This window comes from Melanostigma gelatinosum, assembly GCF_949748355.1.
Source record: "Melanostigma gelatinosum genome assembly, chromosome: 11".
NCBI classification, from domain to species: domain Eukaryota; kingdom Metazoa; phylum Chordata; class Actinopteri; order Perciformes; family Zoarcidae; genus Melanostigma; species Melanostigma gelatinosum.
Genome location: NC_136644.1, coordinates 25,034,806 through 25,106,742, shown reverse-complemented (window position 1 = coordinate 25,106,742; position 71,937 = coordinate 25,034,806). Strand labels below are relative to the sequence as shown.

At 42.3% G+C, this 71,937-nt stretch overlaps 3 protein-coding genes across 3 annotated transcripts; 1 reads left to right on the top strand and 2 right to left on the bottom strand.

Moving 5' to 3' along the window:
- Positions 1-22,917: 22,917 nt before the first annotated feature.
- acta1a (actin alpha 1, skeletal muscle a) lies at positions 22,918-28,859 on the bottom strand. Its single transcript, XM_079279505.1, has 7 exons — positions 28,712-28,859; positions 26,850-26,989; positions 26,056-26,380; positions 25,366-25,527; positions 24,981-25,172; positions 24,697-24,878; positions 22,918-23,337 (listed from the first exon to the last, which is right to left on the bottom strand). The coding sequence occupies exons 2-7, from the start codon at positions 26,976-26,978 to the stop codon at positions 23,194-23,196; spliced, it is 1,134 nt and encodes a 377-aa protein (XP_079135631.1). The 5' UTR covers positions 26,979-26,989; positions 28,712-28,859; the 3' UTR covers positions 22,918-23,193.
- Positions 28,860-31,304: 2,445 nt separating this feature from the next.
- nup133 (nucleoporin 133) lies at positions 31,305-46,508 on the bottom strand. Its single transcript, XM_079279239.1, has 25 exons — positions 46,283-46,508; positions 45,777-45,892; positions 45,561-45,664; positions 44,947-45,180; positions 44,628-44,798; positions 43,932-44,087; positions 43,034-43,104; positions 42,330-42,477; positions 41,397-41,547; positions 40,837-40,991; positions 40,563-40,654; positions 40,086-40,249; positions 39,348-39,442; positions 38,974-39,198; positions 38,765-38,887; positions 37,629-37,728; positions 37,062-37,325; positions 36,403-36,536; positions 35,660-35,818; positions 33,850-33,985; positions 33,229-33,347; positions 32,283-32,363; positions 32,116-32,180; positions 31,799-31,887; positions 31,305-31,559 (listed from the first exon to the last, which is right to left on the bottom strand). The coding sequence occupies exons 1-25, from the start codon at positions 46,408-46,410 to the stop codon at positions 31,423-31,425; spliced, it is 3,417 nt and encodes a 1,138-aa protein (XP_079135365.1). The 5' UTR covers positions 46,411-46,508; the 3' UTR covers positions 31,305-31,422.
- Positions 46,509-47,374: 866 nt separating this feature from the next.
- Positions 47,375-52,522, top strand: taf5l (TAF5-like RNA polymerase II, p300/CBP-associated factor (PCAF)-associated factor). The gene is made up of 5 exons (XM_079278185.1): positions 47,375-47,484; positions 48,223-48,364; positions 48,622-48,726; positions 48,906-49,666; positions 50,368-52,522. The coding sequence occupies exons 2-5, from the start codon at positions 48,226-48,228 to the stop codon at positions 51,163-51,165; spliced, it is 1,803 nt and encodes a 600-aa protein (XP_079134311.1). The 5' UTR covers positions 47,375-47,484; positions 48,223-48,225; the 3' UTR covers positions 51,166-52,522.
- The last annotated feature ends 19,415 nt before the right edge of the window (positions 52,523-71,937 follow it).

Below are 71,937 nucleotides of genomic sequence, written 5' to 3'. Positions count from 1 at the left end.
ATTTGTTATGTTCTGAATTAGGGCTGGGCGACATACCGGTTTTAATTTCCCGTACGATATGAATTTTTCATACACCGTCATACCGGTGCACACCCGAAACAACTTCTGTCGCTCTTCAAGAGGCAGCAAAATATATTGTTCGCCGCTGGGAGCGCTACGGTCGGAGCTAGTTGTCTTAGCTGTGACCGGTTGAACCGGTATACCACCCAGCCCTAGTGTCAGATTTACCTTTTGTATACAAACAGAACCACTAAAGCCTGTTGTCTCTTGTATGAGTAATTATGTGTAACTTCAGAGCCGACTTGTGCCGAAATCTTGCATCACACACTGAGCAGCTGAAAGGTTTCTCTCCTGAGTGGGTTCTCATGTGCATCTTTAAATTTGAACAATGGGTAAAAGATTTCTCACAAACTGCGCAGCTGTAAGGTTTCTCTCCTGTGTGGGTTCTCATGTGTATCTGTAAATGTGAACCCTGGATAAAAGATTTCTTACAAACTGAGCAGCTGTACGGTTTCTCTCCTGTGTGGGTTCTCATGTGTGTCTTTAAAGTTGAACAATGGTTAAAATATTTCTTACAAACTGAGCAGCTGTAAGGTTTCTCTCCTGTGTGAATTCGCATGTGTTTCTTTAAAGTTGAACAATACTGAAACGATTTCTTACAAACTGAGCAGCTGTAAGATTTCTCTCCTGTGTGGGTTCTCATGTGTATCTGTAAATGTGAACCCTGGTCAAAAGATTCCTTACAGACGGAGCAGCTGAAAGGTTTCACTCCTTTGTGGATTCTCATGTGTTTCTTTAAAGTTGAACCATGCGTAAAAGATTCCTTACAAACTGAGCAGCTGTAAGGTTTCTCTCCTGTGTGGATTCTCATGTGTCTCTTCATATTTCCACTTCTGCCAGTGGTTTTCCCACACTCAGAGCATGTAAATAGTTTCTCACCAGCACTACATCTTGAATCACTGACATGGACTTCATCAGGTTTCAAAGAGTTTAAACCTGACTGAGGTTCATCACTGACATCAGTGTCAGAAGAGTCTCCATTGTCAACAGTATCTGGTTCTGGATATATATCTGATTCCGAGTTCCTGCCTGGTTCTGGTCCTCCACAGTCCACTCCTTCAGCTTCTGTTTCCATCTGTTCAGTTTGTCTTTGATGAAGCTGTGAGGACTGAGCTTCCTCTTCATCATCTTCACTCTTCACAGGAGTGAATGAGAACTTGACATCGGCCTCCTCCAGCCCTTGATGCTGCTCTCCCTCCTGACTGGTCCAGAGTTCTTCCTGTTCCTCTTTAATGTGTGGGGGCTCTGGGTCCTCCTGTTCCTCTTTAATGTGTGGGGGCTCTGGGTCCTCCTGTTCCTCTTTAATGTGTGGGGGCTCTGGGTCCTCCTGTTCCTCTTTAATGTGTGGGGGCTCTGGGTCATCCTGTTCCAGACTGGCGCTCCACTCCTGCTGTTCAGGGGGAAACTCTTCTTGAACCACCAACAGCTGCTGGATGTCTGCAGGAAAACAGTAAACACACACAGACGTTACGAAGAAATATTAGTATTGAGCAAATAGTCTCCTGTAGATACACTTTTATTTCCTGCCATCAATCCCTCTTACACTCCCTGTGCACAGTTACCAAACAGACATGGCGACACAAATTGTAAAGACACAAAGCACCAGCAACGATGAGGTCAATAGTTTACATGGCGAAAAAGTGTGGCACTCCCCAACATTGTTAAGTATTCAAAGAACCTGCATTCAACCGGTTTTAATTTCCCATATATCAATTCTTCACACACCGCCATACAACAAACAACTGCTGTAACTCACAACAGGCAGTAAAATATGTTGTTCGTTGCTGCAGTTGGAGCTAGTTGATAGAGTGTATTGAGAGGGACCCCTAATCATTACATTACAGTCATTTAGCAGACGCTTTTATCCAAAGTGACTTACAATTCAGATTATATCACACCGTAGGCAATTTTGGGGTTAAATGTCTTGCTCAAGGACACATCGACATGAGACTAGTCGAGCCGGAGCCGGGGATCGAACCACCGATCCTGTGATTGAAGGACGGCCCTTCTCTCCACTTAAACACAGTTGCAATCACACAGTCAGTAATCATGGTTATAACACAACAAATAATAACCCACAACGAACAACAAAACACCACGACACAACACTTTGTGACAAATAAAGAATTTGTAACACTAATAATTGTAAATTTATAAAATTACACCGCCGAACGGCATGCTGGGTACAGCTCGCTAGCTAGTCCGGTAGCACAACAGTCTGTTAACAGCTGGGAGAGGCTCCCTCGCTACAGTAACGCAACAGAAAAGAGCGACGCAGGATGAACAAAGAGAGACCGGAGATGCACCAATAGTCTGTGCCCAGGAGAAGAGCTGTATCTGCTGTTTGGAAGCGTTTTGGTTTTAAAAATCCGACGTCCAAAACACTATACATTGCAAAGTTTGTCGAGCCACTGTTGTTGCCGCTGGTGGCAAAACTAGCAACTTACTCCATCACCTCAGCAGAAAACATGTTGTAATAACAAGAGTGCGATTACGGTCGTGGGATGCTGTTAACCATTCCACCAACTATGACGTTTTATATTTCTAACCTTTAAACTTTTTGAATTATTAAGCTTTTTATTTTCAATGGGATCTCTATGGAGAATATTTTCAAATGGCTTCAGGCACACAGGTGTTCGCGATTGAGCCAATTAGTGATGTTGATAAACACACAGACTCAGCACATGTGCACATACACTCCTCTCCCTCTATCTCTGTGTGTCTCTCTCATACAGTCATTCAGGTCTTAGGGATCTTTAGAGGTCTTTCCCCCCTCCTCCACCCCCCCCCCCCCACACACACACCATTTTAAAAATAAAAGCCCCACAGAATGAATCCTAACTGAAATGCTTGTGATGAGCCTGTCATTGAATAACCGGTTTGTGTTTATCTAACATTATGATTATGTCTCCTCTCCCCTTCTCCCCATTTCAAAATAAAAGCCCCAGAGAGTGAATTCTAACTGAACTGCTTGTGATGAAGCCTGTCATTTAATAACCTCTGTTTATGTGTGTCAAACATTATGAGTCTACTCTTTTTCTTGAGGAAACTTCGATCCTTCAACGTGTGCAGCAAGATGTTGGAGATGTTCTCCCAGTCTGTTGTGGCCAGTGTACTGTGCTTCTCCTTAGTCTGCTGAGAGAGCAGCATTGGAGCCGGAGACACCAACAGACTTAATAAACTGATTCAGAAGGCCGGCTCCATCATTGGCTGCAAACAAGACAATCTGGAACAGGTGGTGGAGAGGAAGCCACTGAAGAAACTATTATCCATATTGGATAAGCCGGACCACCCTCTCCACCAGCTCCTGCAGGGACAGAGGAGCACTTTCTCCAACAGACTGATGCAGCTCCGCTGTCACAAGGACAGATCCAGGAGAACATTCCTGCCCTCTGCCATTAGACTGTACAATAAATCACCTCTGGCCAGATCATCCTTTACATAACTACACTGTTGTTGTTGGTTGATTTTTGCACGACCGTTTAGTTTATCTAGTTGAGTAATTTAACACTAATCTATTTCATTGTACTGTGCATTTATGTTATTTTATCTTCTTATATTTAATATCTCCTACTCTGTTATTTTATTGTATGTATTGTATGCATTTTTCATATTTAATATTTTTATTTCGTCTGTTACTTCGTTTGCTGAAGTATATCTTTGCTGCTGTAACACACTTTATTCATCCCCAGGGGGAAATTTGTATCTATATCTATGTGTGCCCTGGTGTTCTCATGTTTCCTTACCGCCTCATCCCTCACTCCCGTTACTCTCCATGCTGGATCTGTCCCGTTGTTTTAAAAAGCTAAATAGTGCATTAGCATGACTGCATCCAGCTAGCCAAACCTTTCTGGTGTACAGGTACTAGAGAAGCTTCGCATGTACTGCTAGTCTGCTGTCTGATTGCGAGGTTGGATTGTTCACCGGCAGAGTTCTCCTCTCAAACACTGCGGTCAAGTGGTCCGTCATCCACAGAACGTTGGTCACGTCAGCCGGTGCTTGAAATGTAATGCTTGTCTATTCGTGGTGCTACGGTACGGGTACTTGGATAGCCCAAAAAGCCCCGAAATAGACCTATATTTCATCAATAATTCGCCCAATTTGTTAAAAAAACAATGTCTTATATGAAATCCAACAATAAAAAAAAAAATCTGAAATTACACTGCTGTATAATCTTTAATTGAAAAAGGGATCTAAAATGTTACTTTATTTCTAAATTAGTTTTTGACATCGAAAAACAACTGTGCCATGTGTTCCGCCACAAAGCTACCCACTCCAGGACCGGCTATCACTGAATGGGTAAGGTGTTGTAATTAATTGTATTTGTGCATTTGTTAAGGGATCTGACTTTTTGTTTTGGCATTTTGTAGATTTAATTGAGAATGGACAGTAGAGGGCTGACAGGAAATGAGGGTAGAGAGAGAATGGGAATGTTGTGTAACAAAGGTGCCATTCAGAGTCATATTGCGGTTTACTCCTCTGCCACTCGGGCACATCTTGTTTTAATCTTGGCAATGCAAACAAGATGGCGTACCTTCTTTTGAGTTTCCAGGAATATGTGTGCAATTTCAAATTAACTAAATACATAGGACAAAGAGGCTTCATTGTCCATCAGAATCTCAAGGAACACTTGCCATCATCTACACCAAGCCACTCTGATATGTCCATATACTCTGCCTTGCTCTTTTCCTTGCATTTGCACCTTGGCAGCTGGCAAATTCAGATATAGGACCTGTCCTATTGTTGTTTGTCAATCAACACAAATAACATTGTAAAAGCTGTGACCATGACAATAACAATGTCCCATTTGATTAAATGATGAAAATAATAGATTAAAAAAACATTAAAAAACATTTTGACAATAAATATATATAGTAAGAGAAAGAAAACACACAAAAAAAAAAAAAAAAAAAGCTATCAATCTGTATTTAGCAGCAGTTGGACATGGGGAGTCTTAAAAGAGAGGAGGGAGAGATTTCAGAGCGTTCAGCTTCCTAACAGCCTGGTGGACGAAGCTGTTTGAGAGTCTGGTGGTGCGAGCACGGAGGCTCCGGTATCTTCTCCCAGAGGGCAGGAGGCTGAAGAGACTGTGTGAGGGGTGGCTGGAGCACAATCATGGTCACTTTGCGGATGAGGCGAGTGTCATATATGTCCTGCAGGGAGGGGAGTGAGACACCAATGATCCTTCCAGCTGTGTTCACTATGCGCTGCAGGGCTTTCCTGTTGTGGTCAGTGCAGCTTCCGCCCCACACAGTGATGCAGTTTGTCAGGATGCTCTCAATGGTGCCTCGGCAAAAGGTGCACATGATGGGTGGTGGTGTTCTTGCCTTCTGGGCTTTCTTTGCCAGTGATGTTGTGTTGGCTGTCCACGAGAGGTCCTCACTGATGTCCACCCCCAGGAATTTGGTGCTGCTCACTCTCTCTATATCAGCACCATTGATGGTCAGTGGTGGGTGTTGAGTGTGGCCTCTCCGGAAGCCTATCATGTCATTTGAGTTGACTTTACACCTAGATTTCTCAAAAACTGTACAGTAATATTTTAGGACAATATTCTTGTACATAGTGAGGGTCCTCATTAACAAGAATCCATTGAAATATTGACATAACCTCTTAAGGATTAATTGTTATAAAATGTCAAATATAGGGAAATTATGAATATCAAAATGTCATTTGACCTGAATTTACATCAAATTTTCTCAAAAACTGTACAGTAATAATAATACATTACATTTGATATGGCGATACATGGGGTAATCATGAACATAACCAACGGAAATATTAGCTCACCAACAAAGGAAATGTTTTTTTAGAGATCAAAGTTGATTATTCGGTAATATTATCATTTTCGAACCCTTTTTCAATTAAAGATTATACAGCAGTGTAATTTCAGATTTTATTATTGTTATATTTCACTTAATGTGCAAAATGACGTTGTTTTTGACTTGTTATATCAAATTGGACAAATTGTTGATGAAATATACCAGTAGGTATCCAGTATCCAGTTTAGTTCCATAAATATATTTTCTTCAATGTATTTCTTCATACGTGGCTGTGATGTAGTGCTCACTTATACAATCGTAATCCCTGCAATTGATATGAGATGTGTCTTTTAGATCTCCAGCAATACGTTTGTGAATGTGTGACGAATCAGGCGACAGAGGCAGAAAACCGCTGCAGCTGTTAAGCGAACACAACACCCGCACGGAAGGGAAACCAGTAGGTTCAGAAACCAGTAGGCACGTAACACCGGCTGACGTGACCGAGGTTCCGCGGATGACGGACCACATGACCGCAGTTCTCAAACGGGTGCTCGTGCTCGCCTGAAGAGACTACTCCCGACGAGAACGCGCAGATCGGGACAATACAGATTTGGCGAGAAGCTGAATGGCTAAATTGTATGTTGCATTTATATATTTAATCAGCAATTGGCTAAAGTGCTTCATAGACCCGCCACTGGGTCCTCCGCTCCGACTACGTCGGTGCTCGGGCCCTAATAAATAAAGTGAACCAACCTGCTCTGTGTAGCCGCAGCTGAGGGTTGAAAACAGCGTCCAGCAGTTTACGTTGTCGCTCGTTCTGCTCTTTTAAAGCAGAAACTTCCTCCTCGTGCTGTGCCATCGTTCTTTCAAACATATCAAATATCTCTCCATCATCAGCAGTTAGTCGCTGGTTGAGTAAACATCTCAGCATTTGGACTTCAGACATCTTCACTGGAACACAGACACGTTTCCTCCAGACAAACACCGGAAGATATACCGAGACGGAATGTTAAAAGGTCCGAGCAGCACCAACACGCTTGTGAACATTTAGTTCCACATGTCGTGGTGACAGTAACAGTTGTTCTTGTATAATTGTCAAGTCAAACAGGGTTTTTCTTTCATGTAAATAGAAGAAATATAAAGAACTGAAAAAGATCTAAGCTAATCGTCAATAAAATAACAAGTAAAGCAGTTTGTAAAGTAATTAATACTGACAATCTGAAACAGGGCGGAACCATTCTGGCTAGAAATCTAGCGTGTCACAGTAAATACGGTCCGGAATCGGACAAACACCGCATGGTATTGAGATGTGCGATATGACATCACTGGCGAGTCTAAAAGTCCGGAGAGGCAGCCGGTAACAGAGCTGAACTTTGCAACAACTGAGAGACTTTGTAGCTGACGTGGAGCTCACTGCCGTCACCAGTTGGTTAGCATTAGCATTAGCATTACGTCACCGGGATCTGTAGCAAATGGAGTGGTCTCACCAACGTCACGATCTCCTTAGTTACGAGGTCGGTCGGCCATGTTGGAGTACACCTTTGTCGTAACAACACCGTTGTTTGTTCATGATTGATTGTCCGGTAATGTTTTCTATCTGGTTGTAAATCATGGTGGAAGCACGGTAGATGGTGATAGTTTAAGCGGTTTAATTGTTTGTTGGTAGTATTATAAATTACATACATACATTACCTGTATGTGCTTGTTAATATATCAGGGCATGTTTAGATAATAGAATGTGGCACTGGTGCTTTATTACTCAAACCATCATGAAGGCTTTGCCTGTGTAGCCGAGGGTTTATGTTGCGCCTATACTTTCGAAGAATAATAAAATAACAAACACGGGGCTCCGTGTTCGGCGCCCAGATGGCAGCCACTTTATTCCTTGTCACACACTTCTTCAGAACCTCCTTCCACTCTCTCCTTCACAATAAAAGCACACAACCCATATACAGGAACCCTGCTTCTTAACATACTCAACATAATAGCTTACACCTGTTTACATTAATTTGTATGTTGAATATGGGTTTTGTTTTCTGTGCTTTTTCCTATTTAAAGGTGTTTTACCTACACTACACTACACGACGCTACACTAAGTGGCTTAGTGATGAAGAAACTACTATGCTGAACCTACCAAAATAAAAGGAGGGAAAGGTTGTTTGGTCATTGAGTGAAATCCAGTTAGAAATCCTTCGGGTAGACTCATCAATCCTTCTCAAGTGGGGAAAGTGCACATGTTAACAACATAACTTGACAATAATATAATTGATCAAATATATACGATTATAACGAAGCATAAGAACAATTTAAACATTAGCATACCGTTTGTCTTTTCCATATCTACACCCTTGTATATGTATTTATTGCGCAACTCTATGATATTATACTGTACAGCAGACAATTGTATTCTTTGCACAGAAGACAAGTTACATTTTTTCATTCCAAGTATAAATGAGCTGAAACTGAACGTTATCTTTATAAGAGCCAGGGTGTATGAAACAAACAACTCAAACATCTCTCGATATACAGTAAACACTCTCACTTGATGTACTGTTTCTTTTTTAAAATTTGTTTATTAGTTGACTCTGGCTTCTGTTTTTTTCTTCAGTACTTCTTTTTCATTTTGGATCAGTGGCGGCTGGTGGAACATGTTCTAGGTTGGGCCATCCTATCAATTTCAGCAAACATCCCAGTGTGATTTAATGCAAAAGAAATGTAAGTATCAAACACGCATTATTACTTGGCAGTTAAATATTTAACATTTATTCCAACACGAAAACAATCAGTAAATAACACTTATATAATATAATACAACATGTTCATTTATTGAGATGCCCCTATGGACCTTGTTATAGGAGGTAAAGATCAGGAGAAGTAAACATGAAGTGTAATTATGAATACTGATGTTAAATTAAGCTATGATGAGTTTTCACTGTTAATTTAACATCTCTATTACATGTTGATGCCTCCATGACCAAGTTAAGCAGATGAGACTGAGGACAATATGTAGAAGAAAAGATGTTCACTTTGTCTAATATGTAGCTTGACAGAGTTCTCATGTGTGTCCTGGTGTTCTCATGTTTCCTTACCTCCTCATCCCTCACTCCCTACCCTGGTGTTCTCATGTTTCCTTACCTCCTCATCCCTCACTCCCTACCCTGGTGTTCTCATGTTTCCTTACCTCCTCATCCCTCACTCCCTACCCTGGTGTTCTCATGTTTCCTTACCTCCTCATCCCTCACTCCCGTAACTGTCCGTGCTGGATCCGTCCCCGTTGTTTTAAAAAGCTAAATAAATCATTAGCATGACGTCATCCAGCTAGCCAAACCTGTCTGGTGTACAGCTGGTACAGAAGCTTCATGTACTGCTTCCCTTTCCCGCGAGTCTGCTGTCTGATTGTGAGGTCAGGCTGATCTGATATCAGCTCTTTGGCTGCAGAATCTCCTCAAAGTTCTCCTCTCAAACGGGTCTTGGAGGAGGAGTGCTCGCCTGTAGAGACTTCTCCTGACGAGAACGCGCAGCGAGGGGGGCCTGATCGTTCTGGCCCATGGCTGAATCTATTTGAAGGCGCTGATTGGCTAAATTGTATGTCACTCATTTATATCTTGAATCAGCAATTGGCTAAACTGCTTCATAGACCCGCCTCTTTTGGGCCAAAACGATCAGGCCCCCCAAGCTGCGCGTTCTCAGTGTCGTGCACACAGACAGAGAGCACGAGCAGAGAGCACACAGGCAGAGAGGACGAGCAGGAAAAGCATATATTTTGCGCAGATATATTTTACACACATTACTGGGTACATTCCACAGTTCAAAAACACAAATATTGACAATTTGTATAATTTATGATTATTATCTTTTTTCTTTGTGTGGCTCATGGTGGGGCCATGCCCCATGGCCCTCTATTGACCAGCCGCCACTGTTCTGGATATATATATATTTTATATTCATTGGACTAAAAACTGTCCATTTAGAATCATTGTTTATAGAAGACTCCAACTCTAATGGAGTAGATGTTTAGAAATGGTCACTGTTAACGTACAATCATGAAGAAATGCATGCTGGGTAGCTCCCGACTAGCAGATGTATACCTCACGAACGCAAATCTGAACGAGACGCACACATGAAATCGTATGACAGCAGCAAACGAGCTCTAATGACAGAATTCCATTATTTACTCTCCATTTTGGGTCAAGACTGTAACTTTAATGCTGATGCAAGTGTTTTTTTTACTTGTTTTGTACTTTAAATAAATGTGAAATTCACTGAACTAGCAGCATTTTACTCTGAAATGATTATTTACTGTTCTTATTGTAAATAATAAGTGAGATACGCACAATTATTATTCATTCATCGTTTTATTTATTTATGTATTTATAGTGTCTGAAAATGTGGGTGGCTGTGTAAAAGTGGTTGTAATTCCTAAAAGGTCATTGTGATTTTTTTGTTTTATCCATTGAATTTAAGCTGAAAGTATACACTTCAACCACACATTGACTGATTGTGTAAATAAGCAAAATTAGAAAAATTGTGTCATAGTCCAAATACTTATGGCCCTCACTGTACCAGAGGAAAAACAGCGACATCTGGTGGGTAAAGTGAAAAGGTACGTAGGACTGGGTGACTAAACAGAGACAGCAGAAACTAACATTACACAACGGAAAACACACACTTGCAGAAGTCAATGCATCAACACATTAATAGCCTTCTGGTATTTTTCTGCAATTCTGGATCTAAACATGCAAAATAACTTTACACAAGAAGATATTTACATCAGCAAGACTTGTATTTTAACAGTAAAAACAACACTATAAAGTTGGGTAACGTTATAATATTAACAGAAAGCAACGTGTCTTATGTGTTACACCCTTCCAATAAATCACCACCTTAACGTGGTTTAGGGCCGTGTGTGTGACCTGTGACCTGTGTTCTCAGACCAAGAATTCACTCAACATCTGAAGAGAGTTGTGGCAGCTGGGCCGGAAAAAGGGAAACCGGGGCCCCTTTCTGGAGCCAGACCTGGGAGTGGAGCTTGCTGGTGAGGGTCTGGTTTTCAGGACATGAGACGTATGGTTCGACCAGGAACAACCCGAAAAATCTACATTGAGCCGCCGCCCTATTGGCCCACCGCTCGAAGGGATATGCGGAGGGGTGATTGGGTAAAAGGGCTAAAGGGGATTATTTCCTGTGTGAGTTTTCATGTGTATCGTCTTCATGTGTCTCCTTAAATGTGAACAATCGTTAAAAGATTTCTTACAAACCGAGCAGCTGAAAGGTTTCTCTCCTGTGTGGATTATCATGTGTCTCTTTAAAATCGAACAATCGTTAAAAGATTTCTTACAAACTGAGCAGCTGAAAGGTTTCTCTCCTGTGTGGATTCTCATGTGTGTCTGTACATGTGAACGACGGTCAAACCATTTCTTACAGACAGAGCAGCGGAGAGGGTTCTCTTCTGTGTGGATTCTCATGTGTGTCTGTAAATTTGAACGATGGTTAAAAGATTTCTTACAAACTTTGCACCCGAAAGATTTCTCTCCCGTGTGTGTGTGGATTCTCATGTGTCTCTTTAAAGTTGAACCCCGGTTAAAAGATTTCTTACAAACTGAGCAGCTGTAAGATTTCTCTCCTGTGTGGATTCTCATGTGTCTCTTTAAATGTGAATCCCGGTTAAAAGATTTCTTACAAACTGAGCAGCTGAAAGGTTTCTCTCCTGTGTGGATTCTCATGTGTTTCTTCAGATCTGCCTTTGTGCCAGTTGTTTTCCCACACTCAGAGCATTTAAACAGTTTCTTACCAGCACTACATCTTGAATCACTGACATGGACTTCATCAGGTTTCAAAGAGTTTGAACCTGACTGACGTTCTCTGGTCTCCTTGCAATCACCAGTGTCATCAGTGTCAGAAGAGTCTCCAGTCTTCTCATCAGTATCTGGTTCTGGATATATATCTGATTCTGAGTTCCTTTCTGGTTCTGGTCCTCCACAGTCCTCTTCATCAGCGTCAGAAGAGTCTCCAGTCTTCTCATCAGTATCTGGTTCTGGATATATATCAGATTCTGAGTTCCTTTCTGGTTCTGGTCCTCCACAGTCCTCTTCATCAGCGTCAGAAGAGTCTCCAGTCTTCTCATCAGTATCTGGTTCTGGATATATATCTGATTCCGAGTTCCTGTCTAGTTCTGGTCCTCCACAGTCCTCTCCATCAGCATCTGTTTCCATCTGTTCAGTTTGTCTTCGATGAAGCTGTGAGGAATGAGCTTCCTCTTCATCTTCACTCTTCACAGGAGTGAATGAGAACTTGACATCAGCCTCCTCCAGACCATGATGCTGCTCTCCCTCCTGACTGGTCCAGAGTTCCTCCTGTTCCTCTTTAATGTGTGGGGACTCTGGGTCCTCCTGTTCCTCTTTCATGTGTGGGGGCTCTAGGTCCTCCTGTTCCTCTTTAATGTGTGGGGGCTCTGGGTCCTCCTGTTCCTCTTTAATGTGTGGGGGCTCTGGGTCCTCCTGTTCCTCTTTAATGTGTGGGGGCTCTGGGTCCTCCTGTTCCTCTTTCATGTGTGGGGACTCTGGGTCCTCCTGTTCCTCTTTAATGTGTGGGGGCTCTGGGTCCTCCTGTTCCTCTTTAATGTGTGGGGGCTCTGGGTCCTCCTGTTCCTCTTTCATGTGTGGGGACTCTGGGTCCTCCTGTTCCTCTTTCATGTGTGGGGACTCTGGGTCCTCCTGTTCCTCTTTCATGTGTGGGGGCTCTGGGTCCTCCTGTTCCTCTTTAATGTGTGGGGGCTCTGGGTCCTCCTGGTCTAGACTGGAGCTCCCCTCCTGCTGCTCAGGGGGAACCTCTTCTTGAACCACCAACAGCTGCTGGACGTCTGCAGGAAAACAGTAAACACACAGAGATTTTACAAACAAATATTAGTATTGAGCAAATAGTCTCCTGTAGATACACTTTATTTCCTGCCATCATTCCCTCTTACACTGTTGAAGAAAATCATATAATTTAAGATTGAACTGAACACATTTGGCTTCACAAAAACATTATTATGAAGTGATTAGGACGCGCCAGACAAATTGTCATAAATTACTCCAGAACACGAATCGTGTTCTGCCAAAAGGTTATCTTGGCCCAAACGAAGTCATGAGAGCATGACATAATGAAGAGACCAGATGTGCTTTGTTTGTGCTTCAACGGACTGGTTTAATTGGTGGAAAGTGACTTAAGGGGGGTCAATTTGGACTACAAAATAATCTGTGAAAAGTAATACATTGGATTTGCTGAACTTGTAATATGTTGGCTTGTTCGTATTAAAACACTTCTCACTTGTGTGATAGGGAGTGTCTGGGGTCCCCTCAACGGAATCCACGCTCTTTGACAGAGGAGAGAGGCAGATTTGTGTTTGCTGGTTAAAAGTAGAAACGATTCAATTTGATCTCCAGCTGTAAAAAGAGAGCTCTCTGTAGAAGAGGCGTGCGCAGCACTGTGGTGGCCACAAGCTAAAACGTGGAGCGCGCCGTGAATCTCTCAAGCTCAAGAGACCTTTGTGTGCTGATGATAAAGTAATTTCTGTAAAAAAGGTTAAGCTTGTGTACTACAAGCCCAAAGCTTCCAAAACCTTACAGTTCAACTTGTCAATTAGAGTATATAAAGTTAGTAACACTAGTGTCGCAGTGGTTGTATAATTGTAAAGCATAAAGTATTTTTTTCCTCTTCGTTAAAAAACAGTAATTGATGGTAGAGGTGAACTGCCGTTTTTTGTTCATTAACTTTTCTTTTGTATCACAGAGAGCCAAAAATGCAGTAAATGTATTTTGGTTGGCGTGATTAATGCGTTCAAAGTGAATAAATAGTTTGTTTCAATCCATCTGAATATATCCCGAGCTATATTGTGTCCAGATCCTAATGAAGATCTCTTGAATGTCTGCAAGAGAAAAAAAAAGAAAAGTTCACGCTCCGTGTACTTGGTGGTGGCAGGACGCCCAGATGTGTGTGCGTAAACTCAACTTCGTAGCCAGTATGAACTCTTGCGCTACCTCCCTAGTGTATGATTGGCTGTACGCCCAGATGTTGGGGCCTTACAGGCTCGCTCTCTCTGTACAGAGAGGAGTAGAGTTGTCATACACACACACACACACAATGATCATACATAGTTCCTACAATTTCGCAAAACACTCCAACACTGTTCATTTTGAATCAAAAACGCTTGCATTCGTGTCGATTTTAAAAGGAAGAGGCCGCCGCACCGCACTAGGTGTTCAGGTTCCGAATGGCGTGCGCTTCCCGTTGGTACCGGACGCGCCGTGATCGCACACAGGCCGCGGGGCAACAACTCGTTGGTGGCGGGGCAACGCATTCCGATCGAAAAGGCCGAGACTAGAGGTTTGAACGCAGGCGACCAAAGACGCTCGCGTGCCTCGGAGGGTTGGATCCCCCCCCTCGACTACAGACAATACTTTTTACTAGTTTCTTCGTGGAGAAAAAGGTACCCAAAAAAAAGTTGGTGTCAGTGACTACAGACTGGCATGCAGGCTACATTGCGCAATGCAAAGTTGACCCAGATTTCCCAAAATGTGGTGATTAGTACTAATGTAATAGGAATCATTTAAAAATGTGAAATTGTTGATTTTTTTTATCTTCCATCACTGATAATTTGTATAAACATGGGACAGAGTTCATTGTTCAAAAATGTTACGAAGGTAGTGGTTAGTACAAACGAGTCACGATGTGAAGATATGACAGTTCATGATTTCCTAATTTTTTTTTAGAAGTGATCATTTTTACAAAAATATAACAGGTGCTATTTTGAACAAAATACACAATCATTGTCAATAATTATTGTGAGGAATAATTAACATTGACATGTGATCAGTCTCTTCACATATATTATGATTGTTAAAAGGTGATCTGTGCAACTTTGTTATTCAGGAAGTTTGTATCAAACAAGTAGCCCTTCGTACTGCTCAGTACCCTTGAAGTAGCTGTTTCAAAAAGGTTGCTGACCCCTGGTATAGACTATTACAAACTAGACAAAGACATACCAGATGTACGCAAATTAAAGTTTTAGAAAGTTACCACAAGACAAACACTATTAAAGGTAAAAATGTTCAGAATGTCACATGCAGGCTGCTTACGTGGATTAGATAAAATATTTGAGGAAGTATTATTTAAAGAAAGGAGAGATGTGGAGAAGTTACGTATAATGGTATAAAGAACATTTATTGGACAGAAAATACTGCTGCAGTCTCTGTTTCTCTGTCTCCCAAGCAATACGAGTTGTTTAAGGGGGCGATCACACTGTGTCCTTGGCATGAGGCCCAGGAATGGAGAGGATGTCTGACTGGCTGCACAGTCCAAACTACATAGAAACGTTATCAGCATGAAGAGAATAAATAAAGTGAACCAACCTGCTCTGTGTAGCCGCAGCTGAGGGTTGAAAACAGCGTCCAGCAGTTTACGTTGTCGCTCGTTCTGCTCTTTTAAAGCAGAAACTTCCTCCTCGTACTCTGCTATCGTTCTTTCAAACAGACCAAATATCTCTCCATCAGCCGCAGTTAGTCGCTGGTTGAGTAAACATCTCAGCATTTGGACTTTAGACATTTTCACTAAACCACAGACACGTTTCCTCCAGACAAACACCGGAAGATATACCGACGGTATGTTAAAAGGTCCGAGCAGCACCAACACGCTTGTGAACATTTAGTTCCACATGTCGTGGTGACAGTAACAGTTGTTCTTGTATAATTGTCAAGTCAAACAGGGTTTTTATTTCATGTAAATAGAAGAAATATAAAGAACTGAAAAAGATCTAAGCTAATCGTCAATAAAATAACAAGTAAAGCAGTTTGTAAAGTAATTAATACTGACAATCTGACTATTCAGAAAAGAAACAGGGCGGAACCAATCTGGCTAGAAATCTAGCGTGTCACAGTAAATACGGTCCGGAATCGGACAAAAAAAGGTTTGCTCACTCTGAGCTGCGATGTTTTGCTAGGTCATGTTCGGGTCCGTCTACTTCCTGGTAGCATGCTAACTTCATTAACTCCGTAGGACACCAGGAGACAATCCACCAACGACACAAACTTTCTCTCTACACAAACTCTGTCAAAAACACCGTTTACTGTCCATTAAACTCTGACAGTTAAGGTTTACATGGTTTCTTCCGTGTCGACAATTCGAAGCGTGTGTCGTGTAATCAGGAAGATGTGGGTGAGGCGCGTGCAGACGCTCGTGTTGATGACGTTTGACGCGTGCAGACGCTCGTGTTGATGACGTTTAACGCATTGCGAGCTGGCTGTACCACGTGACTTATTCAGGAAGTGGTTTGCGGGTTTGGTGAAATATATAATATATAATGATATATAAATATAAGGGTTCAGGTTAGTTGATGTATAAATATATAATATATTTATAAAATAATATATATGTATATATATTTATATATATATATATATATTTTTTAAATAATAATTAGTGCTGGGCAACTTAACGCGTTATTTATGCGTTAACGCATTAATCAATTAACGCCGACAGTTATTTTATCTGCATTAACGCAGTTTTCTTTTAAATGCAATACACACTGTTGATGCCAGCAAATCACCCAAACAAACAAGCGGTGGAGGGAGGTTTCAGCAGACTACGTTGGATGCAGCGTGTGGGAGAAGTACACTGTGATATCATACTGTATATCACAGACACTTTTATTCTTTGCACAGAAGACAAGCTACATTTTTTTATTTCAAGTATAAATGAGCTTTAAATGTCATCTTTATAAGAGCCAGGGTGTATAAAACAAACAACTCCAAAACATCTCTCTATATACAGTAAACACAACTCTCACTTGATGTACTGTAACATCATGTGCCTTCATCATTTCAAGTGTTGATTGTAAAAATAAATGTCATTTCTAGGTCGAAAAAAAGTCATAATATATCACTGTAGACTACACCTATAAATTCCTCGCCTCTGGCAATCACCCTTTTACCATTTCCCTGCATTTCCATCATATCCTATGAAAAACAAAACCAGTGTTCCTTCAGAAAGCTAACAGTACCCTCACCTGTGATCCCTCAGCCAGGCTCAGTACTCCCTTTAATGTACATTGATGATCCCTTTTTTGCCACATTCGGTTGATTCTTTCCCCCAAATAATACACTTGACGTCTGCTTTGCTGACACATAATATTCAAATGCACTTACCAAATCAACTTCATCTTTTTCTTTCCTTTTCAACCTCTAACAAATACCATTCTATGTCAGGCCACACAAGCGTCCATGGAGCCACCACCGGGTAAACGACTGAGGGGCTTATCTGTAATTTACCATCAGTTGCTTTCTCCTTAAATCCAGCGGTGTGTTTCCCATTTCTACCTGCAGGGCAGGTTCTGCTGCAACTTGGTGGGTAACCTACAAAATAAAAGCCTCTATAAATTATTCCCATCTGAAGTTGCCTTCCATCTTTTCCATATGTAATGGGTGTGGGTTGGACATGGAAAAAAGAAAACTCAATTGATTGTTTTTCAATTGATTTATTTACTTCTGCAGAAGAATTCAACCCATCAACTGCCTTCTGATCTTTTTCTGCTCCCTCAGCAATAAGTAAAATGACAATGTGTGATTTCATTCTTGTTTTTTTACATTTAGATACATTCTTATGATATTACAGCATGTACTAAGCTCAGGATGCACATTACTAGAAAAGAGATATTATATTACCGGGAAAACATCTAACCTAAATTATAACAACACATTTCCTCAAAACCATTAAAAACAATACATACAAGAGGAAAAACAGGGACACCTGGTGGGTAAAGTGAAAAGGTGCGTAGGACTGGGTGACTAAACAGAGACAACAGAAACTATAACATTACATAAAGGAAAACACACACTTAGAGAAGTCAATGCATCAACACATGAATTGCCTTCTGGTATTTTTCTGCAATTCTGGATCGAAACATGCAAAATAACTTTACACAAGAAGATATTTACATCAGCAAATCAGCAAAACTTTAATGGTAAAAGCAACACTATGAAGCTGGGTAACGTTATAATATTAACAGAAAGCAACGCATCTTCAATGTTAAACCCTTCCAATAAATCATCACCTTAACGTGGTTTAGGGCCGTGTGTGACCTGTGACCTGTGTTCTCAGACCAAGAATTTACTCAACATCTGAAAAGAGTTGTGGCAGCTGGGCTGAAAAAAGGGAAACCGGGGCCCCTTTCTGGAGCCAGACCTGGGAGTGGAGCTTGCTGGTGAAGGTCTGGTTTCCGGGACGTGAGACGTATGGTTCGACCAGGAACAACCTGAACAATCTACATTGAGCTGCCGCCCTATGGGCCCACCCCTCGAAGGGATATGCGGAGGGGTGATTGGGTAAAAGGGCTAAAGGGGATTATTTCCTGTGTGAGTTTTCATGTGTTCCTTTAGATCTCTGTTGCGTATAAATCTTTTATCACAAACTGAGCAGCTGAAAGATTTCTCTCCGGACTGGGTTCTCATGAGTGTCTTTAAATTTGAACACTGGTTAAAAGATTTCTTAGAAACTGAGCAGCTGAAAGATTTCTCTCCTGTGTGGATTCTCATGTGTGTCTGTAAATGTGTAAACTGCTTAAAAGATTTCTTGCAAATTTTGCAGCTGAACGGTTTCTCTCCTGTGTGGATTCTCATGTGTCTCTTTAAAGTTGAACCCCGGTTAAAAGATTCCTTACAGACTGAGCAGCTGAAAGGTTTCTCTCCTGTGTGGATTCTCATGTGTCTCTTCAGATCTGCCTTTCTGCTCGTTGTTTTCCCACACTCAGAGCATGTAAACAGTTTCTCACCAGCACTACATCTTGAGTCACTGACATGGACTTCATCAGGTTTCAAAGAGTTTAAACCTGACTGAGGTTCTCTGGTCTCCTTCCAATCATCACTGCCATCAGTGTCAGAAAAGTCTCCAGTCTTCTCATCAGTATCTGGTTCTGGATATATATCTGGACCCGAGTTCCTGTCTGGTTCTGGTCCTCCACAGTCCCCTTCATCAGCATCTGTTTCCATCTGTTCAGTTTGTCTTTGATGAAGCTGTGAGGACTGAGCTTCCTCTTCTTCATCTTCAGTCTTCACAGGAGTGAATGAGAACTTGACATCAGCCTCCTCCAGACCTTGAAGCTGCTCTCCCTCCTGACTGGTCCAGAGTTCCTCTTTAATGTGTGGGGGTTCTGGGTCCTCCTGTTCCTCTTTAATGTGTGGGGGCTCTGGGTCCTCCTGGTCCAGACTGGAGCTCCACTCCTGCTGCTCAGGGGGAACCTCTTCTTGAACCACTAACAGCTGCTGGACGTCTGCAGGAAAACAGTAAACACACACAGAGACGTTACGAAGAAATATTCGTATTGAACAAATAGTCTCCTGTAGATACACTATATTTCCTGCCATCATTCCCTCTCACACTCCCTGTGCACAGTTACCAAACAGACATGCCGACACAAATTGTAAAGACACAACGCACCAGCAGCAATGAGGTCATCAATAGTTTACATGGTAAAAAAGTGAGATACTATCAACATTGTTAAGTATTCAAAGAACCTGCATCCTCCGTAAAGTGCGGCTGAGATGTGATCATGTGGGCAGTTATAGTTGACTAATGTACGTAAACCTGCCACCGTAGAAACAGTGGATAGAACCTTCAGAAGCAGCCACAACGTAACCGTGGACGTGCATCATCTGTGCGCTCCGTTTCTGAACCAATAGCACTCCACCTTGGTAGTCAGCCGTAGAGAACATCCACATAAAGATGATGGAACTGAAATGTGACAATAACGACACAATCTGAACTAATAAACTTCGTCTAGAGACTGCTCTCAGGAACCTGGAGGTCAAGGTTTAAATTGTGAAGTGACGTCAATCAAAAAAGCCACAATATTATATTTTTTTAAACCACTTGTTTCAGATCTATTCTCTCTGTTGACATGATTGTTGGACAGTGAATTAACGTGTTAGGATTCTGATCAGATTAGACTTTATCTTATGCGTCTTCATTTCAGATGTGAGTGGGTGGTTTTGCTCCATGTGAGACATGACTTTCACAACTAACATTATATTTGTCCTGCTCTTCTATTTCTTTCCTCGTCTCGCCCCCGTGTGTCACGGTGTGCGTACATCTCACTCGAGTCAGGAAACTTGTCAGAATACCCATATTTGATTGGCTGAGCATTGGTCGGTGTTTTTCCTGCACCGCTGAACAAGTAGCGTAAAGGCTGAAAAAGCTGCGCCAGTTAAAACAGAAGCGCTCCGTCAAAATTTAATGTTAATGTTAATGTTTCTGCATAAATCGAATATGACAGGCTGAACACACGTGAGCCGTCCTCTTTGTTTACCTTTTTTTTAACGGCTCCATGCGTCCACTGGTTACCCCGTGTTTAAGAAGAAGAAACCATTTTTATTGTCATATACATTTTTACACATACACGAAATTTGACAACTGCATTTGACCCATCCCTGTATATAGGGAGCAGTGGGCTGCCATTGATCGGCGCCCGGGGAGCCGGGGGTTCAGTGTATTGCTCAGGTACACTTCGACACGTGACACGTCCCAGTCGGGGGATCAAACCGTTGACCTTCCGGTTCCCAGACGACCCTCTTATCCCAGTGAGCCCCGGTCGCCCCCCAATCACATTGCAATGATTTGTGGGTAATTCCCTTAGGCTAAGACTTACGGAAAGGGTTCATAAAGGGCTCAAAATGTCTGCAAGAGAGCCCTCAAAGACTTGACGATTTGACAGTGGGACATCCATAAACCCTCACGGACTTCGCCTCAAAGTCCGTAAGGGGGGGACGTTGGGATTTGGCCATTTCCTCGTTTCCTCTCTCCTCGCATGGTTTCCTCCATGCATCCCTGGTGGGAGGGACTAAGACGCAAGGAAAGGAAACGGGGATGCAATTAAGAGACTTGGGATGTACCCAGTGTTGCCAACTTGGAGACTTTCTCGCTAAATCTGGCAACTTGCCAAACCCTCATGGCAACGTTTTTTGTCAAAAGCTACTAGCGACAAGTCTAGCTACTTTTTCTGCCGTTGTTGGAGACTTTTCTGGTGTTTTGACTGACTTAAAGCCCCTCGCGCAGCAGTCCCAGCTGCAGAAAGAGGAGACCCAGGCCAAATCCCAATGGCCCCTCTAGACCCTCAAACTTCAAGGACTTCGCGGGAGCGCGCCTCAAAATCCGTGAGTCCGTAAGGGGGGGGACGTTGGGATTTGGCCCCACACTCTGTGTCCAGACTGCAAATGAATCGCGCATGCGCAAAGCCGCCGCTGTTCCCGCCTCTCCCCTGCAGCGCTCATTACAATTATGCAAATTTGACGATGACGTCATTTAGCGACTTCTAGGACAGCCAATAGCTACTTTCCTTACTCAGGAGTTGGCAACACTGGATGTACCCATTGAAGGGAATGTAGCCCCAATGAATCGAGTCTCACTTCAAACTACATAGAAACGTTATCAGCCGGAGCATGAACAGAAGAAAGAAAGTGAACCAACCTGCTCCGTGTAACCGCAGCTGAGGGTTGAAAACAGCGTCCAGTCGTTTCCGTTGTCGCTCGTTCTGCTCTTTTAAAGCAGAACGTTCCTCCTCGTACTCTGCTATCGTTCTTTCAAACGCACCAAATATCTCTTCAGCAGCCGCAGTTAGTCGCTGGTTGACAAAACATCTCAGCATTTGGACTTTAGACATTTTCACTAAACCACAGAAACGTTTCCTCCAAACAAACTCCGGAAGATATACCGAGACGGACTGTCGTGCGTTAATAAAAGGTCCGAGTAGCACCAACAAGCTTGTGAACATATAGTTCCACATGTAGATTCAAACGTATGTGGTGACCGTAACAGTTGTACTTGCTTAATATAATTGATGAAATATATACGATTACAACGAAGCATAATAACTGTTTAAACATTGACGTACCGTTTGTCTTTTCCATATCTACACATTTGTATGTATTTAATGTTCAACACTATGATATTACACTGTATATCACAGACAATATGTTCTTTGCACAGAAGACAAGCTACATTTGTTCATTCCAAGTATAAATGAGCTGAAACTGAATGTCATCTTTATAAGAGCCAGGGTGTATAAAACAAACAAACTATATACAAGAGCTCTAATGACAGAATTCCATTATTTACTCTCTATTTTGGGTCAAGACTTTAATGCTGATGCAAGTGTTTTTTTACTTGTTTTTTTTATTGTTTTGTTTATTTATATTTTATTCCATTGAATCAGTTATTCGACGTTTACTAACTGGAGCTCTTTATTGAGTTAATTTTGAAGGAAAACAAATACTTCAAGCATTTCTTTCCCATCAAGATGAATGCCGCATTAAAGAGATTTTATTTTCTTTGATTTAGTGAATGAAGTTGATATTCACTGAATGCAGGAAAAACCTGCATCCAGCGTATTGGTGCATTAGCGCCACCTTCTGCTCCGGAGAGTGGATCAGACAATAGACTTGACAATATTTCACACAAAACAAATGTCAAAAAATCTCCACACATACCTCATTGACCTATATTTTATCCTCCATGTTTTACATTATAGTATGTCGAGTCATAGTGTAACATGTAAAAAAAAAGTCACAAAACAGTCATTGTAAAGCATGTTCTAAAAAGTCTAAGTATGTTGAAAAAAACAAAAAATATAGTATGTCGAAAAGGTCATTAAAAAGGTAATTTTACAGTATTAGAAATTAGAAATGTCATCATATACTTTGTCATATATATATATATACATATATATATATATACATATATACACATATATATATATATACACACAGCAGTATATACGTAAAGTTAATTTATATACTGTAATATATACTAATTACAGGTAGCTCCATCAGCAACACACGAATACATTCAATGGTGTATTGTATTAGTATATGCAAATACTTTGTACTTTTACTGAAGTAAAATCTTGAATACATGACTTTTATTTCCGATAGAGCCTTTATACACCTTCTATTTTTTTTTTTTTACTTAACCTCATATAACTACATTTTAACTATATTTTGTGTTTTTTTTTTTTTTTTAAGTCTAACAAACATCCTACGTGTTGAGAACCAGAAACAGCACACAGCAGTCGTACTTGAAAATAAATGAACTTTATTTCTGTCATTGTCTCGTTTCTTTTTTGGTCTTTTCCGTGGGTTTGTTTTGTCTCCTTTTTCTCCGTTGGTCCGAGTTGAAGTGTGTCGTACCTTTGAATCTTTCACATACACACCGGACATCATTCACATAAAAAAAACAAAAAAACATCACACACATAACAGAAGGAATAAATAACATATGTACAGGTTAGACGATGTTGTTTTAAAGAGTCCTGGGACGGCAGCGTCTCATTGCTCTGGATCCTGAGGTGGTCTTAGAAGCACTTGCGGTGGACGATGCTGGGACCGGCCTCGTCGTACTCCTGCTTGCTGATCCACATCTGCTGGAAGGTGGAGAGGGAGGCCAGGATGGAGCCGCCGATCCAGACGGAGTACTTGCGCTCAGGAGGGGCGATGATCTGCAGAAGAGAAGGAAATCATTTATTTTTTATTGCCTGATAGCACTTATAATAATCATATCGTAACAGACGGGAGGATGACACCACTGACTCAGTTATCACTCAGTCAGCTGATATAGTCTCAGCTTTTAAAACTAATTCTTTAGACACTTCCACTGGCTGTTTGTAAAAGGTAACAAAGCAAGAAACACAGCAGACCATATTTATCATTTACTATAAAAGACAAAATAGTTTCACTGCAAAGTCCATTGAAGAGCTGCTCTGCTGTTTGATTTTAAGATGAGATGGAACTTCAGTTATCCTTCTTCAGGGAAAGTGTTGTGCAGCAGTTGCAGTACAAAGTAGGAGAAAGTGTAAATATACAATATCAATAAGCAGATATTAAAAATACACAATATCCCAAATATACACACGGTCAAGGTAAGGATCATATCTTTTCATCAGCAATGGAATTGTAGAGCACACTAAGAACTTCTAGTCCAGGCTAGCTTGAAGAAAATTAACTTTCAAAATGAACTCCAGTCGCAAAAGCTCCACAACAGCCAGGAAATGGCCTCGAGGGGAGAATAGTTGGTCTTCAAGGTGAAGAATGAACATTAGCTGAGCTTCTGCTGAAATAATTAGTCCAGTGACTGATCCGTCACCAGAAAAATGTGCTGGCAATAACTTTTAAAATCGAGTAATCATTTAGGTACTTTATCAAGCAAAAAAAAAAAAAAGACAAATATTTTCCGCTTCCAGCTTATTTTTCAGATTTTATTTCCTGTTTTATATAATTGTAAATTGATTTTTGGACCATTGATCGGATAAAACAAATACTTTGAAGAAGTCACAGAGAACATTTTTCTCTATTTTACATTTTAAAGATGAAACAATTCATCAGAAATGAAGATGACCCTTAGCTACAACCGTGGTTTAAACATTTTTTTGATTATATTAAGACAATGTAGCTTTTTGTACTTCTCTTCATTAACTAAGTACCGGCTTCCTACAATTCTAAATCCCATCTGCTTCACTACATGACCAAAACTATGTGGACATCCCCTGTTTGGTGTCGATTGGTCGGTACAGAGCCCTTTTGGAATGAACCACAACTCTTATAATGGAAAGTCTTCTGTTGCTCATCACGTAACATCAGTGTTGGACTTCGCTGATGCTCTTGTGGCTGAATGGGAGTCAAAATCATCTGGGAACTTTTCCCAGAGGAAGAGTTGAGGCTGTTACAGCAGCAGATTAATACCCCTGGTTTCAGAATTATGTGTTGAACTATCACTTATGAGTGTAATTGTCAGGTGTCCACATACATTTGGTCATTTAATCACTAGTGGATTCAGTCGAGGGTGACGTAGAGTTGGTTACCTTGATCTTCATGGTGCTGGGAGCCAGAGCCGTGATTTCTTTCTGCATGCGGTCAGCGATACCCGGGTACATGGTGGTGCCGCCGGACAGCACGTTGTTGGCGTACAGGTCCTTACGGATATCAATATCGCACTTCATGATGCTGTTGTAGGCGGTTTCATGGATACCAGCGGACTCCATACCTGCGGCAGAGAGATTCAGGTTAAGAAAATTACAAGATTTCGGAGCGGAAAGCTGCTGCTGTGATGCGTTCACTCATCATGCCAGGATGCAGTTCTACACACCGATGAACGAGGGCTGGAAGAGGGTTTCGGGGCAGCGGAAACGCTCGTTGCCGATGGTGATGACCTGACCGTCGGGCAGCTCGTAGCTCTTCTCCAGGGAGGAGGAGGAGGCGGCGGTGGCCATCTCGTTCTCAAAGTCCAGAGCCACGTAGCAAAGCTTCTCCTTGATGTCGCGCACGATCTCACGCTCAGCTGGAAACGAGGAGGAAATATCAGACTTTGTAAGCGGGCGGCTGTGGCTCAGCGGACACAGCGTCTCTCAAACATCTTTTTGTTCGAGTAACTGTAGGAAAAGGGTTCATGTCTACAGCTAACGTGCTTCTGGAGTTTAGGTCTTAAAATCAAATTGAATTGACGTGTTTCGTGTTGAGGTGAAAGCGTTTACCGGTCGTGACGAAGGAGTAGCCGCGCTCCGTCAGGATCTTCATGAGGTAGTCGGTCAGATCGCGACCAGCCAGGTCCAGACGCATGATGGCGTGAGGCAGAGCGTAGCCCTCGTAGATGGGTACGTTGTGGGTCACACCATCACCAGAGTCCAGCACGATACCTGAGAGCAGAAACACGACAATACTCTCAATTACAACTTATTGTTCAATACTTTATTTATCACTGCAACACAACATGTCTGCCCTGATGTCTAGATCAGGTGTCACCGGCTATAAAGTTGGTTTATTTCACTGATTTACTTGTATAGTTAGTTAGTATTTCAACTAATAATTCCCAGAGATGTCTTCAAATGTCTTCTTTTGTCAGACCAACAGTCCAAAACAAAAATATATTCAGTTCACATGATGTAAAATGTAGAAAAGCAATAAAACACAAGATAAGAGAAGCTGAAAAAGAAATATGTTTGCTTGACGAATAGTTAAAATACTTTAAATGTTCCATTAATCTACTAATCCATTGAGTGCTCTATAGTTAGATAATCATTCTGGTCATCAAGTGAGGGTTTCATATAAAAATGAACACTGGGCTTTTAAAGGAATGTGCATTTCACTCTGTGTACTTATAACTGTCTCAGAAAAGTTCTGAGAACGCCTCCGCCTCCGTGAACACACGGAGGCGGCAGACTCACCGGTGGTACGGCCGGAGGCGTAGAGGGACAGCACGGCCTGGATGGCCACGTACATGGCGGGCACGTTGAAGGTCTCGAACATGATCTGGGTCATCTTCTCCCTGTTGGCCTTGGGGTTGAGCGGGGCCTCCGTCAGCAGGGTGGGGTGCTCCTCGGGGGCCACGCGCAGCTCGTTGTAGAAGGTGTGGTGCCAGATCTTCTCCATGTCGTCCCAGTTGGTGATGATGCCGTGCTCGATGGGGTACTTCAGGGTCAGGATGCCCCTCTTGCTCTGGGCCTCGTCGCCCACGTAGGAGTCCTTCTGACCCATACCGACCATCACGCCCTGAGGGGAGGAGAATGTTTTATGACTTCAAGATTACTTTAAGTCCACCGCCATTATATTCATCCTCTACAACTCTAATCCAGTTTACAGGGCTTTACTCCAAGAACTTTTTCAGCTATTCTTCCTGATATGAACAACACTGAGAGCTTTGGTCCCAAATTGTAAGTTGCAACACATTTTATCTTTTGTTTATGTTCCTTATTTGTATGAATGTATCTGCTGCCTGTGGCCCTGAGCTGATGTAGAGATCTACATGTAGCGCATCAAGTTGACCATGGAGAGTACACAATACACCAACATAAAGTCTACATGTACATTCATTATACTGGGAACATTTGCACACTCCTTCGTCAATACTTTGTACAATCCATCCTCTTTGTTTCTTTGTGACTCAGTGAAACATAACTTTTAAACGCAGCTTAAAACCAGGAGGTCTATGGTATCATGGGACAAGATGCTCTTTGTGTACCTGGTGACGGGGCCGGCCCACGATGGAGGGGAACACCGCCCTGGGGGCGTCGTCTCCGGCGAAGCCAGCCTTCACCAGGCCGGAGCCGTTGTCGCACACGAGGGCGGTGGTCTCTTCGTCGTCACACATGTCTGCGGGTTCTGGAGGAGGAAGGTCAGGAGGCCGGTGAGTGTCATCACAGCAGATACACTGAGAACAACATTCATTTACACTGGCTATTTGTCTGACATGGAGATTTAGCAACTAATTAAAAACTGACATGTGTTTTAGTTTTAGTAGCTGCCTTGAGGTGCTGTCAGAAATGCAACAATTACAAGTTGAATGCACACAAGAAAACGAAGAAAAAGGATGAACCCAATCATGTAAGAATGACAGAATGTATCACCACAGTCATTAATACATGTTGTACATCTAATTTTGTTATTGTTGATTTTTTAAATTAATTCTGACCAACAACAAGTTTGCATTCGTTAAAGCTGACACCAAACTTTCTCTCTTTTAGGGAAATATTTTATAAATGTTTATTATTATTTTATATTTCATTGCTTTTTATTCAATAGTGGAGTATGATAATCAACAGCTGGCCAACAAATATATCCTATTCCTTTTGATTTCCTCCTATGAAACACTCCCAGCTCGATTTAAACTGTATGAATAATAAAAGGATAATGACTATAACTCAAGTCTTAAATGTCCTCACTCCGTCCTGCAGTGTCTGGGTTCTGCGTCTCATTAAACCAGAGCTGACAACAGTTTACTCAGCTTGTAATAGAAGGTAGTAAACAGAAACACCATTAACCCTCATTTAGTTTTATGATGCCTTCATGTGCTCCACATAAAGTCCTACATCTGAACATTAAGCTGATGTCGTTCATCAAAGTGTTCTTTGTCAGGAAATGTAAAAACAAAAACAAGTTCAGTGTGGTACAACAAAATAAATCAGACTTGGTTCCCATCCTAGGGTGTGTTTGATGTTATACATTTGTAACTAAATATTATCATTTCATTTGTGATATTTTTCTATTTCATTATTTTCCTTCAAAGCTTTCAAAGAATATCTACACAAGTTATTGTTATGATTACATTTTCAAATTATTACTTAACTGTAGACTTCTTTCAACACTTTCGTTATGATTAATTAACACATTTGTATTCATAGAAAGCTTTGGGAGAAGATTGATTCATGTCTTGCTGCATTCAAAACTGGCTATTTTCAATATACATGATGTAAAAAGATTGTACAATGTTACATAAATCACACAATTGTTACCCTGATTGATTACACCAGAGATTCTCGATTTTTGTTTTCAGCCAAGAACCCCTTAAGATAGAGAATATACCGGGGACGCCCTCATGCATGTCTCTTGTAATAATTTGACGTTGCCAAATTCTATTAGATAAGATAATACTTTATAAGTGGGGACATTTACATTATAATTGTTGTATTATATATAGTTTAAGTCTGTGTGAAAGAACACAAGAGAAATGAGAAAAAAATGTTAGATTCGACTGTAATCGATCAACTATTTTCGATTTAAAAATTAAATATTATCCATTGAATCTGAAAACTTTTCACTCCCTTTAGAATGGCTCACACTGTACACTAACTGTTAAACATTACATTATTTAGAAAATTCCCATTTGTCCAGTTTATTGTGGCATTCTAACGTAAAAACACTAGAATTCCCGACAGCGCCTGAACGCAGCAGGGCTGGCTCCCTGACAGGAAGTTGTCCTGTCATAACAAAATAAAATGCTTTTTCTAACCGCTGAAGTTGAACAGAAGCCGGCTACCAAATCTCTCCCTCTCTCTCCAACCGTACCAGCGCACCCCGGTGCACCCGCTCCCCCAAGCCGCTTACCTCTGCTTGTCTCCGGCTGTCAGTGAGGAAACTTTAACCGCTGCTGCTGGTTCCAGTTTAAAAGGTGCGACCGGCAGCGACCACCGGGGGTCCTTATATACACTCCTCCATACCACCGCAGACAGCCGTTAGGAATGTCCGAGTATTCGACAGGAATTCAACCGGTCACCTCGTCCATATTTGGTCGGCCGCATGCATGCACACGGAGAGAGGCTCGCGCGCCGGGAGGGCCATATATGGAGAGAAAAGCCCCCGCGGAGCGCTCGAGCCCGTGTATGGAGCGAGACCAGACCGACTCACCGACCGTTAGTGGCGCGTGTTGAGGAGTACTACTACTACGACTACTACTACTCAAACCACACAGTCTACATACAGAAAGTACACGCTCCCATTCAAAGCTTATTTTTTCGTTTTAGGTTTTCAGTTCAGTTTCTTAGACATGAATTACACACAACTTAAAATAAAAAAGTAAATGTCTCGGATGTTACAATTACTTAGTCTTGGTCCTTGATGTAAAGGTGACATACAGCTTACATGGAAACATGAAACTATAAACAAAACTACAATTAATAACGAGGCCTATTCTAATTTCCTCCCTTGCTTTATATTACTTTGGGAGACAAATATTGTTTGCATTTAATGAATGACAGAGATGTCTGTTCAGTTCTATTTGATTATTAGATATCAGTTGAAGTGTAAGCGGAGGAGTTGATGTGTCGGCTGTAGTGTTCTGGAAGTACGAGTAATAAATTATATATATATTTTTTTACTCTTATTTTTTATTCATATATTTTCTTTTTATTTATTTGCTATTATTTGTATGTATATGTATGTGTGTATATATAAGTATATGCGTGTGTGTATATGCATGTGTGTATTCATTGTATTTTATGGTTGATTTTTACCCAACTGTGAGCTGAGATCCACCGAGGTGTTAGGATTCACAGTTAAAAAATGGAAGACGATGCGACTGTCTGGTCAAAAAACATTTCATGACAAAAAGAAAATGGCTTGTGGCTTACAGACATTATATTACCCAGCAGTTCCCTTCTGGGTAAATCATTGAAGGTGCAATTTTCTGAACCAGATGTGATTTCAGATGTGTGATTATCCAACATGTTCCTGAAACTAAACGACAAAACATCGTTTGTGCTTTTAGAACAACACGCAGAAGATTTAACATGTGTTGTTTTGAGGGTTTTGTCCTTCTTTGGAGGACATTCTCTAATTATTTGTGTTGTTTATTTACATATTTTCTCCAAATTGAGCCATCATCTGGACCAGAATTGGAAATTCTCTGCATTTCATGCCGTCACTGATGGACACTTAATCAGACATACTGCAATATTACCTCAATTCTACAGTCATTGTTGTTGTTCTTTATGTTCATATATATACACTTTTGGACATATATTTACATTTTATATTGTACATAGTTAAATGTTAATGCTTACCTCGGTTCTACTTTGTTGTTTTTATATTTTGTTGATTATTTGAGAGCGATGTAAAGACCGGAGTCAAATTCACATACACGGCCAACAAAGCAGATTCTGATTTCTTAAATATTTTGACCTATATTAGGAGAGTTAAGTAAGACCCTCTGTAGTGCTATACAGTGTTAGAGTGAGATTAGATAAGACTGAATTACGTGTTCCCACCTGTCTCCAGTTAAGAGAGAACAGTAATGTGGAGCCGATGTCCGTAATCTCACCTACTTCTACTATTTTTAGCCGAGCGGGACCCTGAACGCCGTCTGCGGCCGCGGCGTAGCTGTGAAAGTGGATCATAACAGAGGATCCCCGTCAGTCGGTCGGTCCAAAAATAACTATTTATAACCAACATCTGCCCCTCGTCACCAAACAGGAGGAAGTCCTGACGAATGCAGGCCAGCTTCTGGAGTCTACAGGATCGGGTTTCTGCCACTTTCTAGTCCTGAAGGTTTAGATATCGGACGGGCAAGAAGCCAACGGAGAGCAGAAAGTAAACCACATTCCTGCAGAGGATACATTGTATTTCTAATCGGAATCTGCAAAGTCACTGAAGCACGTACTTGTAGCGAAGTAAAAACATTTCTGAGTCTGAGATGTAGTGGAGTAGAATTATAAAGGGAGCAGAAAATGGAAGTACCTCAAAATTGTACTGAAGTACAGTACTTGAGTAAAAAGTATTTGGTTAATTGCAAACACTCCCGATTTGTGCTGTTGAATCATGTTTTGACGGCTCGGAGTGTTCTTTTGTTTCATGCTTGATTCATTTCATTTACTAATAATTATGGTTTTGTGTGTATAAAAGAAGAAAGCTAAGAGGAAAACATCATACCCAACGTATCGATACATGGTGTCCCTTTATTTCTGTTCATTGTTTAGTTTCTTTACTGTACTTTTAGCAAATTCTGTGTTCTGAGATTTATATTGTTTTGTGACTTATTTTTCATTTTAAAACGGTGCTTCAGAAACGTCACGAGATGTCAGTAAACAGTTTTGTTTTTCTGAGAAAAATCTTTGTGTGAAGAACAACTTTTCTATCTGCAATTTCTTCAAAAACTATTCTTAACTATGTTTCCATTTAAAAAACAAACCAACAGCAGTCTATCTACAGAAATAACACATTTATTGAGAAAAGAGAAAAATTCAAACAAATCTTGAAAATTATTGGAACGCGAAAGAAAGCCGAAGTGCAAAAAGCGGTCGTTACCGGGACGTGATCAGTCGTCACATCTGGACTTCTCGGTAATGTTCATAATTAGCTCGAAGGACAAATTCAAAATAGGGTTTTGATTTCAAACCGCTCAGGTCGTCCAGCTCCAGCAGCTCTTTAACGTCGGGCAGGTACGTCTGCAGAGGAACTCCTGGAAAATAAAGAGACATGAAATATGGAGTTAAGTTTTTATTAAATAACTATACTCTTTAATACAAGGATACGGATTTCTCAATCCATATTATGTCCATTATATCAATTCAATGTGGCTTTATTGGCATGAAAGTTTAAAAAAACAATGTTGCCAAAGCATAATTTATATATAGGCTTGAATCCTCCTGGCTGTACTTTGGTAGGTTTTCTAAACGCAACTCCGTGAACGCGTCTCACCTTCCTGGATGAGTTTGAGGAGGATCTTGACAAAGATGCTGTCTTTGGCGGCTTCCAGAGGGTCGTCGGTCCCGTCGGCCGAGGACCAGCTGGGAGAGACACGGCATCAAAGTGACGTGCAGTGTTTGTGAACATGTTCATAAATCAGTGTTTCAATGCATTTTCCTCCAACTTCTGCTCTTCTGATATTAATTGTTTACTCTCATTTGCAAAGGGCTCTGAATTGAGTTTTCAAAACAAAAAAAATCATCAAAATCAAAAATTCTGTTTCCTAATTGAACGACGAGACAAACAAAAACACGACTGACGGATCTTACTCGTCTCTTCGCAGCGCTTTGCCGAAGATCTCACACTTCATCGAGTCGATGTCCTCGGCTTCCTCCTGCAACACAAACGCGGAAAAAAACTCACCGAAGTTGTCTTTCAACGGCCGTCAAACCCCAACTCGCCGAACCTCCAACAGACCAATGAATCAGCAGGTTACCTCGTCGATGTACTCCAGCAGATCCAGAGCCTTTTTGAAGTCGTACTCGTTCGCTCGCCTGTTGTCGTCGCAGATGTACAGCTGAGGAGAGGAAACGCTGAGGTGAGCGGAGGCTGAGTGGACTTAAGTTCAGCGTGTGAACACGATCGCTTATGGCAGTAATCTGGTTTCAGAAAGGTCAACGTAAACGGGAAATATCGTTTCCTTCTCCATGTTAAGAAATTAAAAGTAAACCCATTATTTGGTCTTTAACGACTTTACTGAAAAAGATCTGTAATCGTGACTTTAAAAGGTGGAAGACACGAGATTGGGTGCATTCCGATTGCCTCTCAATGGCTCTCAACACGGCCGGCGGCTCACAGCTAACGGCGCTGACAGTGTTTTCCCTGAGGGGGTAGACATTACTCCAACATATCTTCAGTTCTTTGCTTCTATAATGTTCAGAATGGGAAATACAGCTCCTTTGTGAAGCGTTCACAATCTAAAAAAACATGATGCCACCTTTTATTGGGGAGACAAAAGAGTCTATAGCAACTTGGTTGGAGAATAAAACGTCAACCAGCTGACTTCACATAGTTTTTTCGGTTGGTTACATATAAACTCGGCTTCAGAGAACAACTCCTGCTTTTCTGTGCATGTTAACATCGGTAATGACAGGAATGTGTTCTCGTTTGAAGTTTAATTCACCCAAATCGCTCAACATTTCCCCTCTTAAAAGTGCCAGATCCCAGATTGGGAGCATTTCACAGAGTGAGACTTCATTCTCTGCTCAGGTAAGACATTACTCCACTACATCTCTGCGTAGATCAGAGTTGTTTTCATGTGGGGGTGTTCCGACGCCACCGATCCTCATGGTATCGTCACATCCCAACATGGCTGAGGTGAAGAGAATGTTGGTTGTGTGGTTCAGTCCACGGACCGCTTTGTGCTTGTGTGTGTTCTTCACCTGTATGAGGTTGTGAGCGCTGAGCAGAGGCATGGCGTCGGGGTTCTGCTGCTTCTCCTCCAGCAGCTGTCGGGGCAGAGTCTCCTGATGCAGCAGGAAGCGCTCCTGCTCCACGATGTCTGATCGGACGGATAAACGACACCGTTAATCCCGCGAGGCGCGAGGCAGACACAAGTGGATTATTTGAAGCTTCTCTCCAAATCCACCGTGAAAACCGGTTGGCTGCACGCTACGAACAAGGGAATAGTCCTCTGGTGTCCTTTTATGAGCAGCATAAACCTTTCACCGACGCATTGAATTGTCTGTAGTTTAGTTTAGCTGAGAATACCAATTATTGCACTGTTGATTGTGTAACAAATTAAATAATGTGTCAGTAACAAATGCAACTTAATTACATTGTTAAATAGGACATTGGAAAGCTAAACGATATAATGGCAATAGTTACAGGACCACTGCAGTGGTGTCACCCCTTGCGTGTCTATTATGTGACATTCTGCTGGTTTTTCATCAGTAGAGAAGCTGCTTAAAGGCACATTTTTCATCTGGATCAAACCGTAAAAATATCAGATTCTGTTGTCAAACAGCGAAATAAAAAACTACAAAAAGAATGGTGCATTTTACCGTTGACTTGTTTGTTGAGTTCGTCCTCCGGCAGGTTGGATGCGAGCACCGTCAGCTTACTGAGAGCCAGCAGCGTCTTCTTCTTAACGAAGTAACGCATCTCCATGTTGGCCTGGCTGTAGAGCGTCCGGTTGGCCTGCAGAGACACAACACGGTCCTTAGTCTTCATTATTTGGATCCCCGTTAGATGCAACTGGGCAGAAGAGGCTCTTCTTGGGGTCCACACACACACACACACACACACAGCAAAGCATAACATATAAACACTGACTATCAGCAGATCAATTCATTAATTCACACAAAAATATGATGATTACGGTCTTGAACACACTATATTAAGCTGGTACGGGGGTGGGGGGCATCATTTCATGGATATATTTTATTTGTTTTTCTTCTTTTAAACTTCTGATGGTTAAATTTGAAATCTCGCAGCATTTCTTATTGTTCTTCTTGCATTCAGCGGCCAATTTATTTGTAATTTTGCGGCACTGTGTTGATCGATGCTGTAGATGTAGAGAATGTATAAAGTTGTGATTTATGTTCTTTGTTTTGGTTTTGTACATGACGCTGGAAGATGCCTTGTTATATTTTTTACGTTTGTATTCTAAACATAAAAAGGCTGAAGGCATTGGTCAGTGAGAACTTTTGATTTTCAGAGTGTTTTCATTTTGTAACACCTTGAAAAGTGAATAAAGTAAGAAGTGAAAAACACGCAGCCGGGCTGTGTTTCAAACCAGGAAGGTTTTCTTTTTCTGTGTGTGTGTGTGTGTGTGTGTGTGTGTGTGTGTGTGTGTTAAACAGAGAAGGTGTGTGTGGCCTTGCTGTGTGGGTGGGTTTGGGAACTGCAAACAGGAAGGAAGCTGTGCAATGTGTGCGTGTGTTGAATACTTTGGGTGTCGTGAGCGTCAACATGTTTAACGCTGCTGAAAGAGGAAGGAACCTGAGTTTGTGTGTGAAGGAAAGAAGGAAGGAAGGAAGGAAGGAAGATTATATACTTCTGTGTGTTTTGCATAATTTACAACCAACAAGGTAAAAACAGAATGAAGGAATTGGTTTGTGAGGCCATGTGTGTGTCTGTTTCATACATCATTCACTGTGCTAGCAGAAAGAGGATTGGAAGGAAGGAAAGAAGGAAGGAAGAAACAAAAAGGTAAAGGAGAAAGAATAAGGCATATAGAAACAAAAGAATGATTAAAAGAAGGAAAAACAAAAAGGTAAATGAGAGAGAATAAATGAAGGAAGATACAAAGGTAAGAAGGGAAGGAATGAAAGACAGGTAAAAGGAAAGAAGGATGGAAGGAAAGAAAATAGAGGAAAGGAAAGAAGAAACAAAGAAAAAACAGCTGAGGAAACAAGTTAAAGGTGAGAGAAGAAGGAATGTAGAAAGAAATAAACGATTAAAAGAAGGAAAAACAAAAGAAAGAAGGGAAGGAAGGAAGGAAAGCTATGGAGGGAAGGAAGGGCAGGTAAAAGGAAGTAAGGAAGAAAAGGACAGATGAAGACAGGAGGGAGGAAACAAAAAGAAAAGGGAGCAAAGAGGGAAGGAAAAAAATGAGGAAACATGAAGAGGAAGACAGACAGATCTAGGAAGGAAGGGATGGGACAGAAGAAGAACAATAGTTAAGGAAGGAAATACATGAAGAAGCCATCAGTTACAGAGGAAATATAAAAGAGTACGTGTGTGTGCTTTTTTAGCTGTTATACTGAGAGAGGATGTGGTTTTGGTTTTGTGCTGAAGCGTGAAACAAGCTGTGTGTGTGTGTGTGTGTGTGTGTGTGTGTGTGTGTGTGTGTGTGTGTGTGTGTCGTACACTGCAGTAGTCGTGGACGTGGATGTGGTGCAGCCAGCTCAGGTGCTGGTGTGACTGCAGGAAGCTGGCCAGCTGCTGGTGATGAGCGGCCGGCTGTGACAGCAGCTTCCCCCTCTTCCCCTTCTCCATGTACCAGCGGTACAGGAAGTCAGCAAAGTTCTGCGGCAGGAAGTGACACGTGGGACAAAGAGGAAGTGGGTTGAGCGGTGTGTAAAAACAAAACAAAAACAAAAGTGTTGCAGTTACATGTAAATCTAAAATGTACACACACTTAGTTAGTTTAGTTGAGATAACACTTTCTGGTTTACTAACCCTCCAAAGATAGAACTAATTAAACAAAGCATTGAACAGGAGACGCTTCTCTCCTGCAAACTTTAGTACAATCTCCGGTTCTGAAAAGTGAAGTCAAAGCTTCATGTCTTAAAGCTGCATTCTCTCTAGTGACCACCAGGGGGCGACTCCTCTGGTTGTATAGAAGTCGATGAGAAAATGACTCTACTTCTCTCTTGATTTATTACCTCAGTGAACATTGTAAACATGAGTTTATGTCTCAATCTCCAGTTTCAAGTCTTCTTCAAAGCACCACACTGTTGGTACATCGTGTGTGTCTACAGTGTGCGTTAGTAGAGTGTGCTGTGCCAACAAACCGGGGACCCGTGCATTAAAACATTGTTCCAAGCTCCTTTAACACGCTCACCCACCCATTATTTCTCAAAGAGCTCCCTTAGCGTTTCTGGTTTTACCTGGTCTGCGAACTTGGTCATGTAGTGCTGCAGGCGGCTCTGGTTGTCGGTCTGCTCACACATCTGAACCAGGATGTCGAAGTCACAGTACTTCTCAGCCAACGCTGCCACCCACTGGTACTGACCCAGCTCCACTGCAACACATAACAACTGCACAGTGACAACTCTGAAAGTAAAACTCCCAAAAACAATCTCCCGATACACTGCGACAGCTTCAGATACACACACTCGATGTCAACACACATTCAAACCTTGTTTAACTGTTTTTCATTATAGATGTTGGCCTTATCAGTTTCTTTAATCCACTTTTTAACTGTTTTTAAACGTCAAAATAGACAAAGAGCTCATTAGCTCATTAGCTGTTGGCGTTTTTGAAACATTCATTTTTAAATCTCCTGCTCAGGACATACTTTTGGCTCAAACTCTAATGAAATATGTGGGTTCTCATAGGACCAAATATTGGTCAATGTATCATGATTAGGCGACAGAGTCAGAGAGAAACAGGAAACAAAAAGGTATGACCTGCAACAGAACCGGTAGCATTGTGGTTGTACAGCGCGTGTCATAAGACGCTTTACACTTTTACATGTTGCCATCAGTACGGGCAGGGCTCCAGTTTGATGTCAATGATTCAAATCTTATTGCATCATTGGACTTACACAGCGGGGCCAGCAGCTCGGAGCGCCGCTGGCTGTACTCCATCTCCAGGCTGTTATACCGCTCCTGTTGGGCCCCCGGGGGCCTCTGCTGCTGCAGGGAGGTCAGCTGGGCCACGTAGCCGCCAAGGTAGATGTCCAACAGCGCCACCAGCTGCTCGCAAAGGGCGCTGCGCAGCTCCGAGTCGGCGTGCGGGTAAACCGAGCGCAGGATGATGTCATGCTGGCGGGAGATGACGGTGCGAACGCCGCCAACGGCGCCCGACGCTGTGAGGAGAGAAGACGCGTGTTTATTACGTTATCCTACGACAAAAAACACTTTCACAGGGAACGACTTCTTCATACAGCATTGATAGAAACAAGTCAGAAGTTTAACTGAGGCTCAAATGAGAGACTGTAAACACTGACTCATAAGGTCATGCATTATTTAAGCACTTTCAGTTTAATTTCCACATGGACTTATTGGTCATTAAATGAATTAAACAAACTATGAGCATCTTGGGGCAGTTACAACAGCAACATGCAGCGAACTGAAGCTGCTGGTCGAGGACTGAAGAATTAAAGGTGTACCTGTCCATGGGCTGTACTCCGGCTCTGCAGCACAGCTTTCAGACGCTCTGTACATGAAGGCCTTCGTCTCCCTGTACTGGCCAGCAGCCTGCAGCATGTCCTACACACACACACACAGTACAATTATTGGCATTTCTTTTCCCCACTGAGATCTTTACTGGCAAAACATTTGAAACATTGAGAGTAGCAATAAAATATTGAAAAACAAATTCCTGGTAATAGCCTATTTGCTTGCTACTAGCAGTATTTTGACCACAGGCTGTAGATAAGAAGTGGACATAGCCACCATGACGTCACCCATTGGTTTGTGGAGTACTGGAGTTCGGTATTTTGTCCGTCGCCACTTGTTTTTTTCCTACCAGAAGTGAAGTGACACGAGAGGGTGGAGCCAAGTACAACCAGATGCTGAATAAGACATTTTTAAGCGACCAAAATGTTAAAATCTATTTTCATGAACTCAAGAGACTCTATGAAAGGGTTAAAGTTGAAAGATAAAAACACGGACAACTCCCAGACCGGACAACGCCGTGGTAGAGACCTGTCAATCACCGTGTAGCCCCGCCCTAAAGCATCCCCTGCTTTATGGTCTGTGTGACTCTAAATGGACCATAATGTACTAAATGAACATCATGCTGTATTGAAGAAGACTTGAAACTAGAGATTGAGACATAAACTCATGTTTACAATGTTTACTGAGGGAATAAATCAAGAGAGAAGTAGAGTCATTTTCTCATAGACTTCTATACAACCAGAGGAGTCGCCCCCTGGTGGACAGTAGAGAGAATGCAGGTTTAAGGCACGTCAGCATCAGCTTCACTTTTGGTTGAAGCCTGATTTTAACCAAATATCTTCCTCTTCCCATCACACTTTCTTCAGAGACATGATGGAGATAAAGCACCAAACAACACTTTGGGACCGTAAATCCCAGTATTTGTTGAAGCACTTTACAAAACAAAGTTATTTTCTGACATTTCCAAATAAAATGTGACAACATTCAAGTCTTTTCACTTGTAAAAATTAAACGGATCAACTATTTTGCTTCTCTAAATTACTGCGTTTTGTTTCCTTTTTAATATTAGTTTTCCTCCCTCTTTGGTTACACACATCATGCTTTACGATACCATGAATGTGTTTACCTTAATGATGTTGTTGACGGTGAGAACCACTTCGGCCCACTGCACAGAGTCGACCGGGTTCTCCTTCAGACTCCGCTCCTCCTCGTCCAGCAGACAATCGAACACCGAGGAGATCTGAGACACCTGCGGGTGCACCGGAAAACAAAAGATTGAATTCATCTTCCCCACACCACCTGGATCATCAGAGCAGAACACCGTCAGACACGAACCTCTCTGAAGAAGACGTCGGCGGCAGTGAGGCTGGGCGGTACGGCGGCGTTGTTCCTCTGCAGCGCGATGCCGATGGCCTGGTTCACCAACTCGCCGTGTTTGGTGTGGTGGTTCTTCAGCAACATCGCTGCCTGAAGCTTCTCGGCGTGTTCGCACAGCAGCAGGCGTGTCGCCATGGAAGACGAGCGCACCGTCACGTGGCCGAGCCGGTCCAGCAGACCCACCTGATGAAAGAACAGAATCCTGAAATGAGCACAGCTCGATAACACAGGCTGGGTTCATTGTCAGACCACTACTAAAGCTCTGTGAACCATTATTTCTCATATTTAAGATATACGCCCGTGTGTGTGTGTGTGTGTGTGAGAGAGAGAACCTGGAGCAGGAAGTTCATGAAGAAGCCGTGGGCCTTCATCTTGTCCTCCAGCTGGTGGAGGATGATGAGGGAGGTGAGACGAAAGCCGGCGCTCTCTGGAGGAACAGAAACAGAAATAATCACAGAAAAAGTACAAACTGTTTAAATTAGATGTTCAAACCACTTTAACAAAATTACTTTTTTGTGACTGAATTAGAATTCGTTAAGCAAAAACAGCAAATTATTCTGATTATGTTTAAATTATTTACTTTTTTTTTTTCATTACAGGGATTCATTTTCTTTTGTGAAGTTAAGAAAAAGAAATATGGACGAGTAAGTTTGAGGATATTCAAGGAATATATATCTGAGGGACCTGAGGTAAGTAAAATAATATAAATTAAAAAAGACAAACATGTTATTAATGTATGTTGCATTAATAGAGAACCCTGTGACTAGAAACTGAGAAAATATCTCCTGCAGTCTCTGCATCAAAGTAAGATCTTCATCTTAATGTAACATATGACACAAATGTCTTTAAACTTACTGAATCAATTTGATGGAATTACAGGAAAAAACATGAAAGGTATTTTTAGTTCTCTCGCTCTCCCGTGACAAAAACGAATTTGTTGTTGACAAAAATCACAATCCAACATATTAAATAAAGAGTCTGGAAGTCTGTTTATTACAAATATGAGCACTATATGTTTCATATGTAAAGAGATGCTACACCAGGCTCCTCCTCCTCCTCCTCCTCCTCACCGTCGGGGACAGACTCGGCCCAGCGAGGGTCGGAGGCCGGGTAATCGTCCACCAGGTCCAGGTTGATTCGAATCACCATGCCGTCCAGCTCGGCTCCCTCCTCACCGTCACCGTCGGCGGGGAAGAGTTCGTCTGTGACCATCTGAGCGCCCACCAGATCGTTACTGACAGAGGAAAATAAATAAAGTTTTTATTTAAAGAATCACAGGGACCAAATCCTTTCTAAATCCTAAGCAATGCTGCTTCAGTCTAACAAGTATTGATATGAGCCTTCAACAATATTTCATCCAACGCCATTTGTGAAGCTTGTTTGAGGTTTTTACTTGATCAGTGAAATGATTTAGTAATAATTTAAGCACTTGATTAAACACTAAATATGTAACATTTGTCACTAAAAACACGGATCCCTTTGTGTGAAACCAGCAGCTAACTGGTCCCGTTTCTTTACGTTATGAGTCGAGTTATTTATTGACGTACCGGCAGAACTGCAGGAAAGCGATCTTCAGGAGTTTGGTTTTGTCCTCCTGAGCTACAGGCTCTGCTCTGGTTGGAGTCTCCATGACTGAAACCTTAAACATAAGAAAACAAAAACCAGAAATGCATTTTAAATTCAGTCAACATCAAATGCACAGTCACATGGTTCAGTAGATTGTATTTTCTCACGACTGGATTATGAATGTGTGAATAGTTGGATGCAAACGTCTCGAGAAAGACTGAATCCTGACTAGAATAATGAATTAGTTCGTGTCACCTCCGGAGCTGCAGTCAGCGAGGAGCACAGAGAGTCTTCCATCGTCTCCGGCAGGATGGAGGCGCTCTGCCGGGCCACCACCGCCACCAGGCCGCTGTTCTGGGAGAAAAACACGGGCAGGTTGACGCAGCAGCCTCCTCCGCGAACACCGTCACCTGGACGGACAGACGGACGGAGAGAGAAACATCGTCGTCAGACATTCAGAGACATCTGCTGTGTGTTCATCGTGGGGTTTGGTCTTTTTTCATCATGGGCCAATAAATAACTACCTCGTCATTTACAATTAAAAGAGGTACATTTACAGTTGAATTCTGTCTTCTTACACTTTATTATTTATTCATTACTCACTTGTTGGTTTTTACAGTTTACTCGATGTTCCCTGTGCGTAATTACTTGGAACATCTTAAAATAAATGACTTCTTCAGCATCATTTAAGTCGTACAAACTGTAATTCCATCACTCTCCATTTTATAATATCTCACCCGACTGCAATTATTACACTAATCCGATTGTGCTCCGGTGCTGTGGAGCCAGAGAGCAGCGAACGGTCCTTTACTCACCAGGTGAGTTGAAGCTGATTTTCTCATCGGGTAGTCCTCCCCTGCTGGTTCCCGTGGAGCAAGCAAACACCAGCTCCTCAGTATACAGGAAGGCGGTGGAGCCGGGGGAGCGCGGCAACGCCAGCCGAGTGGCCTGCAGAGCCTCCTCACTCTGGGAAAACAAGACACCGAGGAAGAAATAAGCGTGCTTCTTCTGACGTAACACCTGGGGAAACAGCATCATCGTCCTCTCAAGGATCTTCATACCATCCCGTCATCAATTCAAACCAGTGAGTGCCTGCATGTCGTAAAGTGAGCACTAAATGTGCCATTAACACTCATATGCCGACCAATTTATGACTGCAAGAAGACATTCCCCCCCATTGTTGAGATGGAACCGAACAGGACTTGTGGGGAGAGAAGGAAACCAGAAATGGTGAAACAAAGACATGTGATTGGTCGACACTTCACGTCATCAGAGGGCTAGTTTCATTTTTGTTTCGGGCGTAAGTTTGTAGCTTCAGGCCTACGACTTCCATTGAAAATGACTTTCAGGCTGTTGCTTTGTCGCTCATAGTGTTAATGCAGCATAAAAGGGCCATTCATTAAAATACTTAGCCTTTAGTAGTATCTAGCGACTAAGATGGTTTTACTTGCATTTGTACACGTTTTGAGACATTTACTGCCGCTACAATACTCTGACGAAGGAAGGAATTTGTGTGTGTTTTTTTTTTTTAGAAAAGTTTTCAAACTGTGAAGAGAAGGAAGGGGGAAACACGAGGCAAAGATTTGTGTGAGGTGAGAAGGGACAGGTGCATGCTGGTTTGTCTAAAGACAACAGTGAGTTAGTTGTAGTTTGGGTCGTTCATCAACACAACCAGATTATGCAGGAGAGTTACGGTCCTGTAAAACCCCGAACACCCAAATGCTGACATCACAAGGATCAGGACTGACCTGGAAGGGAGGGTTGTACTTGGTGACTTCCACGGTGAACTGGTCGGAGATGGCGGCTCCGTTGTCCTGCAGGGTGACCAGGCAGTAGTAAGCCAGGCAGGGAGTGTCTGAGAGGTGCCAGGCTGCAGCCAAAACCACCAGGCCGGCTCTGAAAACACAAAGACTCCGGCTCAGTTCGGCCTCACATCTACTTGGTACGTCATTGGATTTATTAAAAAAAAAATGAATAACACATTACATGAATCCTGCAAGATGGTATCAGGTTCCCTGTGTACTTTATATGCTTTGCAGCTATAAGTATATTAATTCTACACCTCACTACTTATTTCTGGATTTCTGGATCCTTCCTTCAGTCACAGATTATCTGTGAATTTAAACCTGAATTTAAAGTCTCATGCTTTCATTTGTCTCCTCGCAAGACAGTTGTATTTCCCTCTACCTCCTATTCACAGTCCTGGATTTAAGAGGTTATACATCACATTCAGATGGGGGGGGGGGGGGGGGAGATTAATAATAACAATTAATAGAAAGACATTGTTCAGTGGAGAGACTTTTAAATTGAGAAAATTTCATCAAAGTTTAAATACAGCAAAGACAACTTAAGACCTTTTATTATGAAGTGTAAAACAAGCAGGAAGTTGTGCACGTGTATATAAACACACACACACACACACACACACACACACACACACACACACACTCACTGGCTGTGCTTCATGTCCAGGTACATCACGTTCGCTTCCTCCTTCAGCTCCTCGTAGTTGCTCTCTGACCCCTGGTGGGAGACAAATGTTAAGAAATCATGACGGACATTTGCAGTATTGAAATGTTCTGAAGATAATCTGATCGACGTGGATCAATGTGGCTGCCAACATGCAGTAGAAATGATGGAAGTCAAGAGTTTAACTGAGGATTTGATTGAATAAAAAAAAAAGAGCTTTAACTGTGTTTTGAGTTCGTTTTACCTCCTGCTAAAATATAAAATACACGTTCACCAACATTGTTTCTGTGTGATGGGCTTTATACATGTACTCAAGTACTGTACTCGAGTACAATTTTGAAGAATATATACTACATCTCAGAGGGAAATATAGTATTTTGTATACCACTTCATTCATCTGAGAGCTTTAGTTACCGGTTACTTAAAAAATCTGAACGAAGAACCTTTGAAAAAATAGATTTGAGTTTGAAAGATTAGTCCGTCATCAAAAAAATGAATCTCCCACTGTTTTGATAATTGATTTATCAGCAGAAATGCCTGAAACATTTGATGGTTTCAGCTTCTCAAATGTCCCGTGAATCTCCTCGTCTTCAATGATAAAACTGTTGGTCGGACAAAACGAGACACAAACCAAACAACCAATCGATTCGGGGAGAAAATAATCAGCAGATTAATCCACAATGAAAAGTTGCAGCCATTATAAAAAAATAAAAACAGCTTAAACATCAATGCATAAGTAATTATGTACAATAATAATATACAATCTGAATACTTCCTCCACCGCTGTATGACACTGAATCAGACCGATAAACGGTATATATACATATACATATATATACACATATCAAATGATTATTTTTGTTTTCCTCCCTCGTACTGACCCAGATGGCGTCGGCGATGCTCTCGGTCAGCGCTCGCTCGGCGTCCCAGCTGAGGATCTGGTGCTCCCAGCTGTCGTCCACCTCCCATTTACTGAGTCTGGAGCTGGTCAGCGTGTAGAGGCTGCTGGCTCCGCCCACCCACAGCACACTGTGGAGCTGCAGCAGACAAACAGAGAAGTATTTCAACTGGAGCTGCAGCTGAGGCTTCATCTGAAACGGTTTGTATGTCATTAAGGGAATATATATATATATATATATATATATATATATATATGCGAGCTGGAGGTGTTGAACTGGACGGTCAAAATATTAAATAGCAACAAGTAGTCGTATTAGAAACATGGAAGTTCAGCCTAAAATGTTTAGTGGTTCCAAGCAACCGTTACAGTATTACTAAAAGGTGATACAACCCAACTTAAGCTTTTTTGGAACAAATCCTTTTAATTTGGTTACTAATGAATTGTTACCAATATAAATAGTTTTTTCAGTTTAAAATGTTGGTTACATATGCCTGTAAGCATTGCAGAGCACTGCCCGTTAAAATATGTGACATTTGTAAAGCTGGATTTAAGCAGGACTTTTGAGTCCTTCAATGAGGAGCTTCTGTAGCAGGTTATCTACATTTCAGCGGGGCGGCCCTACTGACCGCCACCCACTGAACTCCACTTTACGGCGAAATCTGTCAGCAGGACTCACTGTGTCGTTGGCTGGCGGGGAGAGGATGCCGAACAGGCTGGAGACACGGCGTCCGATGCCGGAGAGCATGCCCTGACCCTGCTGCAGCGCTCGGTACTGCAGCTTCCCCGAGGAATCGGCACTCGCTCTCAACAGCCGACCCTTCATAGAGGACAAGACGAAGCTTCCACCCTGAGAGAGAAGAGAAGAGTCAGAAATAAAAGACAGAGAAAAACAACAAGATCTTCAGTGATGAATTGTAAATATAGTAGCTGCTGTATTAAGAGTCAGGTTAGAGGTTTCAGCTGCAAAGACATTAAATTAAATCAGATTTACTTACATTGACAGCAACAACAAAGTTGCAGAGATCTCCCAGGTCCACGTCCGTCTCTGTGTAGTTGCCCTCCTGGGCCAGGCTGGTCCACAAGCGAGCCGTTCCCGCCGCAGCCACGGCCAGGACGGAGATGGACTGAACGGGGGCCGTCTCCAGAGGAGCGGCGGACGACACGGCCACGAGGTCGGCTGTGTAGTTGTACTCACTGCTGGGCAGCTGCAGCTCCTTACACACCGACAGCTGCAGGAGAACACACAGACAGTGGCTGAATAATCGGTGAGAGTTTCCTCTAAGAACTGCAACTAAACACGGGACAATATGAGAATTTCATATCGCAATTAACCTGGCCACAATAATTACAATTCACAATGCTATTCCGATAATCATCTAAATATGATGAACGCGCTTAAACGTCTATGCTTTGATTAATGAGAAAATATCGTAAAATGAGCGTCACAGTTTCACAGAGCCGATGGTGACGTCTTCTAATTGCTTGTCTGTTCCAACCAACAGCCCAAAACCCAAATGTTTTAAATTAACCACATAACGCAGACTAAAGCAGCAAGGGGGACGTCTGGAGCGTGTTTGCAGCTTTTGAGTTTCTAGATCTTCAACTGTACCTTGGCCACAGCGGTCTGGCAGATCTTCCAGAGGATCAGTCTCTCTCCACAAACCATCCAGGCCCAGCCGCTCTCATTCACCTTCACTGAGATGTGGTCATCAACTAGAGGGACCGACCCACACACAGAATTGTTCAGTGGCTTTCAGAGCTTTCAACAAACCTTGACGACAGAAAAAGAGGCATCAACAGGAACATGAACTTCATGTTTCTTTACCATCAGCCATAGTCAGCGCCTCCATCACTTTGACAGGCAGCGATGAGCCGAAGGTTTGCACGTCATAGTTGACTGAATCTGCAGCTGAATGGCTCTGCACTCGGGTGGGTGTTGACCTGATGGAGAGAGATTGAGAGTTCAACAGATCCTCAGGAACATCAGCCGAATATCACTGAGCTGTGACTACTTTGGTGCTGTTGAACTGTAATACACGATATTAAGATAGGCGTTTAATATTAACCCTCATTAATATAAATGGGGTGAACAAAAAATAAGAGGAATAAAATGATTGCAACTCAAGAGCACCACAAACTACATCCTCCGAAATTGACATTGAGTTAAATAAAAATACTAAAAACTGACACACGAAGGGAGGGTTTCCAACAGGATTATTGTATTTGACTTCATTAGATGTATCTAGGTGAGTCTAATACAATTTTATAATATATACATTTATATACACACACAAAACACAGCTAAAACGTCCGTTGAGTGATTCCACTCACCTCGCAGACAGCGACGTCCTGCGCGGGGAGAACAGCAGACTGGCGGCCGCACCGGAGACGCTCTTCCTCCCGGTGGTCCTGCCCTGCTGCCGGCGGCCGGAGCTCGGGTTGGCGCGGGGGGTAAACATGCCGGTACCACGTACTGCTCAACGGTAGAGAAATATGTACGAATTTAACCGTAAAAAGCAATATTTGCACCGCTAAAAACTCACTGAAGAATCCTCCTCCAAACAGCGCGCGGTGCAGTCGCTCGAAATATGCGTCATCACTGTGTCAACGGAAAGTCCCGCCCATCGCATAAACGGCTTTTGTTTCTTCTTCTTCTTTTTTTTTTAAAGAAACTTGACAGAAACAATAACTATCGGGATGGAAAGACGTAGACGTGTTGTGTTATCATTCATTCATTTAAAAAAATATTTGTACATTTTTATTTTATTTTATTTGTTTTTGTATAAACTTCAAACACGGGTGAAAAGTATTGTACTACAATTAGGCCAACATTTTACTTTTTACTCTACAACATTTGTCTGACAGCTTTAGTTACTTTTCAGATTCAGATTGTTAATACAAAATATAATCGAAAAAGAATATCCGATGTATTATTTATTACAGTAGAATGACAGTGAGCACTGCGAACTACAAGTTGACATTTTCATTCATATTATTTGCTATTTGGTGAAAGACGTCCACTGGGGCAGTGGATATTCTGCAAAAGAACTCAAAAAGTGAATGTTATCAAGTATTATTTCAATATCTGAGACTAACTAATATTATTAACAAAATATGAGCCAGTTGTTTTGTTTCTTATATATTTTATTTCATTTTCCTTTTAATATATATGTTGCGGTAATGCACCAATTCATGTTTGCCAACCGCCAACAAACCTCAAAAAAGAAGAAGAAGAAGAAGAAGAAGCAGAAGAAGCAGCTGAAGAATAAGCCGACCGATCCAGACATAGCTAGTAGACTGTCGCTACATTTACCTTGTGGATGCTAACGGTGAAGCCAGGAGGACGAGTAGATTCACGATAGCTGTTACCCATCAGAGATGAAAGCGAGCTAGCTAGCTAACCTGTAGCTAACATGATTTGATGGAGGCTTTACCGGAGCGGCAACGTAGTTTCAGCTAGGATACATTGGCATTAAACCCTCACTAGCTTGCACACAGTAACGGAGCACGGAGAGGAACCCGCACGATATGCAGTGAGTACCGATATACGACCCGGTGGTGCTACAGAACCGGATCAATCCCGCTAAAAGTTTGGAGCCGCCAGGCCTGCTGCCACTGGCGCTAAGTTAGCTGGTTAGCTCAGCTCAAGGCATCCTCCTCTAATTGGGAAACCAACCCGCCTTTTAGACCGAATTAACGCGTGTTTCGGGTTTCCACATTCGTTGCATGCTAGCACATATATTAAGATTGTCAGAAAATGTGTATTTCCTTCACAACCAGCTCTGCTCCCAATAGACCACACAACACTAAAAACACTAAATATGAATACATTGTGCAATACTACAACTATTGTCTGTATATATAATATTTTTGTTATTGTGCATTTTGTACTTAGTTAATGTTTTTTTTTATTGTTTTATTACTTATTTACTTATTTATAATACTTGTTTTGATCTTGTTTTTTACTGTGTCTCTTCTTTGCACTATCCACTATGCTGCTGTAATCCTGTAAATTTACCATTATAACGGATTATCTTATCTTTAATGTTTAATGCCTCAGTAAACACATTAGCTCACGTTTTTGCTAGCTAGTTTGCGAAGTTACTGGGATGATGCTTAATATAAATATTGCCATGTAGATTACGATGAGTCGGATTCCAAGCAGAATGCCTGCCTAAAAACAACCAACCCAGTCTGTACAACCAGTGTGGTGTGATGTGCAGGTGACTTCACTCAGGTGTGTGTGTGACACTTCTATGTTGTTTTTTCAGGTCATGAAGCGGGTTCGCACTGAGCAGATCCAGTACGCTGTGGCTCAGTACCTGAAGCGGAGGCAGTATGTGGACACCGATGGCTCTCTGAAAGGAGCCAAGCTCTTCCAGTCTGCGGAGGAGATGGCTGCCAGTCTCACAGGTGAGATGACTGCAAAGATGGTGGTGATGACATTTGTGTTCCACATCACTACAAGTCATGTCACATGTACATTTATTTAATAGTTGAGAACATATGATCTGTGTATATCATTTAATGCATTATTATAAATTAAAGGCCCTACATACCCGCACATGTGTTTTTTTTTTAATCTATTGTGGCTGATCTGCCCTGCTTTGTGCCAAGCAGATTTTTATTTACTCTCCTACCTTCATCTCTCTCTCTCTTCCTCTGAGCAGTGCAGACAGAGTCGGGGTGTGCCAACATCGTGTCTGCTGCACCCTGCCAGTCCGACCCACAGCAGTATGAGACTCAGTACTCCCGGCTGCGCTCCTTTCTGTCAGGTATCCTATGATTCACAGTCCTGCTGCATTGTCACTGAATTCCTGTTTACCACATTACCAACAGTCACCAGTTTAAATGTCTGCTCGAGGTTGTTTTGGAAAATGGCATCCACCAAATCATACGTACATGTCGTCTTTGGATTCTACCCTCACAATAATTTTCATTTCCCACAAATCAGAAACGGATATATCCTGGGCGAAGGAAGTGAGCAGCATTCTCTACCCGCTCTTCGTCTACCTCCACCTGGACTTGGTGCACTGCGGCCTGAAGGGGGCGGTAGATGGTTTCTACAGTCGTTTCCACGGCGCCTTTCTTCAGGACAGCGAGCAGCGCGCCACCATAGAGCAGCTCCGCCATGTTCTCACTTCTCAGGACGTCGCAGCCAACCCCAAGTTGAGTGCTTTCCTGGAGCACAAGTACGTGGTTCACCTGACGGAGCCGGCCTACAGCTACCTGCTGCGTTACCTGCAGAGTGAGAACAACAGTGCCCTCTGCAGGACCCTGAGCACACACCTGCAGGTGGAGGTCACCGCCTCGAGGCGCACAGACTACCAGCTGTATGGAGCAGCTGGCGGGGCGACGGCCACCCCAAACTCCACCTCCTCCTGGGCGGGGGTGGACGGGGCTGAGGGTGGCGAGGGGGTGGAGGTCCCTGCAGGGATCCCACAGAGCGAGGCGGCCCTGGAGACTCTGCAGGACTGCATCAAGAAGGTCCGTGAGGGGCCCCCCACGCTCACCACAGTGTGTTTTTACGCCTTCCACCACACGGAGCAGACGTTGAACACCGCAGAGGTCTCGGCCGACAGTCGGCTGCTGGCCGCCGGCTTTGACAGCTCCACGGTGAAACTGTGGAGCCTCCGAGCCAGAAAGCTGAAGGCCAAACCGCATCAGGCTGACGTGTCGCTCATCCACCTGGCCTGTGACCTACTGGAGGAGGAAGTGAGTTTACTGAAGGGATAAATATCGTCTGATGTTGTTTCAAATGGCTTCAATGTGTTTAATCATGTGAAAACATCTTGGTTTCAGTCAGTAAAAGCAAGGTTACTGTGCAGTTGACATTGTTTTTTACAATTTGTGATATACATAGCTTATTAGGGCTTTTTCATTGAGTCAATTACTCTTGTTTCATAAAACTTTAGAAAATGTACACAAATATTTCTCACGTTTCCAGAGTGATTAAAAAAAATAAATCTAACAATAATAATTATAAACTCAAAGATATTTAATTAAACTGCTGCAAAAAGCAGCAAATCCTCATATTTCAGAAGCCCGACCCATAAATTGCATTTTTGATTGATAAATTAAATGACCAGAAAATTCTCTGGTTGCAGCTTTTTTCAATGCAATTTTTTTCTGTTTTCTTTATCTTCTATAATCTTCTAAATTGTGTTTTGGACAGTTGGTTGGACAAAACTAGATATTCGAAGATGTCTTTTTGGTCGACAGGGAAATATTTCTGACATTAACCAGTGAATTGAGGAATAGAATTGTTAGAGGCAGCCCAACAACTAAAACTTCAGATTGATTGACTTGACGGTTTGTGGTTTTTTCACATACATAACATTTGAACTCGTATAAAGTAATAAAAATAATAATAATGTCGTCGGGTAATGTCAGATGTCACTTTTGTTTCTCCTCAGGCGGATGACGAAGACTGCACCGGCAGCGAGATAAAGATGCTGCGAGGTCACAGCGGCCCGGTGTTTCGTACCGCCTTCCTGACGGACAGCTCCGGCCTGCTCTCCTGCTCTGAGGACACAACCATCCGCTACTGGGACCTGGGCAGCTTCACCAACACGGCGCTCTACCAGGGCCACGCCTACCCAGTGTGGGACGTGGACGTCAGCCCCTGCAGCCTTTACTTCGCCAGCGGCTCCCACGACCGGACGGCCCGCCTGTGGACGTTCTCCCGCACCTACCCGCTGCGGCTCTACGCCGGGCATCTCGCCGACGTCGACTGCATCAAATTCCACCCCAACTCCAACTACCTGGCCACGGGCTCCACAGACAAGACCGTCCGGCTGTGGAGCACCCAGCAGGGAGCATCCGTCCGCCTCTTCACTGGCCACCGTGGCCCCGTGCTGTCGCTCACTTTCTCACCTAACGGGAAGTACTTGGCGTCGGCCGGCGAGGACCAGAGGGTGAAGCTGTGGGACTTGGCATCAGGGACGTTGTTCAAAGACCTGCGAGGACACACGGACAGCGTCACCAGCCTGTCCTTCAGCCCGGACAGCAGCTTGGTGGCGTCGTCCTCTACAGACAACTCAGTCCGGGTGTGGGACATCCGCAACTCCCACGGCGGGACGCCAGCCGACGGCTCGTCCGGCGAGCTGGTGGGACTGTACACTGGAAACACCAGCAACGTGCTGAACGTCCAGTTCATGGCCTGCAACCTGCTGCTGGTGACAGGAACTGCACAAGAGAAAGCAGAACAGTAGCCACGGCTGTCTCTTTTTTTGTGTTGATGTTTGGGAGAAAAGCTTGAATATCTCCAGAAGTGTGTTTGACATTTGTCTGTCACCAATTTTCTTCCCTAATCCAACCACCGAGCGGTTAAAGGCCACCACCTGCACAGGAGTCAGGTTTTAGTTCTCGGCATCAAGCGGTCTCCTTTTCAAACTGGCTTAGATGTTCAGTTATAGATCAATTATCATTTATCCTTGGTGGTGTTGTCTAATTACCAAAGCTCCTTTACTAGATGTCAGTATTAAATCAATAAAAATTTTTGGTTCCGGTGTCTTGGTGGTTGAAAGCTGTTTATTCTGCTGTCATGCACACGTTTCCCTTAGGAGTAACCTCCGCAGTACATTGAGCTGCACCTCATTTTAATCTCCAGGATGTTTAGCCTAGCTTAGCACAAATACAAGAAGCATGGGAAAGCTACTAGCCCAGCTCCATCACAAATAAGAAATATATATATATATATATATATATATATATCTCTCTTCCAACAACTCTAAAACCATCGTATACATGTGTTGTGTAGCTAGGCTAAACGTGGGTAGGGTTGAGTATCATTTGAGACGTTTTGCCTCTCGTACTGATAGAATACCTGAGTTTCACTCCCAAAGTACCAACACAGATCTTTAATCTTTAATTACGTTGAGGTTTTTCAACCAGACCATTTAAAATGTTACTGCAAGCCGAGATACAAGAACTTTGGCTAAATACATTTTAAATGAAATCAGAAACTGTCTGAAACAATTACAAATCTGTTTGTATGTGATGTTGGCTTTGTGCACTTGACAGTTTGATACTTTGTTCCAAAAATATGTCAAGAGCTGAATGCCGGGAGCTTATTGGAAAATGTTTTGTTAAAGGCGCCAAAAAAAACACAAATATTGAAAAAAACAACGACATTAGTTTGTTTGTGTTCAGGCTGTAGTTCTAGTATTTAGGTTAGTTACAAATGTCTTTATTTTGAAGGACTACTGGAACAAAAGCAGGTTGTTCTGGTTTCACTTTGGTTTATAGGGTTTGAGTAATAAAAAAAAGTGTAAATAGCCTTGTTGAGGATATTTCTAAGAATCAAAGGCTGTATTCTTTCGCACTGTTCTGCGAGGGGCATGAACGGTGCAATGTTTAAAAAGTGTATATATATACATATATATATATATATATATACTGTATTTTTGTAACATTTTGGCTACCAAGAGTTAACATCCAGGTTGAGCTTAACGAGGGCTAAAAAATACTCACCGAGAAACTGATTTCATACATCCAAAGTGTGATTGTGTTTTTGTTTTCTATATATATCGTTTTGCATATTTCATTCATAAATCCAGCCTGGAAGTTGTACTTTATGTTCGTCAGTAACCTTTTGTTCCCTCCTGTAGCCCAAAACAAGGAATAAATAACAATTATTTAAACTAATGCTTGAGTCATTTCCTTTTCTTGTTTGTGTGTCATGTTGGTTTGAGGGTGGTTTGGGCCTCATCATGTGATTCAGCTTCATATATAAAACACTCTGATGTCATTAAACCTGATGTACCAGACTGGACAAAGTTATACGATGACTTTTACAACATACTACACTTTGACTTTCTTATGCCTTATTGGACAAACTATATTATGTCGTCTTAATGACTTTTTGGACATACTATCGTGTGAAACATGGAGGATAAAATATAGGTTAATGGTGTATGTATTTAGCTTTGTTGATGTTTTGTTTTGTATGAAATATTGTCAGTCTATTGTCTGATCCACTCTCCGGAGCAGAAGGTGGCGCTAATGCACCAATACGCTGGATGCAGGTTTTTCCTGCATTCAGTGAATATCAACTTCATTCACTAAATCAAAGAAAATAAAATCTCTTTAATGTGGTATTCATCTTGAGGGAAATAAATGTTTGAGGCATTTGTTTTCCTTCAAAATTAACTCAATAAAGAGCTCCAGTTAGTCAACATCTAATAACCGATGCAGTTGAATAAAATGTAAATAAATACATAAAACAATACATAAATAATGCTTGTGCGTATCTCACTTATTAATTGCCATAAGAGCAGTAAATAATCATTTCAGAGTAAAATGCTGCTAGTTCAGTGAATTTCACATTTATATAAAGTACAAAACAAGTAAAAAAAACACTTGCATCAGCATTAAAGTTATAGTCTTGACCCAAAATAGAATGTTGGCTTTTGGTGTTTGGTCATAGTATATATTTGATCAATTATATCATACAAGTACAACTGTTACGGTCACCACATACTTTTGCATCTACATGTGGAACTAAATGTCCACAAGCTTGTTGGTGCTACTCGGACCTTTTATTAACGCACAACAGTCCGTCTCGGTATATCTTCCGGAGTTTCTTTGGAGGAAACGTGTCTGTGGTTTCGTGAAAATGTCTAAAGTCCAAATGCTGAGATGTTTAGTCAACCAGCGACTAACTGGTAAAGTAGAGTTTGTTCTCTTTCATAACACCACGTGGATTTTGCAGCATGTTGAATTCTAAAATGATTCATATGTTTATGGTCACATAAGAGTTGATTCAAATATTATATTATCTGGGTCCATTGATACACTGGAAAGGGGGTGCAGCGTATGGCGGGGACACCGAACCACTCTCTGCGGTCAAGTGAGCCGTTATCCGCGGAACCTCGGTCACCTCAGCCGGCGCTTGAAATGTAATGCTCGTCTGTTAGTGGTGCTATGTTACGGATGCTTTGATAGCCCCAAAAAGCCCGAAAATAGACCAATATTTGATCAATAATTTGGATTGCTGTACTCTTTGCCGACGAGGAAAACGCTGCAGAGACGTCAATACCAGCGGCAAGTTTCAAAAAGACTCGCCGAGATCAGGCTGTTCTAGGCGAGCGCTGAGCCCCCGGTGCTGGCGGGGTTTACTGCCGAGATCGGGCGGGTAACATGAGCGCTGAGCCCCCGGTGCTGGTTTACTGCCGGTCCCGCAAGCAACACCTCACATCTCCGAAATCGTCGGAGCAGATTTTTAAATCGGCTGAATCATGACAAACCGACCACAGATTTGATGCTTAAACAACTAACTTCTCACCTCAAAACATCCTAAAATGACTTTATGTGACCAAACAACAGTAGTATTTCCAAAGGTTTCAACTTCCAGTTGTGTGATTTCTCCTCCGCCATTGTTTCCTGTTGCTGGTGCAAAATGCATTCTGGGATATTTGGCTGTCCCAAGTCTGGACAAGTCACCACCGATGCATCCCCGCTAAAATGCGCGGAGCAAGCCACATCCGGGCATTTGGACCTGGCTTGATGTGAACTTTAAATTGGAACAGTGCTTGGACTGAGACTGATGACGTTTCACAAGTCCACGAGTTCACAAGTACAGAGAAGTACGCATATTGAGAAAGGGCCGTAGTCGATTTAATTATTCCATATTTTAAATCTGCACTGTTTCAGCTGCAGAACGGTACCAAACAGTTGGATATAAATCACTGAATACAACCTGATCAATGATGGAATGAATTAAACAATCACACAACATAGATATACCTTGTTATCATGACACATACAGACCTGGTTACTGGCAAGAATTAAATGATTGATAATCATACAATTATTAACATCAATAGGATTATTTAAAATATATCAATAATAACAGGGACCACCCTGGGACCGGGGGGGGGGGGGTTCAACCTTGACCTCTAGGTTCCTGAGAGCAGTCTCTAGACAGTTTATTAGTTGAGATTGTGTCATTGTTGATGTTGTCACATTTCAGTTTCATCATCTTTACGTGGATGTTCTCTATGGCTGACTACCAAGGTGGAGTGCTATTGGTTCAGAAACGGAGCGCACCGATGATGCACGTCCACGGTTACGTTGTGGCTGCTTCTGAAGGTTCTATCCACTGTTTCTACGGTGGCAGGTTTACGTACATTAGTCAACTATAACTGCCCACATGGGCAGGATGCAGGTTCTTTGAATACTTAACAATGTTGATAGTGCCACACTTTTTTACCATGTAAACTATTGATGACCTCATTGCTGCTGGTGTGTTGTGTCTTTACATTTTGTGTCAGCATGTCTGTTTGGTAACTGTGCACAGGGAGTGTAAGAGGGAATGATGGCAGGAAATAAAGTGTATCTACAGGAGACTATTTGTTCAATACGAATATTTCTTCGCAACGTCTCTGTGTGTGTTTACTGTTTTCCTGCAGACGTCCAGCAGCTGTTAGTGGTTCAAGAAGAGGTTCCCCCTGAGCAGCAGGAGTGGAGCTCCAGTCTGGACCAGGAGGACCCAGAGCCCCCACACATTAAAGAGGAACAAGAGGACACAGAGCCCCCACACATTAAAGAGGAACAGGAGGACCCAGAGCCCCGACAAATTAAAGAGGAACAAGAGGACCCAGAGCCCCGACAAATTAAAGAGGAACAAGAGGACCCAGAGCCCCCACACATTAAAGAGGAACAGGAGGACCCAGAGCCCCGACACATTAAAGAGGAGCAGGAGGACCCAGAACCCCCACACATTAAAGAGGAACAGGTGGACCCAGAACCCCCACACATTAAAGAGGAACAGGTGGACCCAGAACCCCCACACATTAAAGAGGAACAGGAGGACCCAGAGCCCCCACACATTAAAGAGGAACAGGAAGAACTCTGGACCAGTCAGGAGGGAGAGCAGCTTCAAGGTCTGGAGGAGGCTGATGTCAAGTTCTCATTCACTCCTGTGAAGACTGAAGAGGAAGCTCAGTCCTCACAGCGTCATCAAAGACAAACTGAACAGATGGAACCAGATACTGATGAGAAGACTGGAGACTCTTCTGACACTGATGTCAGTGATGAACCTCAGTCAGGTTTAAACTCTTTGAAACCTGATGAAGTCCATGTCAGTGATTCAAGATGTAGTGCTGGTGAGAAACTATTTACATGCTCTGAGTGTGGGAAAACAACTAGCAGAAGTGGAGATCTGAAGACACACATGAGAACCCACACAGGAGAGAAACCTTACAGCTGCTCAGTCTGTAAGAAATCTTTTAACCAGGGTTCAACTTTAAAGACACACATTAGAACCCACACAGGAGAGAAACCTTACAGCTGCTCAGTCTGTAAGAAATCTTTTAACCAGTGTTCACATTTACAGACACACATGATAATCCACACAGGAGAGAAATCTTTCAGCTGCAAAGTTTGTAAGAAATCTTTTAACCGGCGTTCACATTTACAGACACACATGATAATCCACACAGGAGAGAAACCTTTCAGCTGCAAAGTTTGTAAGAAATCTTTTAACCATGGTTCAACTTTAAAGAAACACATGATAATCCACACAGGAGAGAAACCTTTCAGCTGCTCAGTTTGTCAGAAATCGTTTAACCGGGGCTCAAATTTTAAGAGACACATGAGAATCCACACAGGAGAGAAACCTTTCAGCACAGGTCGGCTCTGAAGTTGCACATAATTACTCGTAGACAACCGGCTTTAGTGGTTCTGTTTGTATACAAAAGGTAAATCTGACACACCACATGGCACATAACGCAGGGGAAGAAATATGGTGCTTTTTTTCCTGTCTTTATTCAAAAGTGGGGCTGCACGATTATGGCCAAAATCATAATCACGATTATTTTGATCAATATTGAGATCACGATTATTCATTAATTTTAGCGACAACATGTTTTTATTGCACTTTCACGTTTAAATGAACAAGAACACTGCTTCCACTTCCATTGTTGTGCTACATTCCGGCTAATGTGCAAATCTTTGCATCAAAATAAAACTTATACAGTTCTTATTCACCTGAAGCAAAATATAAATACAACTTTTATCCAAAATAAAGGGCTGACTAAAAATAAATATGCCACCACAGAATGCAACCAAATGAAAACAATTCAGGCCTATGCAGAAAAGGCAATAACGAGGTGGTAGGCCTACAGGTTTTTGGCAAGAAACACCAGCCTGTCGACATTTTCTGGCTTGAGAGATGAGCGAAGGCAGGTCACTACAGTTCCCACAGTGCTAAAGACCCTCTCTGAGGGGGAACTTGTGGCCGGAATGCACAAGTATTTTTTTGCCAGCTTTGAGAGTCGTGGGTAGATTCTCTGGTGTTCCCTCCACCAGTCCAGCGGGTCCTCCTCACTGTCACGGTTGGCACACTGTATGTAAGACTGTAGCTCAGAGGCTACAGCTTGTTGTTCCTGGTGCGGAGAGAATCTTGGTGTGGTTCCCTCAGCGGTCTTGAAGAAGCTCCCCAATGTCTTCTTTTTCTTTGAAGTGCTGGGTGCATCCTCCGCAGCCTCAACGTGGGGATCAGTTGGGCCTCTGCTGCTCCAGGACTCTTGCTATCATTGCCGGCCTTGATCCCCACCTTGTGGGGCACTCAGTGTTCAGTGCATGCTCTGGAAGCTTCAGCTCCTTTTGTGCCTGTGCTGGCTCCTTTTTAACCCCTCCAGCTGTAGGAGAAACTGCTCACGAGCTTTTTGCAGATCCCCACTGCACGGTCAATCCGAGGATCTCTCATTGCATTCTCTAAAAAAGAACATGAGATTCATATGTAAAATTAAAACAGAATAAAACCTGAGATACACTTCCTTTTTAACGTTTTATTTTCATGTGTTCTTTTAAGATGTTTTCTTTTTTATTATTGATCTTACTCACCGATTGCTAGAAGCTGCCTGACGATGTTAGATCCGTTGTCCGTTGTAATGCAGACAAGTCTCCTGCAAGCTCCAAGAGGCCATCGCTTCCCTCAGTCCCTGGGCAATCGACTCTCTTGTGGGGGAAATGACGTCTGCAAGCATCGACTCTTCATTGCAAAATTACCGTCGATGTAGTGAATTGTCAGGGACATATACGGCTCCATTGTTCTGCTTGACCATATGTCAGTCGTAGTCGCAAAATACTCGACAGCGCGAGGGGATCACGTATCTCTTGTCTAGTGTCTTGACCATTTTTCTGAAGCCTTCATTGCTCACAGTATTTATTGGACACACGTCTTTGGCCAAATGAAATGTGATTGCATCCGTTATTTCAGCGTGTCTTTGTGGAGGTGGATGGATGCGCTATGCAGGGTCGCTGTTATGGTTTTCTGGGTTGACGTTGGACATGAACGGAGATTCAGTGAAGTAACGTTAGCTTTGGCCTCAATGCATTCATCGTACTGTGGTTTGTGGTGATTTTTCAGGTGCATATGATTTGTTCTTGGTTAACATCACTTGCCCTAAATTCAAAAAACTTCCAGACAACGGATGATGATCCTTTTCGAGGGGCTAGCTCCTCGCCTTCTGCTCCTGACGTTAGATTTACCTTTCCCACGACACCCGTGACCGTCTGCTCTGTTGTCGGTCTCTCTACTCTTCTACTCGACTGCAGACAGAACTTTTTTTTGAGGCTGCCGCTGCAGGGTGCACGCATGACACCTCCCAACTCGTTCGCCTCCTGGTGGTCGGCTGACTGTTAGTTGAGGAAGAGCTTGATTTGATATGTAGCAGAGCACGCGTTTTAAACGTCAATATTGCTGACGATCATGCTCATTTAATTGTGGCAGCCGTGATCGTGATTAAAATTCGATTAATTGTGCAGCCCTATTCAAAAGCATGTTTTAATTTGAGAGCGTTGCTTATTGATTCCACCTTCAGATTTTGAATTGTTTCCTCAAAACTCAAAATTGAGAGCCGTGCGGAGGCAATCCTTCAATCATGAATTTGTTCTGAGTTTGTAATTCAGAACATAACAAAAGTTTTAAGAAACACATGAGAACCCACACAGGAAAGAAACCTTTCAGCTGCTCAGTTTGTGACGAAAGATTTATGCGCAACAGAGATCTAAAGGTACACATGAAAACTCACACAGAAAATAATCCCCTTTAGCTCAATCACCCCTCTGCATATTCCTTCGAGCGGTGGGCCCATAGGGCGGCGGCTCAATGTAGATTGTTCGGGTTGTTCCTGGTCGAACCATATGTCTCACGTCCCGGAAACCAGACCCTCACCAGCAAGCTCCACTCCCAGGTCTGGCTCCAGAAAGGGGCCCCGGTTTCTCTTTTTCCGGCCCAGCTGCCACAACTCTCTTCAGATGTTGAGTGAATTCTTGGTCTGAGGTCACAGGTCACACACACGGCCCTAAACCACGTTAAGGTGATTTATTGGAAGGGTTTAACATTTAAGACACGTTGCTTTCTGTTAATATTTTAACGGTACCCAACTTCATAGTGTTGTTTTTACTGTTAAAGTTTTGCTGATGTAAATATCTTCTTATATAAAGTTATTTTGCATGTTTAGATCCAAAATTGCAGAAAAATACCAGAAGGCAATTAATGTGTTGATGCATTGACTTCTCTAAGTGTGTGTTTTCCTTTATGTAATGTTATAGTTTCTGTTGTCTCTGTTTAGTCACCCAGTCCTACGCACCTTTTTACTTCACCCACCAGGTGTCCCTGTTTTTCCTCTTGTATATATTGTTTTTAATGGTTTTGAGGAAATGTGTTGTCATGATTTAGGTTAATGTTTTCCCGGTAATATAATATCTCTTTTCTAGTAATGTGCATCCTGAGCTTAGTACATGCTGTAATATCAAAAGAATGTATCTAAATGTAAAAAAACAAGAATGAAATCACACATTGTCATTTTACTTGTTGCTAAGGGAGCAGAGGAGCAGAAAAGATCAGAAGGCAGTTGATGGGTTGAATTCCTCTGCAGAAGTAAATAAATGTTGGAAAACAGTCAATTGAGTTTTCTTTTTTCCATGTCCAACCCACACCCATTACATAAGGAAAAGATGGAAGGCAACTTCTGATGGGAATCATTTCCCGTTTTTTGGTTTGAAACGAAAAAAGAGAATACCATGGTATTTTGGTTTTTCCGAATTAACGGTGAAACGTACACGGACCAATTCTGTCATTAGAGCTCTTTGGCTGTTGTCATACGATTTCATTTGTGCGTGACGTTCAGATTTGTGTGAGTGAGGTATAAATCTGCTAGTCGGGAGCTACCCAGCATGCATTTCTTTATGATTGTACGTTAACAGTGACCATTTGTAAACATCTACTCTATCAGAGTTGGAGTCTTCTATAAACAATAATTCTAAACTATCAGTTTTTAATCCAATGAATATAAAATACATATATCCAAAATAAAAAAAGTACTGAAGAAAAAACCAGAAGCCAGAGTCAACAACCAATATTCAAAGTTTAAAATCGAAACAGTACATCAAGTGAGTAAATGTAGGTGTGTGGAAATAAACAAGGAGTCGAGTATTCCCTTTGGCTGCACCTTGTGGCCGTTTATTTCCATCCATACAAAACATACAACACATTCACTTCCTGTCACCCTTTAACCCCCTCTGTCACCAGGGTTACGCCCCTTTCCTTAAAGGGGCCCCGTGAATTCGGTCGTCCCCTACAAGTTGTTCAAATATATATACAAGATTGCAGACATGGAATAGACAAATGTTACGCCAATGTTTAAATAGTTATTATGCTTCGTTGTAATGGTATATATTTGATCAATTATATCATACAAGTACAACTGTTACGGTCACCACATACTTTTTGTATCTACATGTGGAACTAAATATTCACAAGCTTGTTGGTGCTACTCGGACCTTTTATTAACGCACAACAGTCCGTCTCGGTATATCTTCCGGAGTTTCTTTGGAGGAAACGTGTCTGTGGTTTCGTGAAAATGTCTAAAGTCCAAATGCTGAGATGTTTAGTCAACCAGCGACTAACTGGTAAAGTAGAGTTTGTTCTCTTTCATAACACCACGTGGATTTTGCAGCATGTTGAATTCTAAAATGATTCATATGTTTATGGTCACATAAGAGTTGATTCAAATATTATATTATCTGGGTCCATTGATACACTGGAAAGGGGGTGCAGCGTATGGCGGGGACACCGAACCACTCTCTGCGGTCAAGTGAGCCGTTATCCGCGGAACCTCGGTCACCTCAGCCGGCGCTTGAAATGTAATGCTCGTCTGTTAGTGGTGCTATGTTACGGGTGCTTTGATAGCCCCAAAAAGCCCGAAAATAGACCAATATTTGATCAATAATTTGGATTGCTGTACTCTTTTCCGACGAGGAAAACGCTGCAGAGACGTCAATACCAGCGGCAAGTTTCAAAAAGACTCGCCGAGATCAGGCTGTTCTAGGCGAGCGCTGAGCCCCCGGTGCTGGTTTACTGCCGGTCCCGCAAGCAACACCTCACATCTCCGAAATCGTCGGAGCAGATTTTTAAATCGGCTGAATCATGACAAACCGACCACATATTTGATGCTTAAACAACTAACTTCTCACCTCAAAACATCCTAAAATGACTTTATGTGACCAAACAACAGTAGTATTTCCAAAGGTTTCAACTTCCAGTTGTGTGACTTCTCCTCCGCCATTGTTTCCTGTTGCTGGTGCAAAATGCATTCTGGGATATTTGGCTGTCCCAAGTCTGGACAAGTCACCACCGATGCATCCCCGCTAAAATGCGCGGAGCAAGCCACATCCGGGCATTTGGACCTGGCTTGATGTGAACTTTAAATTGGAACAGTGCTTGGACTGAGACTGATGACGTTTCACAAGTCCACGAGTTCACAAGTACAGAGAAGTACGCATATTGAGAAAGGGCCATAGTCGATTTAATTATTCCATATTTTAAATCTGCACTGTTTCAGCTGCAGAACGGTACCAAACAGTTGGATATAAATCACTGAATACAACCTGATCAATGATGGAATGAATTAAACAATCACACAACATAGATAGACCTTGTTATCATGACACATACAGACCTGGTTACTGGCAAGAATTAAATGATTGATAATCATACAATTATTAACATCAATAGGATTATTTAAAATATATCAATAACAGGGACCACCCTGGGACCGGGGGGGGGGGTTCAACCTTGACCTCTAGGTTCCTGAGAGCAGTCTCTAGACACAGTCTATTAGTTGAGATTGTGTCATTGTTGTCACATTTCAGTTTCATCATCTTTACGTGGATGTTCTCTATGGCTGACTACCATGGTGGAGTGCTATTGGTTCAGAAACGGAGTGCACCGATGATGCACGTCCACAGTTACGTTGTGGCTGCTTCTGAAGGTTCTATCCACTGTTTCTACGGTGGCAGGTTTACGTACATTAGTCAACTATAACTGCCCACATGATCACATCTCAGCCGCACTTTATGGAGGATGCAGGTTCTTTGAATACTTAACAATGTTGATAGTGCCACACTTTTTTACCATGTAAACTATTGATGACCTCATTGCTGCTGGTGTGTTGTGTCTTTACATTTTGTGTCGGCATGTCTGTTTGGTAACTGTGCACAGGGAGTGTAAGAGGGAATGATGGCAGGAAATAAAGTGTATCTACAGGAGACTATTTGCTCAATACGAATATTTCTTCGCAACGTCTCTGTGTGTGTTTACTGTTTTCCTGCAGACGTCCAGCAGCTGTTAGTGGTTCAAGAAGAGGTTCCCCCTGAGCAGCAGGAGTGGAGCTCCAGTCTGGACCAGGAGGACCCAGAGCCCCCACACATTAAAGAGGAACAGGAGGACCCAGAGCCCCCATACATTAAAGAGGAACAGGTGGGCCCAGAGCCCCCACACATTAAAGAGGAACAGGAGGACCCAGAGCCCCCACACATTAAAGAGGAACAGGAGGACCCAGAGCCCCCACACATTAAAGAGGAACAGGTGGACCCAGAGCCCCCACACATTAAAGAGGAACAGGTGGGCCCAGAGCCCCCATACATTAAAGAGGAACAGGTGGGCCCAGAGCCCCCATACATTAAAGAGGAACAGGAGGACCCAGAGCCCCCACACATTAAAGAGGAACTCTGGACCAGTCAGGAGGGAGAGCAGCTTCAAGGTCTGGAGGAGGCTGATGTCAAGTTCTCATTCACTCCTGTGAAGACTGAAGAGGAAGCTCAGTCCTCACAGCGTCATCAAAAACAAACTGAACAGATGGAACCAGATACTGATGAGAAGACTGGAGAATCTTCTGACACTGATGACAGTGGTGATTGGAAGGAGACCAGAGAACATCAGTCAGGTTTAAACTCTTTGAAACCTGATGAAGTCCATGTCAGTGATTCAAGATGTAGTGCTGGTGAGAAACTGTTTACATGCTCTGAGTGTGGGAAAACAACTGACACAAGTGGAGATCTGAAGACACACATGAGAACCCACACAGGAGGGAAACCTTTCAGCTGCTCAGTCTGTAAGAAATCTTTTAACCAGGGTTCAACTTTAAAGACACATATTAGAATCCACACAGGAGAGAAACCTTTCAGCTGCTCAGTCTGTAAGAAATCTTTTAACCAGTGTTCACATTTACAGAGACACATGAGAATCCACACAGGAGAGAAATCTTTCAGCTGCTCAGTTTGTAAGAAATCTTTTAACATCTGTTCAAATCTAAAGAGACACATGAGAATCCACACAGGAGAGAAATCTTTCAGCTGCTCGGTTTGTAAGAAATCTTTTAACCATCATTCAAATTTACAGAGACACATGAGAATCCACACAGGAGAGAAACCTTTCAGCTGCTCTGTTTGTAAGAAATATTTTAACCATCATTCAAATTTACAGGACCACATGAGAATCCACACAGGAGAGAAACCTTTCAGCTGCTCAGTTTGTGATAAAAGATTTATGCGCAACAGAGATCTTAAGGAACACATGAAAACTCACACCGGAAATAATCCCCTTTAGCCCTTTTACCCAATCACCCCTCCGCATATCCTTTCAGGCGGTGGGCCCATAGGGCGGCGGCTCAATGTAGATTGTTCGGGTTGTTCCTGGTCGAACCATACGTCTCAGGTCTTCACCAGCAAGCTCCACTCCCAGGTCTGGCTCCAGAAAGGGGCCCCGGTTTCCATTTTTTCGGCCCAGCTGCCACAACTCTTTTCAGATGTTGAGTGAATTCTTGGTCTGAGAGCACAGGTCACAGGTCACACACACGGCCCTAAACCACGTTAAGGTGATGATTTATTGGAAGGGTTTAACATTGAAGATGCGTTGCTTTCTGTTAATATTATAACGTTACCCAGCTTCATAGTGTTGCTTTTACCATTAAAGTTTTGCTTATTTGCTGATGTAAATATCTTCTTGTAAAAAGTTATTTTGCATGTTTTGATCCAGAATTGCAGAAAAATACCAGAAGGTAATTCATGTGTTGATGCATTGACTTCTGCAAGGATGTGTTTTCCTTTGTGTAATGTTATAGTTTCTGTTGTCTCTGTTTAGTCAGCCAGTCCTACACACCTTTTCACTTTACCCACCAGATGTCCCTGTTTGTCCTCTTGTAGATATTGTTTTTAATGGTTTTGAGGAAATGTGTTGTTATAATTTAGGTTAGATGTTTTCCTGGTCATTTTAATATCACCTTTCTAGTAATGTGCATCCTGAGCTTAGTACGTACTGTAATATCAAAATAATGTATCTAAATGTAAAAAAACAAGAATGAAATCACACATTGTCATTTTACTTATTGCTGAGGGAGCAGAAAAAGATCAGAAGGCAGTTGATGGGTTGAATTCTTCTGCAGAAGTAAATAAATGTTCAAAACAATCAATTGAGTTTTCTTTTTTCCATGTCCAACCCACACCCATTACATATGGAAAAGATGGAAGGTAACCAAAGATGGGAATCATTTATAGAGGCTTTTATTTTGTAGGTTACCCACCAAGTTGAAGCAGAACCTGCCCTGCAGGTAGAAATGGGAAACACACTGCTGGATTTAAGGAGAAAGCAACTGATGGCAAATTACGGATAAGCCCCTCAGTACCTGACCGAAAATAGAGAGTCGATAATGGAATTCTGTCATTAGAGCTCTTTGGCTGCTGTCATACGATTTCATGTGTGCGTCTCCTTCAGATTTGTGTTCGTGAGGTATACATCTGCTAGTCGGGAGCTACCCAGCATGCATTTCTTCATGATTGTACGTTAACAGTGACCATTTGTAAACTTCTTCTCGATCAGAGTTGGAGTCTTCTATAAACAATGATTCTAAACTCTGTTTTTAATCCAATGAACATAAAATATATATCCAAAATGAAAAAAAAGTACTGAAGAAAAAAACAAGCCAGAGTCAACAACCAACAAACAAAGTTTAAAAAATAAACAATACATCAAGTGAGAGTTGTGTGTTTACTGTATATCGAGAGATGTTCAGGAGTTTTCTTGTTTTATACACTCTTATAAAGATAACATTCAGTTTCAGCTCATTTATACTTGGAATGAAAAAATGTAACTTGTCTTGTGTGCAAAGAATACAATTGTCTGTGATGTACAGTATAATATCATAGTTGAGCAATAAATACATATACAAGGGTGTAGATATGGAAAAGACAAACGGTATGTTAATGTTTAAATTGTTCTTATGCTTCGTTATAATCGTATATATTTGATCAATTATATTATTGTCAAGTTATGTTGTTAACATGTGCACTTTCCCCACTTGAGAAGGATTGATGAGTCTACCCGAAGGATTTCTAACTGGATTTCACTCAATGACCAAACAACCTTTCCCTCCTTTTATTTTGGTAGGTTCAGCATAGTAGTTTCTTCATCACTAAGCCACTTAGTGTAGCGTCGTGTAGTGTAGTGTAGGTACAACACCTTTAAATAGGAAAAAAACACAGAAAACAAAACCCATATTCAACATACAAATGAATGTAAACAGGCAAAGCATTCATGATGGTTTGAGTAATAAAGCACCAGTGCCACATTCTATTATCTAAACATGCCCTGATATATTAACAAGCACATACAGGTAATGTATGTAATTTATAATACTACCAACAAACAATTAAATCATTTGTGCGTGACGTTCAGATTTGTGTGAGTGAGGTATAAATCTGCTAGTCGGGAGCTACCCAGCATGCATTTCTTCATGATTGTACGTTAACAGTGACCATTTGTAAACATCTACTCTATCAGAGTTGGAGTCTTCTATAAACAATGATTCTAAACTGTCAGGTTTTAATCCAATGAATATAAAATATATATATCGAATGAAAAATAAGTACTGAAGAAAAAAACAGAAGCAAGAGTCAACAACCAATAAACATAAAGTTTAAAAAAGAAACAGCACATAAAGTGAGAGTCGTTAAAATACATACACAAGGGTGTACATATGGAAAAGACAAACGGTACGTTAACGTTTAAATATTTGTTATGCTTCGTTGTAATAGTATATATTTGATCAATTATATCAAAGAAGAACAACTGTTACGGTCACCACATACTTTTTGTATCTACATGTGGAACTAAATGATCACAAGCTTGTTGGTGATACTCGGACCTTTTATTAACGCACAACATTCCGTCTCGGTATATCTTCCGGTGTTTGTCTGGAAGAAACGTGTCTGTGGTTTAGTGAAAATGTCTAAAGTCCAAATGCTGAGATGTTTACTCAACCAGCGACTAACTGCTGCTGATGAAGAGATATTTGATATGTTTGAAAGAACGATAGCAGAGTACGAGGAGGAAGTTTCTGCTTTAAAAGAGCAGAACGAGCGACAACGTAAACTGCTGGACGCTGTTTTCAACCCTCAGCTGCGGCTACACAGAGCAGGTTGGTTCACTTTATTTATTCTGTTCATGCTCCGGCTGATAACGTTTCTATGTAGTTTGGAGTGAGACTGTTGATTCAATGAATCTTTTTTCTTCTTCTGATCTGTTCTCTGAGCTTCTAGACGACAGAAAATATTTACACTTAAAGTAAAGTTCGTTCTCTTTGACAACACCACGTGGGTTCTGCAGCTTGTTGAATTCTAAACTGATTAATATTGTAACGGACTGAGTTGTTGTTGTGTTATCGATACGTTAGTTATTGCATTTACTGAGGTAAGTGAAGGTGTATCGTTATACGTTCCTGCAGCTCTCTACGTTATTTCAGTCGCCAAAGTGGTTAGCTAGTAGCTCCTAGTAGCTAGCATTCACGGGAGAAAAAGAACACACCGCCATTGTTTCTTTGGTCTGGGAACACAACTCAGGACCGTTTATTTGCGCATGCGCACAACAGAATTCCAGTGCACACAGGCACACCCTCCCATGTGACATCACTGCACAGGCCACTCAACATGGCTTTGCTACACATACAAGGAATATGCTCAACAGAAGGCCTCATGCCCTGCAAAGCTGTAAAACCTGTCAATTAGTGATGTGACCTTTCGTGTCGAGGCTTCGAAGCGTGTCCTTTTTTCTTCTTTTTTTTTGCCGGATGGCATCCAGTGAAAGGTGCATTACCGACACCTACTATATTGGAGTGTGGACCCGATAACCTATCCCCTTACAAAACCAACGTCAACAAAAAACTAAACAAAATAACATGAAACAAAAAGGAGTCTCTATTTCAGAGACTTAAATTATTTTGCTCAATTGTTTCTTTCACGTATTGTAGTATGTTTCCTGCCCCCAAGATTAATGCATCTTTTAGATTTCGTTCCTCCACTCCCAGCCTCCTCTTCAACCTGTCTCGCTCAAGTGAGAATTTCTGGCAATGACATATGATATGGTCTACAGATTCTGGTATTTGGCAGTGCTCACATAGTCCTGTTGGATGTTTATTTATTAGTTGCATTGTTTTGTTCAGCCTTGTGTCCGGTCTGGTTAATGTTTTCTTCTGTGGTGCTTCTTCTGGATGGCCTCCCTTTGCCAACTTCTCTCTGAACAGCATAAAGATGTCATCCTGTTTCTCCGAAGCTTGTGTCGAGTTATCAGGAAGATTTTTTTGAGGCGCATATCGAGGCTTGTGTTGATGACTTATGTGGTGACCTTCGAAGCCTCGCGAGCTGGCCGTACCACGTGACTGATTCAGGAAATGGTTCACAGGTCTGGCGTGTGATTAGAAATATAAGGGGCAGCGAAACGCAATGGACCCCCTCACATTTTGTGTACTTCGGACTTTATTGCGCGTTTGTTTGCAAACTATTCTCTGTACCCCAGCTTCATCTGTGCCTGTGAAAGGGTGTTTTCTAAAGCAGGCGAAATAATGTAAAAAAACAGAAACCGCCTGAAGCCCAGCACTGCGTAAATGTTATTTTAAAATAAAAATTAATAAAATGTTTTAAGGAGAGTCACAAACCAAGGAACACAAGCACATTCGTCCGTGGCTCAATGGGTAGAGAGGGTTGTTCGGTAACGGTTGTTCGACCGTAGACTTGGCCTCTGTGCGTGTGCGACCCAGGAGTATCAATGGTATGATCCACAGCATAACGGCGGCAAGATGCCAACAGTCCGGTGAGGAAGGAGTGGTGGCCTGGAGGGGCTACCAGCCTGTTAGCGGACGATCCTGTCCGGAGACTGGGGGTCAACCTGGTGCGGCGGTGGCTAGCGGAGAAGACCAACCCGAGCCTGCTAACCGCGCCGGGACGGAAAGCTCCTGGCAGGATAAACGGGTGTGCTCGTGCTGGCCGCTCTTGTTGGCAAGCGATGTGGCAGGCAGGGAAGACAGACAGCTCCAGTAGCAGGACAACGATGTAGCGCTGTGGACCAAACCCGGGAGTCCTGGGGCTAGCACGGAGGTAGCTTTGGCAGATGGAGGCGGTAGGTTGATCTGGTGTGGCTAATCCAGTGAAGATGTTTGAGTAGATTGGATGGTAGACGGCAATATCTAGCCGCAAACACGCAGCTCAACTTCATCGGCCAGGTTTTTAGCGTTGGGATCCATTTAAACGGCAAAACTTAACAATCAAGTACGGAGCGGCAGCCAAGAGTTTCGCCAGCATCCGCCAATTATTATCCTGTTTTTTTCCATCTCACCTAATCAGTTTATTCAGTGCACCTGCCAGTCACTCCCACCTCATCAGTTAATTTCTCTCACCTGCTCACTCCACTGCAGCCACTATTTAAACCCCAGTCACACACTCACTGCCAGATCATTTTCATGTCTACCAGCCCATTTGGCTCATCTTGTTCCTGGTTTTCCTGCCCTGCCTCATTCTGCAGGATATTCCTCCTCGTCTCTTGTCTTGTCCGTGGATCCCCCGTTGTGTCCTGTAAGTTTACTGTGTTTTCATTTCATTAAATACCTGCTTCACGCTACTCTGTCTTGAAATGTAATGCTCGTCTATTCGTGGTGCTACGGTACTGGTGCTTTGATAGCCTGGAAATAGACCAATATTTGATCAATCATTTTCCGAATTTGATAAAACAAGTCAAAGACATTATTTTGTACATTATATGAAATCCAACAATAATATAATCTGGAGTTACACTGGTCTATCTTTAATTGAAAAAAGGGTTCGGAAATTACATTGGTTAGCTAAAATCTCCATTGGAGTTCTGTTCATAATGACCTCATATATGTCCATGTCAAATGTAATGTAATTTTACTGAACAGTTTTTGACAAAATTAAAGGAAATATCAGCTCAAATTATGATATTCATAATGTACCCAACAATCCAGTGAAAGGTTAATATATCCTCTTATGGCTTTGTTTTTATAATCTGTCAAATATGGGGACATTATGAATATCATGATTCAATTTGAAAAGAGGGTGCACCGTATGGCGGGAACACCAAACTACTCCCATCCTGACAACGGTCTTGATCATTTCATTGAACTTTAATTTACAGAATTAATACTAGTTACTTACATAGTCTATTTAATTCTTCCATATTTTAAATCTGCAGCGTCTCAGCTGCAGAACGGTACCAAACGGCTGGATATAAATCAGTGAATACAAGCTGATCAATGATAGAATGAGTTAAACAATCACACAACATAGATAGACCTTGTTATCATGACACATACAGACTTGTGTTGGGAACATAGAGGAGCGTGTTTGGTTGTTAGCAAATAATAAACTAAATTCTTGACATCAATAGAATTATTAATGTCAGCAACAATTATTAATGATTATTAACAACGGGGCACCACCCTGCGAACAGGGACCAATAACCAAACGATAAAACTATGTCTCATAATTAGTGTTCACTCATAATGTTAGTCAAAGTACTATTACACATTCAGAGTGAAGGTTTAACTTCGAGCACAGGCCACTACATCCGTTATTATTATGCACAAGTAATCACAGACGACTGCTCTTTAAAATACAACAGAGTTTACCCCCTTACCATTTTATGTGTCTAATACCTAACGTCAAATGAATAAAGTGGGGTAAGGCTATGTATCTAAATATATGTATCTGTGTGTGTAGGTGTGTGTGTGTGTGTGGAAACAAAGGGGGAGGGGGGTTGTAAACCTACTCAAACAGTGATTATGGGTAATCTAAAAAGGGGGCGTGTGAGCCTACAAGCAAAGATGGCGGAGCCTAGAGACCTTCGACAAAATGGCTGCGAGGGGGCCACATGTAACCACGTGGGATGGCGTACCATGTGGGTTGGGGTCAGAGATTACGTAATCACGAGTCTGAGGGGTTCACCCAAAATCAGTAGCTCTAACTGTGTGTGCGGGTTAGCGGAGAGGAAGAGAGAGAGAGAAAATCAAGCTCTGAGCACGGGGCTTGCATCGTAGTGAGAATGAGAACAGCTGATCTATCCTGAACACGTCTGCGGTCGTCGTTCTGAACTGACCACGCTTATACAGTGATAGTCACAGCTCCACACCTCACTCACAGAGCCGATTTAAGGACGAGAGAATAAAACCTAAACGAAATAAAATAATCCCCAAAACAAACAGATCTTTACCACTGTGGTGAGATGAGTATTGCTTCCGTATCACCCGAAAACACGTTATAACACGACAGTAACACAACAAGATACGGGAATAACATATCAACGAATAGGCTAAATTAAGCTAGGCCCAGATACCAGTAACTCTTACTTTGAGAAGCTTCGTTCGCTGGGGCCCATTTTCCGTGATGGGAATCGGTCAGTCCTCGAGTGTTTGGACTCGGTGGCGTGGCTATCGTAGCGGGCGCAGACTGGGGGGGATAACTCGGTCCTCAGGAGTCGGTAGCTCCTGGTGGCGTGGCTCTGGAGCGGACGCAGACTCTAACTCCTCTCTGCAGAGAGGGCTATTTAACTTCGGCTGAGGCACGTGGTCGGTTCGATCCTCCCGGAAATCTTCGGCGAGGAAAGAGGGTTAATCGTCTTTCTGCCGGCGGTGTACACAAAAAGGGCGGCTCATGGAAGTTATCCATTCTCACACTAGGATCCAGAACTCAAAATGTTTTCAACCAGCGACTGTAACATGTGACCTGACAGGATTTGATGAGGCCGCGGTTCCTCGTGGGTCTTCTGTTGCCAGCGTGATGCTGGAGGGAAGAGGCCTCGTGAACCTCCTTACATCAGCATGTCTGGAGGAAGAGCCTTGTGGGTCTTCTTGTCCCACGACGAGTCCGGAGTGAAGAGGGCGATTCTAGCTGTGCTGGGACTTATAAACCAGGTCGCACAACCAGTGGGGGGGCCCTATCTTGGCCAATGAGGGACCAGCATCAGGTTTTGGTCGGAGCTGGGGGTGTGGTCATCCTGGGTGGAGTTTCTAGCAGATCCCAGGTCAGGTGCTTTGGTGAAAGGGGAGGCGCATGGTTGCTCCTTGTTTGGAAAACACATGTGAGGGACTCAGCCAGACAGGAGGTGTCACCAGACCTGGTCCCAACACCTGGTTACTGGCAAGTATGAAAATTAAATTATTGATAATCACACAATTATTAACATCTATAGGATTATTTTAAATATATCAATAATAACAGGAAACACCCTGGGGGGGGGGGGGGTCAACCTTGACCTCTAGGTTCCTGAGAGCAGTCTCTAGACAAAGTGTATTAGTTCAGATTGTGTCGTTGTTGTCACATTTCAGTTTAGTTCAATCATCTTTACGTGGATG

Excerpts from the sequence above, each read along its gene's own strand:
- acta1a (XM_079279505.1), bottom strand. The coding sequence starts at position 26,978 with ATGTGTGACGACGAAGAGACCACCGCCCTCGTGTGCGACAACGGCTCC. Across the intron at positions 26,381-26,849 it reads TGGGCCGGCCCCGTCACCAG|GGCGTGATGGTCGGTATGGG; the intron begins GTACACAAAGAG and ends TCCTCCCCTCAG. Across the intron at positions 25,528-26,055 it reads CGCCTCCGGCCGTACCACCG|GTATCGTGCTGGACTCTGGT; the intron begins GTGAGTCTGCCG and ends TTCTGCTCTCAG.
- nup133 (XM_079279239.1), bottom strand. The coding sequence starts at position 46,410 with ATGTTTACCCCCCGCGCCAACCCGAGCTCCGGCCGCCGGCAGCAGGGC. Across the intron at positions 44,088-44,627 it reads CCCCGCCAGCCAACGACACA|CTCCACAGTGTGCTGTGGGT; the intron begins GTGAGTCCTGCT and ends TGTCTGCTGCAG. Across the intron at positions 42,478-43,033 it reads CTGGACATGAAGCACAGCCA|AGCCGGCCTGGTGGTTTTGG; the intron begins GTGAGTGTGTGT and ends TTGTGTTTTCAG.
- taf5l (XM_079278185.1), top strand. The coding sequence starts at position 48,226 with ATGAAGCGGGTTCGCACTGAGCAGATCCAGTACGCTGTGGCTCAGTAC. Across the intron at positions 48,365-48,621 it reads GATGGCTGCCAGTCTCACAG|TGCAGACAGAGTCGGGGTGT; the intron begins GTGAGATGACTG and ends TCCTCTGAGCAG. Across the intron at positions 49,667-50,367 it reads GTGACCTACTGGAGGAGGAA|GCGGATGACGAAGACTGCAC; the intron begins GTGAGTTTACTG and ends GTTTCTCCTCAG.